This window comes from Callorhinchus milii, unplaced genomic scaffold, assembly GCF_018977255.1.
Source record: "Callorhinchus milii isolate IMCB2004 unplaced genomic scaffold, IMCB_Cmil_1.0 Scaffold13, whole genome shotgun sequence".
Taxonomy (NCBI): Eukaryota; Metazoa; Chordata; class Chondrichthyes; order Chimaeriformes; family Callorhinchidae; genus Callorhinchus; species Callorhinchus milii.
Genome location: NW_024704754.1, coordinates 5,799,146 through 5,862,152, shown reverse-complemented (window position 1 = coordinate 5,862,152; position 63,007 = coordinate 5,799,146). Strand labels below are relative to the sequence as shown.

At 43.2% G+C, this 63,007-nt stretch overlaps 1 protein-coding gene across 1 annotated transcript; it reads right to left on the bottom strand.

Annotated features, from left to right (window-relative positions):
* Positions 1–21,811: 21,811 nt before the first annotated feature.
* On the bottom strand, positions 21,812–59,065 carry psd2 (pleckstrin and Sec7 domain containing 2). The gene is made up of 15 exons (XM_007905513.2): positions 58,963–59,065; positions 46,676–47,286; positions 44,872–45,357; positions 40,351–40,545; positions 37,094–37,174; positions 36,026–36,138; positions 35,420–35,478; positions 30,306–30,395; positions 29,848–29,891; positions 28,392–28,582; positions 27,478–27,548; positions 26,135–26,292; positions 24,230–24,374; positions 23,346–23,489; positions 21,812–22,257 (listed from the first exon to the last, which is right to left on the bottom strand). The coding sequence occupies exons 2-15, from the start codon at positions 47,209–47,211 to the stop codon at positions 22,045–22,047; spliced, it is 2,526 nt and encodes an 841-aa protein (XP_007903704.1). The 5' UTR covers positions 47,212–47,286; positions 58,963–59,065; the 3' UTR covers positions 21,812–22,044.
* Positions 59,066–63,007: the final 3,942 nt, after the last annotated feature.

Below are 63,007 nucleotides of genomic sequence, written 5' to 3'. Positions count from 1 at the left end.
ATATCGAGCCAGGAGGACGTCTCAAAGATATTAATCTTGTTATCTGAAATATCAGGGCCGGGCCTGAGAAAGCAAAGACATTTTCCAGTGAAGTTGGCAGCAAACGATCAACACTTCTGTAGGTGAAAGAGCACAGATTTCATAATTGACAGGGTTCACACCTGGGAAGTCCGTACATAAATACACGCTCACCTGTATGTGTGGAATGCATGAGTCACTCACTGCATGTGTTTGTGTTTGATTTCCATTTACCACCATTCATGGTCCAGCCTGGGACACTTACCAACAGGATACACTCCAGGTTAACATGCAATAACCTGCTCTAATACATTGCAGTTTTCAGGAAGGCTGACGTCTTTACAAAGATTCCCTTTACAGGGTGGAAGGGAGGTGGTGGCTGAGGTTGTTGACCGAAGGCACGGTGGTGAAAGAGAGAGCTTTAGTCAGAGGGTTTGAAGGCAGGTGAAGGGATTTTTGGGAGAGATTTCCAGGGCGGGGAAGAACCTTTCTTCAACAAACAACCTTTCTTCAATAGTTCCATTCAATTACCAGTTGCAGTTTGCTCGCTCTCTGTGATTATTACCTCCAGAAAGCGATCCGGCAATCGACTAACAACCGGGTTTCCCCCCCCTTGCTAGGTAAACAGAGGCATGTGAAGTAAGGAAACTTGCCTAAGGTTTCACCCCACCTGGGAAACTTTATCATTTATCAGCCAGATTATTATCTGCCTGACCACATTTATGTGTACACCTCTAACCTTCACTATTAATTTTTCGCTCCTACCAATTTCCAGGTATTTTGTCCGTTTCAATGCAATCCGACTCAGAGATTTAAGACCTAGATTCATCTCAACCTGAACTAGAGACTGTTTACTTCTCTGTAACATTAATACTAATATTTAATGTAAACTGCAATAAAATGGATTAAATCTACACATGCGATTTGTTATCAAATCTGCATCAGTAATGTACGTATTCAGTTTATTTCCATTTGAGGTGTCTTGTTTCTTTTTACATGGATATTTGTGTATCAGCCTAACTCAGTTAGTAGAGCTCTTGCCTCAGAGTCAGACGGTTGTGGGTTCAACCTCCCACGTCAGGATTTTGAACTCAGATTTTTGGCTGACTCTCCAGCGCAAAGCTGGGGTGAGCACCACATTGTCAGAGGTGCAGTTCTTCGGAGGAGACATTAAACCATCTGTCTGTTCGGGCGGATGTTAGAGATCCCGCGGTGCTATTCGAAAAGAAAAGGGATTTTCTCTCTCCTGGCGTCCTGGCTGACAATCCCCCCAGATAAAACTGACCTCTCGTTTCATGGCCATTTGTGGGATGTTGCTACTCGCAAGTCGGCTGCCATGTTCGCCCACAAAACATGCAATCACTAACTTTACAGTGTATCTTGTGAAGTGCATTGAGGTGACTTCTGATGTGAAAGGCGATGCGAGAATTACTCTTAGTATTACTTATAAAGGAAATGAGCTTCAGAATAAGCTTTCTGTTGACGGTGAAGCCATCCAAAATGCCTGCTGTCTCAGCGTGTGTATCTCTCCAGGGATTTGACCTCTTGCCTCCAGGGCAGGGCTATGTTCAGCCGTCCTTCGTGAACAGATGTGGCTGATTTTAAACGAATGGAGATCTCTATCTGGAACATTTGCTGTTTTATGGCTCATCTTCCTGCACTGAACCCCACTCCCCACCACCAATAGAGACCGCCTATTGAGTATTGTAAAAAGATGTTCCATTTAACCAGATGATCCGCTCTTTCCAGCCGTGTTCCTGAATGTTCCAAGCTTTTACTCGATGCACACGAGTTAATGTGAAGCACATTTCGACTGTGGGGCTGGTTTGGGGGATTGGCAAAAAATCCCGACGTTGGCTCAAAGCGGCGGATAACTAAAGCTGATGAGAGAGAGCGATGAGGAATAAATTCCCTTTGGGATCAATCCCACGCAGAGCGGATCAGAAGCTTTGAACCCATAAATAATAATCACAGTAATATTCCTTGCATTTGATGTAGCGTCTGCTCACGTCTTTGACACTTCTCAAAACTCTTCACGCTTTAAATCACTTCACACTTTACAGTTTAAATCACCTCACAGCACCCCTTGCAGAAGAACATTTCCCCCCTCCTCGCCCTCTAACCTTCCCCCCCACCCCCCCCCACCCCCGGGCAGAGAGATCGCATTCCATTCTGATCCACGGGAATTTCCATGTGTGTGGCGGGAGAGTGCAGACCTCGGTTTGGGTTTGGGTACTCTCAAGCACGGCGATGGGTTTCCGCGAACACCCGTTTGGCCAATAAATAAATAATTCTAATCTTTATTTGTAGTAAATGTCTCAAAGCGTTTTACAAGCTGGTAATTACTTTCAAAGTCCGCCTCGAGACATAACCCTTTGACTGCGCTTTCGGTCAACTCTCCCTTCCCCCTTGCTCCCACCACCAGCTTTGAGACATCCTCCTGAGGTGAAAGATGCCTTGTAAATGTCAATTGCTTTGTATTGTCGCAAGTGCCGTGACTATTACTTTCATACATAGGCAAACACAGCAGACCTTCTACGGGGCAGAAAGTTATCTGTCTGCTCCCCATAAACTGATCACTTCACACAGAGAGCGAGACGGCGAGGGGTGTGAGGGACAGATTAGCTTGGAGTGGGAGTTTAGTTCAATGTTACTGTGAGCATATTTAGTCTACCGTGTGGAATAGGGTCCTTTGGATCGGGATCAAAGTGTTCTTTAATGTCTCATGTCCAGGAATAATTGGCACGCACAATACTTCTCCTCATAATAATACTTCAATAAAGTGTTCGGCCTGGAGTGATGTGAACTGCGGAGATTGTTTACCGGTTCTCAATGCTAAAATCCTTACAACCAGGTCATTTTGCCTTTTGTTGCCTCTTTTCATTTAATTCCCAACAGCTGTCTAAGAAGACCAAGACTTTGAGATGTAATCCCGTGAGAGACGCGGTTTGAATGGAAGTTGCTCTTCATTGTATTGTAAATCGTCCGACGCATGGATTTTTAAAAAATAAATTCCCCATTAATATAGTTCCCCTTCATAAACTCCAGCCATGATCTAAAGAACTGTGTAGTCCTGTAGCTCAGGGTTTAGAGCATTCACCTCGCAAGCGAGAGACCTGGGTTCAATTCCCAACAGGGCGAAATGTTGGATGAGTTTCCTTTCTCCACTCACCTGGGATCAGAGTGGTGGAGGGCAGAGAGGGTAGGAGGGTGGCCGAAGGCATGGTCAAAGAGGAGGCAAAGGGAATGTGGGATGGAGTTCCAGAGGGTGGGGGCAGAGAGGCTGAAGGCCATGCCTTCGGGCCAATCTCCTACCCTCTCTGCCCTCCGCCCTCCCCTATCTCTTAACGAGATCATGTGAAACTACTTCTACGTTTACCATATCGGCATTTAAGTTTCACCTTCAAATATAGTTTCCAAGCCAACAATTTCATTTCCATTACATCAGCGGGCGACCTCCCTCGAAATCCTGCAATATTCTTGACTGTGACGCCCTTAGAATCATAAGTCCTCATTTCCATAGCGCACAGACACCTTCGCTAGTTACATCTCCTATTTAAGTTAAGCCTTAAAGGATGATGAGGGCAACCTGCCAGACTGTAGTCAAGCTCACTGGACAAATAGGGTATTTTCAAGTGGTTGCTGCTATCTTCTGAGCGAAACACGGGTGATTTGTCTCTAATTGTCACCACGTCGACAGGTTCTGAGTTCTTTGTCTGATTTGTAACCACTGACGACTGGGACAATGCTTCTGCACTGACATATTTAACAGATTTATACTGAATCTCACCCTCATTATGCTGGCGTGTTACGATGTCTGCGTTCATCCAGCCAGCAATCGAGGGAACGCGATCAGGACTCTGCGTGTTTGACTCAAACTCAATGATGTGTCGTTACCTATTGTAAACATTGGTGGAGTTCTGTTTCCAACAGACAAGACCTCCAACAATAGTCCAGAATAAAAAAAATTTAACGTGTGAATCAGATTTTTTTTCAGATGATAAAAAGCAAATGTCACTGTTACGTGTTTGGAAGATTAATAATAATCTTTGCATTTGATATAGCGCCTTATCATGTTGCTGAGACATTTCAAAGTGCTTCACAGAATATACTGTAAAGTGAACTGACTGTGTATTTTGTGGGCAAAAGGTGGCAGCTAATTGAGCACAAGAGTAATTGAGTGACCAAATTATTATTATTTTATCTATTATTATTTTTAATGGATTATAACCCGAGGAAAGCGATCCGCCAATCGACCAACAACTGGCTTCCTACTTACTGCTTGGTAAACATAGGTGTGTGGAGTAAAGAAACTTGCCTAAGGTTTCACCCCGCCCGGGAATCAAACCCAGGTCCTCTCACTTGCGAGGGGAGGGCTCTAAACACTACGCTACTTACTGCTTCTGCAGCAGGTTTGAAAATCAACTCGCAAATCTTTGTAAGCAGAGGGAATTCTGAACAGATCAATTCCATCCATTTTCCACACAAGGCTCCTGAAACCAACCACCTACTAATTCCTCCTGTTGTCTTTGCTGATTTCCACTGTGTGCGCGAAACAGGGCAAGAAACTGACAGATGATACAGTTCACTTGTGCCAGTCAGAGGTTGGTAATGAGCCCAATTTCAGGAGTTATTTTAATCAAAGAGTGAGAATTTGTCTCGCTGCAGGATTCCTCTGAAAGTTAGATTATTGAGCTAAATCAGGAAGCCCCAGAAATGGAGCCTTTTCAAGCAAAGGTGGATATAAATAATAAGCCATGCATTTGATGCAGCACCCGGCTGCGAATGTCACAACATCATTCTTCATGGGGATTGGATGTCCACAAGTAATCTCATGCTGGGGATTTTGAGCTCACAGCTTATGCTCCAGCGCAGTGCAGTGCTGAGGGGAGTGGGGGCGGGGGTGAGAGCACCATATTGTTGCAGGCACCGTCCTTCAGATGAGAGGCAAACCCAAGCTCCCATCTGTCCGTCTGTCCGTCTGTCTGTCTGTCACTTCTCTTTTTGAATAACACTGTGGGATCGTTAATATCCACCTGGACAGGCGCAGAGGGGACAGGAAGCTTGGTTCAACCTCTCTCAACTGAAGAACTGCATCTCCCCCCAGTACCTCACAGGAGCGTGAGCCTGGACTGTGAGCTAAGAGATATCTTCATAACTGAAATCGCAGAATCACATCACCTCCAAACAGTCAGGATAAACTCCCTTCTATTGTCGAGTTGTGCCTCTTACGGCTGAATATTTATAGCTGATCTTAGGATCTTAGGATCTTGCAATATCTGAAGTCTGCCAGGAACTCACACAGTCACTACACTTTACTGTGAAGCGCTTTGAGACCTCAAAAAAGCACAGTATCAATTGTGAGGATTATTGATTATCAAGGACACTGCTCCGTGAGATTGGCTGCCGTGTTTTGCCCACAAAAATATACAGTCAATTCACTTTATAGTATACAAGGCCACATACTGCAGATGCTGGAAATCTGAAATAAAAACAGAAGTCGCTGGGAACACTCCACAGGTCAGGCAGCATCTATGGAGAGAGGAAAGTGAGTTAGCGTTTCAGTTGATGACCTTTATGACCTTCTGTTTTTATTTCACTTTACAGTATGTTCTGTGAAGCACTTTGAGACGTCTCAATGACATGATGAGGCGCTATATCAAATGCAAGGATTATTATTAGTAGTATTATTTGTAAGGGGGAAAGCCTGCAGTTTTATATGTGTGCTTTACGACATGTCCTTTCGGACAGAATTTGAGATTGTGCCAGCAAAAGGGGTACTGTGATTGTAAAACTCAATTGTGTCTGATTTTCTAAAAAAAAATCTAGCTGATAGAGGAAAACCCCAAACCGAGTGACTGAGTTGAGTTACAGAGAAAGAAATGGATGTGAGAAAGGCTGTAATTGAATGACGCAGGCAGGGAAGAGACACAAAGGTGAAACTCAGTGACCGTCTCAGTTGCTTAATAAAAGCTATCACCCTTGGAAAAAGCAATTATCTCTAGTGGGCGAGTGAAGCCAAGGCATTTTCGCTCACCTGTCATTGTGTCTCATCGAAATTCTGTGTTTTTGGTGGGTGGGGAAAAAGTGTGAGGGGAGAGGGGGAGGGAACGTAAAAAAGCCAGACTCTAATACAGCCCAGTGGAGCCTTTTGGAGTCCTTAGAGTATTGGTCAGAGCACTTGCCTCCCAAGCGAGAAGACCTCAAGACTGAAGTGGATAGATTTTTGTTAGTTCAGGGTATCACGGGATATGGAGCAAGGGCAGGTAATTGGAGTTGAGGTACAGATCAGCCATGATCTTATAGAATGGCAGAACAGGCTTGAGGGTCTGAATGGCCTACTCCTGTTCCTATTTTGCTTTGCTCCTACGACCTGGGTTTGAATGGCAGACGGGCCAAAAGCTTAGATAACTCTCCTAACTTATGAAAATAATTAGGAAATGAATTTAGTGATTCACAGTGACCATGCATGAGAGCTCTGGATGGAGCGAGTGACCAATTTTATTGGAGTGGGGGGTTGGAGGGTAAGAATTAATAATAATAATAATAATAATAATAATAATAATAATAATCCTTGCATTTGATATAATGCTTTTCACGTCTTCTAGACGTCTCAAAGCGCTTCACAGAATATACTGTAAAGTGAATTCACTGTATATTTGTGGGCAAAATGCGGCAGCCAAATTGCGCACAGCAGCGTCCCACAAACAGTCGTGCATTGAAGTTTATTATTGTTTTTTTTCTTGAGGGATTATTATTAGACGTGTAGCGTAAGGAAACTTACCCAAGGTTTCGCCCCCAACTGGAAATCGAACCCAGGTCTCTCGCTTGAGAGGCGAGAGCTCTAACCACTGAGCTACAGGACTCCACATTGCCACATCAGCAGGACATCAGGATAAACTCCCTTCTCTTGTCGAGTTGTGTCTCTTACGGCTGAATATTTATAGCTGATTTTATTTGCTAACTCTCTTTCAGATGTCACGCTGTGACAATGACACGCTGACAGTCTGTCTGCCTTGCACGATTTTATTTTAAGAATAACTCGCTAATTGAAACCTGTGATACAGCAAAAGTAACACGTGTCATTTTTTTCTCTCTCTCTGATCACAGGCACCCTCCAAAACAAAGTAAAAATAGCCTGTTAGCAAGCTAAGGCAGATATGCACTGTGTCTTCTCATCAGACTTAGCGACTGCAAACTCTTTGTGCAATACTCTCGAGGCTTTTTTTCTTAACATAACCTGGATTTCAGAATATGCAACCAGGGCTTTAGCATTGACTGAGTGTTACCGTGATAGCTGGAGCACTTTGGCGTTAGAGACTTTGCTGAGGAAATGAGGACAGTGCCCAGAGGGGTCTAACTCGTGGCTATATCACAGTCAACGTATGAGAGAAACCTGATTTACAAAACTCAAAAGGAACAAACTGCGCAGTTTGCCCTCCAGTAGTTGATATTCAGAATGTGATGTGGCATCATTCAGAGGAAGATTCACCCCCCCTTCCCCTCTTCCCCTGTATAGATATCTGTCCCCAACTGAGAGATTGGGGGGGGGGGTCCATCAAAACTCGGGTTACCCTCTCAACTCTGCGTTCAATGTCGACAATTTTCAATGTTGTATTGGAAATTGAGTAAAGATTTATACGAGAAAGGCACCATATTAAATGCAATTATTATTAATAATAATAATAAGCTCGGGGGGTTGAAGTCCTGTGTCAGGGTGGGGACTTTGAGCTCAGAGTTTAGGCTGAGGCTCCAGCTCAGCACTGGGGGGGGTGGAATGCTGCATTGTTGGAAATGCTGTCCTTCAGATAAGATGTTAAACTGAGGTCCCCATCTCTGCCCATTCAGGGTGGACGTTAAACAAACTTTGTCAGCGTTGGGAAAGAGAAGACAGCTTCTCCATGTCCTGGCTAGTGAAGCTGCTCATTTACCTCCTAGCTTTTGCTGGGATGTTGCTGGGTGCAAATTAGCTGTTGTGTTTTGCCAACAGATACACAGTCACGGTACATTTAACTGTAATTAGTGTGAAGCGCTGTGAGATATTTCGATGCGATGAGGTGCTGTATCAAAAAAAACTACAAGATTCTGGACAGATGAGCATCGCTGTGGGATCAGACTGTTTATTTTCGGATGCACCGAGACAGTGGAACAAGAGGACACAGGTTTGGAGTTACAGAGAGCAATTTTGGGACAGACACCAGGAAGTATTTTTTTACCCAGAGGGTAATTAATGACTGGGATGGGGTTACCATGGAAGGGGGTTTGAAGCCAGGATACTAGGACTCATTAAAAAAGCAGCGTGATGGGAAGATGGTAGGGTGGGTTCTCGAGGAATGAGATCAGATGGGACCTTCATCATCCAAACCAATCTTGTGATCTACTGCTGGACAGAGCTCCATCTCGTGGCCGAGATGGGGTTTGCGAGAGAAATTCTCAACAGAAAAGAAGTCCAGAAATCCAGTCTTACAAGGGCTTTGAGACACTACCCTGTGTGATGGGCGCTGTATAAATGCAATTTGTTGTTGTCTACTGTGTTGAGCTCTGTCCCCAATCTCCAATAATTATCAGCACTAAATGACAGCAATTCCACTGATGGGGAGTCAGTCAGTGACTGGGGGCATATTTATAACATAGTCACAAGAACAGCGAAAGGAGAAATTAGGAGGATTTGTTTTCACCCAGACAGTTGTCGGGATGTGAAACACCCAGCTAAGTAAGGAGTCCAGTGTAGCTTTCAAGAGGGAAGTAAACAAGTATTTGAAAGAGAGAAGCTTGAAGGATATGGGGAAGAGGCAGTGCTGTGGGATTCAATCGATCTCCTTGCTGTGTGAGCTGATGCGGACTCGATGGGTTGAATAACCTCCTTCTGAGCTATATGCCACGTCGGGACTCGGAACCACAAGTCTATGCCGATGCTCCAATGTAGTGCTGGGGGATGTTATATTGTCGGAGGTGAGGTTCCTTAGAATCAGACATTAAACCGAGTTCCTGTCTGCCTACTTGATAAAGAACCCATGGCACTATTTGACAAGGGAAGGGAGCTTCTCCCGGTGTCCTGGCCAACAATCGGCGTAAAATTGGTCACTCACTCCACTTGGAACATTGTTGAGCACTATTGAGCTGATTATTATAGATTTCTGACTGTTTTGTGAAGTTACGATGCTAACGTTGCAATGGCATTTTGAATCGGGGAATGCAAAGACTGAAGATAAAGTGGGACGTGAATAGAACAGAACACCGGGTGCAGGGTAGTGCGCACTTCAGTCTGTTTATCAGAGCGCAAAAGCATTTTACTAAATATTGCATGATATGCCCTGTTTACTGCGGCCAACCGAGCACTCACTACATTTATAAAAAGAAAGGAAAGTGTATCTACTTAATGTGGATGGCGGACTGTTGGGAGTCCAAGTGGGAGACCTGGGTTCTATTCTGGTCAGGGCAAAATGTTGGGCAAGTTTCTTTACTCATCAACTTCTGTTTACATAGCAGTAAGTAGGAACCTGGTTGTTAGTCGATTTGCTTTTCCGGGGATAATAATCCCTCAAAAAAAATAATAATAGTTTGGTCACTCAATCCACGACTGTTTGGGGGACGCTGCTGTGCGCAATTGACTGCCGTGTTTCGCCCCCAAATATACAGTCGATTCACTTTACAGTATATTCTGTGAAGTGCTTTGAGACGTCGCGAAGACGTGATAAGGCGCTATATCAAATGCAAGGATTATTATTATTATTATTACTTGTGTCCATAGCTGTAGGTGTACTACACTTTGGGATGCCCTCCCAATGTGAAAGACGTGATATCAATGTAAATTATATTGTTTTGTAACAGCCCATGATTATTATTAATAACAATAATCCTTGCATTTGATAGAATGCCTTTCACTTTGGGAGGACATCTCAAAGTGCTTCACTGGATTCACTGTAAAGTGTAGTGACTGTATATTTTGTAGGTGAATGTGGCAGCCAATTGGTGCACAGCAGTGTCCCAGCGAGCAGCCATGAAATGAATGACCAATTTTACCTGGGGGATTGTCGGCCAGTAATCCAGGAGAGAGAAACTCCCTTCTCTTTAGAGCCTTGGGGGATCTTTAACGTTAACCCAAACAGGGCACAGAGAGGGAGCTTGGTTTAACATCTCATCCAAAAATCCTTTGGGCTGATGGATCAGAAAGCAATCGACAGTCCTCCATTTAGTTCAATTTCCTGAAAGCAGACATCAAATTCTCGTAAAGTGACTTGCGCGGCATGAATTGGGACATTTATTGTGACCAAGATCTCGAAATCCTGGACACATTACCTCCTGGACCGGGATCGGGGTGATACATTTAACATCCCCCCGGCATTCCGAGTTTGGGAAAAAGAGGTCTCAGCTGTCAGGTTTTATTGCATACTCAAACCTGTAAGTAAAACGATATGAAATCAATGGCTTGTAGAACAGCTTGATCTGCAGTTAAGATGACCCACAAAAGGCAGTGCGCCGCTCCACTGTTGCACCAAAGGTAAAACACGGTTTCAATCCGAAGAGCTCACTGTCTGATTTTAATGTAGATTAATGGCTCTATTGGTTTAATACGCCTGTTGAGATTCACTGTCTGCGTGGTGTCGTTTCTAACAGTAAGACGTTGTTTGGGAACTATGTGTGTTGGATGACACGCAGATGTGCGTGCGCTCGGAATACATCTGGGAAGGAATTCCAATTAGCCATAGATGAGAAATCCTAGGATGATCAGACTCTACCGTTCACCCGAGCTGAATGCGATGAAGGAGCATTACACAGGTTATTAATCACTGAATTGCACAGCGTAAGTCACTTCTGATAAGCTATAAATTGACATTAAACAGACAGCGTTCCTCCTCGTTCACTCGCCAAACGCACCCACTCCACACACAAAGTGCCCGTCTTTTGGGTGAGACGTTAAACTGAGCTCCTATCTCAGCCCATGTTCGGGGGGACTTGAAAAACTCTGCAGCACTATTCGAAAAGAAACAGGAGTTTCTTTCTCCCGGTGTCCTGGCTGACTATCCCACAGCTTGAAAAGTTGCCCGTTCACTTCATGGCTGTTTGCGGGGCATTGCTGTGAGGAAAATGGCTGCTGTGTTTGCCCACAATATATACCGTCACTACACTTTAAAGTGTAAGATGCTACGTACGTCAAATGCACAACGGGCCTGGAGCGCTTAACAACAATACCAGATACCAGACCGGCACAGGGAGCGAGCACACAGGAAGGCTGGCCCTTCGAAACTGGCGTCACATTGACGCTGTTTGCTAAATGGTAAAATGCCACACTTATTATCCTCCGCCAGAGCGTGCTTAGCAACTCATTAATATAGGTCACCCTTACCTTCAGCCACACTCTGTCATCAAGACAAGCACAACAGCACTGCAATTGCACTCTGCCTCTCAGCAAGAGTAAGGTAAAGGGAGAAGAAAAATGCTTTCACACTGTTCCAACTTAATTTGATGCTATTTGTTTCAGTCAGTTTTTTTTTGAAAGAAATCAATAGGGTACTTAAACCGGATTAAAGTGAAACATTAATCTCACTGCAAATGTTATCATGACTTTCTTCTTTGACCACACCTTCGCCCCCTCCCACGCCCACTCCACCTATCCCTCACGCCTCTCGATTCCAACCCGCAGCTCGGGTGCAAACTCTTAACTGTCCAGCGCCTTGGGATGTCCCTCCGATGCGAAAGCTGCTACATAAACACAATTTTATTGATGCTGTGGTTGGGCTCCGCCACTGTCAAGCGCTCTGGGACGCTACACAGCGTCGGCCAGGACGGAGAGAGAGAGAGAGACAGAGAGGGGGAGAGAGAGAAACTCCATGCTCTTTTGAAAAATCCCGCAGAATCTGTAAAGTCCACCTAAACAGGTCACGGATGGGGAGCTCAGTTTAATGTTTTATCTGAAGGACGGCACCTCCAATAATGCAATCATCCCATATTTACAGAGTTAAAATATTTGTCTCATGTTTGCTGAAATCCTGGCCAGTCATTTAGTGCTTTAGGGGTCCTGTGTACGCAATTGGCTTCAGTTACCCACGGGTTGAGGTTTGTGGTGAAAGGTCGCGTGGTTAATTTCCTGCATTAAAGCGATTTAATTTCCGTGATTGTATTTAACAATCTAATGGGGTTTAGCATGCCACCAGCATGAAATTAAGGGCCAAAACAAACAACAGTAAATTGGTTATTAACATACTGGCCATACTTCCCTTTTCGTGTCCAGGTAATCTTCAAGGCACCAACAGGTCTGTTACACTTTAAACCCGGTTATTGTTTGTGAATTTTCAGGGTATAAAGGTTTAAATTGATCCCCTCCCACTGACGACGGTAAGTAGATAATAAAAAAAACAGTAATTCTTGCATTTGATATAGTGCCTTATCACATCTTCGAGACGTCTCAAAGCGATTCACAGAATATACTGTAAAGTGAATTGACTGTATATATTGTGGGCACAAAAGCGGCAGCCAATTGCGCACAGCAGTGTCCCACAAACAGTCGTGGATTAGGTGACCATATTTTTTTTGGAAGGATTATTACCCGAGGAAAGCAATCCGCCAGTCGACTACCAACCAGGTTCCTATTTACTGCGAGATAAACAGAGGCGAATGGAGTAAGGATACATTTTTTAAATTCGAAAATATATATTTATTAATAAATATAATAATTGGTACAACAGAAATCTAAAACAAACACATTGTACAACATCTCCTGTTACATGGTGTGCAGTGAAGAATGTAACGTACAGAACGGAATGTTTTTTTTTCGGAAGGGAAAAATGTAACAGGAGATGTTGCACAATGTGTTTGTTTTAGATTTCTGTTGTACCAAATATTATATTTATTGATAAATATATATTTTCAAATTTAAAAAATGTATCCGTACTCCAGTCGCCTCTGTTTATCTCGCAGTAAGTAGGAACCTGGTGTGCACATGTTTTTTGGGGGACGCTCCCTTTAAACAGTTGGGAGTAAGGAAACGTGCCTAATGTTTTGCTCTGACTGGGAATCAAACCCAGGTTTTCTCACTTGTGAGGCAAGTGCTTTAACCACTGTCACGGTCACCCCTTTTGTTTTCTAAGTCTGTCTGTTGTTTAAATATATTGAGTAGCGCTTTAAATACATTTTTTTCGTGTATTTAACGTTTTTGATACTTCTATTGCCATCAAGTCTGACTTTTAGTGTTGATTGCAACAATTTAGCGGTTAATTTACTATTCTAATATGCAAATTAAGGATTGGAAGTGTATTTGTCCCCCTATTGGGGAACTGAGGGGAGGAACAGATTGGACCATAAAAAAGGCACCAAGTGATTGAAAGTGAAATACAATTACCGTTGTTCGGGGAAGGGCTCAATGCCCATGAAAGAATGAGCGCCATGTGCTCGGGGTCGATATTTTTCCAACTGATGACAACAAAAGGTACTTGCTCGGACTATTGATGAGTAGTAATCAGAGGTTGGTTCTTCGTGCACTTTACATTAACTTCATTACAGGTGGCTGCTGGCGTGTGTAGTTTAAGGTGTATTTGTTATTTCGTAGTTGTGTTTGTTGATATTTATCGTGTCTTTTAAGATTGAATGCCGAGGGTTATGGATTTCATCGAAGTTACAATAAAATTCTGTTGAGTGAACTTAACCGGGCTTAATTCGAGCTTTCTGTGTGAATCAAAGAAGGAGGGAACGGGTTCAGCCTGGGTTACAGAGGTGTAAAATAAACCTCTGATTGACTGAAGCTTCCCAATTTGCTTTAATTTAAATAGCAATCGGTAGTACCTGGTAGAAACTTGTGGAAGAACTCATTAGTCAAGTTACACCTAGTTATAGGGAATTGCATTCGTTAGTGAGGATTGAACATAGTACACGGTGAGGGAGAGAAAGCCATATCGTTGCTGTACATATAAGAATCTCACCACCAAGAGTTACAGGACTCTCGATGAGTAGTTAACGCGTCTAGAATTTTCACCAAACTGTACAATCGCACATTGATGGTAGTTGATAACTGGGGATGATGATCACTTGCGCCTGATCAGCATTCAAGACACCTTCACAGCCAATTGCTCACAATAATGTCTGACAAACAGTTGGGGAGAGAGTGACCACATTTTGTGGTGGGAGATTATTACCACAGCGCCGTGTGGAGTAAGGAAATTTACCTAAGGCCCCACCCTGGAAGAAAGCCCCCGTCCTCTCGCTTACGAGGCGAGCGCTCAAACCAATTGCTATTAGTCAAACTCAGGATCAAGATTGGCATCTATAATGTCCCTCCCTCCCCTGCCCCCTTCCTCACCTCCACCCCACCCCCCCCCCCCCCCATCTCCTTTCTCCCCTTCCTCCCTGGATCTTTTCAAATGTTCAAACAAATAACCTAACGCATTTCCTTCACTGGTGTGTTCGGCGGGGCCCACTGTGCCCGCACTACAGTAATGTCAAGATGTTCACACGCCACGAAACTCAATGCAATGGCGTGTTGGTTTTGTTGCCTCCCGCTTGCAGTTCAGGTTGTGAGTGACCATCACTCACTCGGAGCATCCCGAGCTCCTGCGCCTGGGTCAGTCGGACAGACTGGGCTCCAGGACACTGCCTGCCCGTCATCTCCGGGTTTGAGTATCCGGCGAGAGTTCAAGTTCACAGCCCAGAGACCACGTTTTCGAAGGTCGCTCGCTCCCTCCTGTGAGAGCAAATTCTCGCTTACCACTTGACTAAAACGTCAGAGATTAGAGGGAAACGTGTCAGTCACAGGATCGTTCCTGTCAGACGAGCCTGTCCCAGATCAGAGCAAAGTCAGAAGCAAAAGGAAAAAAGCCTCAAGCAGAAAGTTCCCAGGAAAGGTCCCTCACGCACATCTCAGATGACAAAAATAAGGTAAACCTCACATAACTCATATCAGTTGGGAACACACATTTAATATGACTTATGCAAAGTGTGAGTTATGTCAAATTTGCATAGAATATAAACTCTTGAATAGGACTTGGGCACATGTAGAACTTGGGCGATTATATGATATACACAGAGCAGATTTATGTGAGTTTTACTGTGTATATAAAACAGGAAAGGCTGAACATATTTGGACTATTTTCTCTTGAAAAGAGGAGGGTAAGGGGTGACCTGATAGAGGTCTTTAAAATGATGAAAGGTGTTGATAGGGTAGACATAGGAAAGATGTTTCCACTTGTGGGGGAGACCAAAACCAGGGGCCATCGATATAAAATAGTCACAAATAGATCAAATAGGGAAGTTAGAAGAAATTTCTTCACACAGTAGTGGGAATGTGGAACATACCACCACAAGGAGTTGTTGAGGCAAACAGCAAAGATGTATTGAAAGGAAAGCTAAATAGGTACATGAGGGAGAAAGGAATAGAAGGTTATGCTTGAAGGCTTAGTTGAGGAAGGGCAGGAGGAGGCTCACGTGGAGCACAAACACCGGCATAGACCAGTTGGGCCGAATGGCCTGTTTCTGTGCTGTATATTCTAATGTATAACACAATCCGTCAAATTCCGGATTACATTTTAATTAAAGCCATGGATTAAATCATATATCTCCCTTCATCTAATGCATGTTTAGCAGTATTTAATGGGGCGCAGTTACGCCGAGCTGGATAACGCACGGCTTTTTGTAACCAAGTTTATTTTAATTGTGAGTAATTTCGGAGTCATTAAGCGCGAACCCACTTGTAAAATGGGTCATTAAAAGAACTACATTTCACTAGCGACCACTTTTTATTCATTGGTAATTTATGACGACGCCCGCAAACCCATTACTAAAACTGAAGCAAATTAATGAGCTGCATTTCTCTCACTTACAACTAACTTCAGCTGGCTTCAATAATAGTAATAACCTTTGCATACGGCGCCTTTCACATCGGGAGGACGTCTCAAGGCTCTTCATCGGATTTCATTGTAAAGTGCAGCGACTGTGTGTTTTGTGGACGAAAGTGGCAGATGATTTGAGCACAGAGACGTCCTCGCAAACAGCTGTGAAGTGAACAGATTATATGTGGGGGAATTTGTTGCCTGGGACTTCAAGAGAAACGTAAACACCGTGCTGAAGAATTTGTCGAATTCTGGACGTTCTAAACTGCTGTGTGAAAAGGAGTCAATCTGGAAGGATGGGAGGAATTTCTCCCAACTCACTAGCCGTTGCGTATTTTTTTAAAAAGTCCTTTGCAGTGTTAAAGTGAGCGCAGGAAACTTTCATAACTTTAAAAATAAAACTTTTTTTTAAAATCTGGAACGCTCTTTCTCTGTCCTTCCGACTCGCTCCCCCCTCCTTCCCCCATCTTCAGGACTCGCCCAAAACACCTTCCTCTTTGCCAGTGTTGACAGTCACCTCTTCCCCCACCACCCACCCCCACCGGCTTGGCTTTGTGCTGCACCACTGTCAAGCGCTCTGGGACGCCTCCCTGCGTGAGGGGCTCTATATAAATGCAAATTGTTGTTCTTGTTGTTGTTAAAGTGAAGCAGAGTAACGCACAAAGTAACACACGGACACAAAATGCAATGACACAGGGGATTGATTCAAGTATTAAAGTATTTTTAAAGAAGTAAGCTTGGTAGCAGTTTTTGTCAATCAACGTTTTCAGTACAAACAACCATCGTTTTGATATGTTACATATTAACTGTGCGATAACTGCTAATTCAATAAATCGCTCACATAAGAAGTCAAGTGTAGGTGCGCGATAATCTATGTTAGAATAGGTAGTGCAGGTAACAGAATATTACAGTGCAAATTAAACACACACACACACACACACATACATACATTTTCCTCTCTGGAAAGTATTCATTACATAGAATGATAAAACTAAATTAAATAACATTTCTTTCATCTGTCGTTTTACTTTCTAAAGCATTATAAACAATACAGTTATACATAACCTGTTTCACAATTTATTTATGCAATTATTTATTTGGAACATTTATACACTTGTGAATAGTAAGAAGAATAATAAGTCTTTTAAACAGCCATAACAATTGTTTTTTTTTACTTGCTGGAAAATTGTAAAATTTTCTTTCAACGACAACAAAAAAAAGTCTGCTTTTAAATGCAATGTTTTATTTGCTCCATCTAGATTTTAATCTCACATTTTCGCAGGTTCAATAATGAATAATAATATGGACTTCTGCTAAATTCATAATTGTATTATACTATTTTAATTGTTCTCGCATTTTAAAATGATTGCATCTGATGAAAGTTAAAAAGCTGAAGGACATAATTTTTTTTACAATGTCCTTTTTTACCTTTTTGTCAAATATTCAGTAATAACAATAACAATAATAATCCTTGCATTTGATACAGCGCCTTATCACATCTTCAAGACGTTTCAAATCGCTTCACAGAATATACTGTAAAGTGAATTGACTGCATATTTTGCGGGTAAAACACGGCAGCCAATTGCACATAAAAGGTTCCACAAACAGCCATGGATTGAATGACCAAATTATTATTCATTTTTATCAAATAATAAGTCAGGCATCTAAGAGAGGCATCTTTGTAGTCCGCTGGGGAGAAAGTTCACCTGGATCTTGACTTTGCGCTGTTCTTAAAAGTGCTTAAAAGAACCTGGTCAAAAAATAAAGGCTTTAACACTAACAAAGAAATTAACAATTGTCCCCCAAATAATTGCACACTCAGAAGAAAGTCTAAGTCTGAACCCAATTGGAATTACATCGCTTGATGTATAAAGAGCATAAGAGTGAGCATTTTCTGTTCGACTTCTGCAGAGGGTTTGATCTTTGCTCTAAACCTTAAACAATGTTGTTTTATAATAATAATAATCCTTGCATTTGATAATAGCGCCTTATCACATCTCCAAGTCATCTCAAAGCACTTCCCAGAATATATTGTAAAGTGAATTAACTGGATATTTTGTGGGTGAAAATATAGTTTTGGTGAATTACTGAGTGTATATTTTCATTTGAGGTAACGCACAAATTTCCAGACTACTTCCTCCCCTCTCTTGTTCCCAATATAATTAATAAATGAATTGTAATTTATTAATTGTATACATTTATATAAATTCATGAATTCATTGTATTCATTTATATAAATTAATAAATTAAAAGAGCAACGGAAAGCGATAGAAAATAGATCTTAAGTTGACAAATGTCTATTTCCTGAAATATTAGCTGTAAAAAGAAAATTGATATGGTGCAAATATACGATTCGGTTGATCAAATGGAAAAAAATATCAGCATTGTCAACAAATTTGCCATTAAAAAGAATGCGGAGCAATAAAGTGCCATGCAAATAATACTGCCACAATATAATGCTGAGAGACCGTCGATCTCTGCGGGTTGTGTAAAAAGTTTCCTTTTGGAAAATAACAGCAATTCCAAGGTTTTATAAATCTGAAGATAGAAAAGATCAAAAATAATGTATTTTTGCAGTGGCCCATATAATATATATGTTCCATTTAAAATTATAACAACCACAACTTTGAATAAACTTTACCCAGCATCTCTGGAACACAACATTTTCTTATTCCTAATGTTTCAATAAATATTCAATAAATATTGCTAGACTAGACGCCAGTTATACTACTAATAATAACTCTCCTTGCATTTGGTACAGCACCTTTCATGTTGGGATGAAACCTCAAAGTGCTTTCACAGAATATTATACCAACTCTAGTGACTGGGTGACTGTGTTTTTGTAAGTGATTGAGCGCAACCCAAAATGCTGTGGCAAATTCACATTCTACAATTTTGAGTAAGATTGTCTGTCAGACATTTAGGGGTTAAAATACAACTCGTGCAAACCATGTGCACAGAGGAAATTGCCATTTCCCTTATTAATAGTAATAATATAATATTCATAAAGAACCGAATAGGTGGTACATGTAATATTATTGATGTGACTATCATTACAATGTGAAAAATAAGGAACTAGTGAAGATCAGGAAATATATTGATCTACAAGTTCAATGCGGATGTACGTGGCAATGTAAAACTAACATAGTTCCTATAATCGTCGGTGCAAATGGGACTGTTAACAAGACTGTTCAGAAATGGCTCGATAACACACCTGGTGATCAAAATATCAACCTCCTGCAAAAAGTAGCTATTTTAGGAAGCTCAAATATATTAAGAAAAGTAACATCCATTCATATGTAACATGGCAATGTTATTGGTCTGGCTGACCCACCACTGAAAACCACTTAGAAATGACCTCTACAGAGTGACGTAAACTGTAATAACATAATAATAATCATGATAATAATCCTTACATTTGATACAGCGCCTTTCACATCCGAAGGACGTCTCAAAGCGCTTCGCAGGATTTGCTATAAAGTGTAGTGACTGAGTGTTTTGTGTGCGAACACTGCAGCCAATTCGCGTACAGCGACATCACCACAAACAGCCATAAAGTGAGTGAGCAATTTTACCTGTGATCACTAATATAAAGGATTACAAATTATTTACGCATTTATTTTAACATGTGGGGGCAACGTGTGGGGAATACCTTTCACTTGTGTCAAGGTCTCCGAGACATGAAGAGAAAATATAAATGAAAGAGAAAATGATTTATTACTACCTTGATCGCTCAGTGTGAGTCACACCTTACAATGGTTCAGTGTATAACAGGAGCAGTGTTATATTGCTCCTTCCCCACCAAGCCACAGTGTGAAAACTATTTATAGTTTGACTTTTCACTTCAGAGCTATTTTCACAGCAAAAAATTACGCTTCCCGTCACTGAAGCACCAATTCGAAAAGAGAAGGGAGTTTCTCTCTCCGGGTGTCCTGATCAACAATCCCCCAAATAAAATCACTCACTCCACAGCTGTTTTGTGGGTCATTGCTCTGTGCAATTAACTGCTGCATTTTGCCCACAAAGTACACAGTCTCTCCGCTTTACAGTATATTCTGCAAAATGCTTTAAGACAAAGTTGCTGTATGAAATGCAAGGATTATTATTATTAACAATTCTGCTCTGATTTACTGCAGTGGAATTCAGAATTCAAATTCTCCTGTTGTCTCCTCTATTCAGATCTTGGTCATGACCACAAAATCTCCACCAATTTATTAAAGAAAAAGAAATAATAGTAGAGTAATAAGCCTCACACTTAGATATAGCACCATGCCTTAATAATATAAATAATTGTTTATAAAAGTTACCTTTATGGAAGGAGCAATTGCAATTTCCCCTTGATCTACAATATTACAGTTTCAAGTCAAATAAATAATAATCTTTGCATTTGATTCAGTGCCTTTCAGTGCAGGAAGACGTCTCAAAGCGCTTCACAGGATTTTTACTGTAAAGTACAGTGACTGTGTACCTTGAACACTAATCTAATTGAAACATAAAGAGCTGCTGCCTTTTTTGAAAACGGCAGCAATAATGCTTCAGCTGAGTATTTTCACTCTACTGCAAACTATTTATAAGCCATTTACATGCTGATAAAATCGAATGCAGGTGGGAAGGTGATCAAAGGTGCGGTCGAAAAGAAAGGTCTTCAGCAGAGACCTGAAAATGGGAAGGGAGGGAACGAGACAAAGGGAGTGAGGAAGGCAGTTCCAGAGCCTCGGGGCATAGTGGCTGAAGGCACGGCCGCCGAGGGTGGAGCGGAGGACTCGAGGGACAAGGAGGAGGCCAGACCCGGAGAAACGAAGGCAACGGGTACTGTGCTGAGGAGAGAGGAGGTCAGAGAGGTCGGGGGTGCAGAGGAGTGCAGGGACTTGAATACGAGGGTGAGGATCTTGAAATCGATCCTCTCTGGGATAGGGAGCCAGTGCAGTCTGGCCAGGACTGGGGTGATCGGGGTTTCGTCCCTTAAGAACCTTATGAAAATAAATAAAAAGTGCATTAACTTAAAATACATTCTTACAAAAAGTTTGAAAAAAAATCATTAAACTGCGTGCGGAGAAGGAGGTTTGATGGCACTCAGCAATAGGGATGTAGAACAACTATCGTCTCTGAAAGTATTTCTTTCAATCTGAATTTAGTGTGGTGGAATGAACTCAGTGTTACAGCAGTCCGATGGGTTTACTGTGTGTCACTGCCTCCTTGCTGCTCTTTATTGATTACTGTGGCTGAATACAACAAGTTGACATTGCGAATAACCCTGTTTACCAGCACTAGTGCAGTGTGCAGCAGTTCTGTTCTGTTCTATTACTGTCATTTTGCATGTGAACGCTGAAGGCCAGAGATCCTGGCGAGGTCCAGCATTGCATTTAATGCATTAATATTATAATATAATAATCCTTGCATTTGATAGAGCGCCCTATCATGTCTTCTGGACGTCTCAAAGCACTTCACAGAATATACTGTAAAGTGAACTAACTGTATATATTGTGGGCACAAAAGCGGCAGCCAATTGCGCACAGCAGTGTCCCATAAACGGTCGTGGATTGAGTGACCAGATTTTTTTTTGTTTGTTTTTTTTGAAGGGCTTATTACCTCAGGAAAGCAATCTGCCAATCGACTAACAACCGGGTTCCTACTTACTGCGAGGTAAACAGAGGCGTGTGGAGTAAGGAAACTTGCCTACGGTTTCGCTCTGCCCAAGAATCAAACCCGGGTCCTCCTGCTTGCGAGGCGAATGCTCTAACCACTACGCTACAGGGCTCCACAATGCAATGTTTCCCAGAGCCATGTACTTGGTGGTGTTTGGAACCAATGAATAAAATACCGTACGTTCAGTCTAAACAAGGACATTTCCACATGTAGTTGGGGTGCATGGAGCTCTCAGTTTGATTTGGATACTCTCAAGCACGGTGATGGGTTTCCACGTGTGTGAGACCAAAATAAATAACTCATTTTGATGATGTGCTCGGGATGGGGGGGCTGGGGGCGGGGGAGGACGTTGAAATAAAAATGGTTTTAGTTGACATTACTGCCAAAATGACAAATACTGTGAACTAAAACCTTTAAAAATGTAAAAATTGATCTAAAATACCATGCTCACTCAGCACATCATGTTCCGAAACCAGTGATATAAAATGATTGTGTGAGTTTTTATCTGTCGGCTCATCCAAGATATAGGTTTGTGGGCTTCAGTGACTCGAGCAGCTGATTTCTAGCTCCTCTGCTGCACTTGCACAATGTCCTTGTCCACTTTGCCATTCAGAGCTCCGTGTCCTTGGTTTAGAGATGGACTAGATTGAGTCTTCCTCAAGGAACTGTCACTGTTTTCACTCCCGAAAAGATTGACTTCGATTTTCTCCAGATCATCGGTGCCTACCTTCCTCTTGGCTTCCAGGAGGTGAATGTACGTCTCGTATCGACTCTTCTGTGGAGTTAAGTTACAACGTGGCGGTTACTTTAATATCATTCGTACAACAAATAACCCTTACGTTATTAAGCGCCTCGGGACATCCTCCCTCCCGCTGTGAACAGCGCCGTTTAATTTAAATTTGAGTCGTATTGTATTTGGCTCAGCACCTTTCACCCCCACGAAGTTCCTCTCAACGCGTTTCATGCGATATAAAGTCGGAGCGACTTTATGTTCATTAATAATACAATAATAATCCTTGCATTTGATACAGCGCCTTATCATGTCATTGAGATGTCTAAAAGCGCTTCACAGAATATATTTTGTATATCGTGGGCGAAACGCGGCAGCCAATTGCGCACAGCAGTGTCCCACAAACAGTCGTGGATTGAGTGACCACATTTATTTTGTTTGTTTATTTGGAGGTATTTTTACCCCAGGAAAGCAATCCCTCAGTCGACTAACAACCGGGTTCTTATTTACTGCCAGGTAACCAGAGGCATGTGGAGTAAGGAAATTCGCCTAAGGTTTTGCCCTGCCCGGGAATCGAACCCGCATCTTGCGAGGCGAGCGTTCTAACCACTACGTTACGGGACTCCATTTGTTGGTTGAACGGGGTGAAGTTCGGGATAAAAAATTGCCAATAAGTAAAACAAATTATCTGCCCGGTAAATTCAGTGACTGGAGACACAATTGTTAGCGAATGGCTGACTCTAAAGCTGAATATAATATAAAGTTTATTTTTTGGTAATTTGGGTATCAGATGCACATGGATTCCCAGCTCATGTGAAGCGGAATGGAAAGCGTGCACTCTGTGCACGTGCCGATCTAAAGGAAGGCAATGGACATGATAAAGACACAAAAATAGCTCAGTTTTTAAGGCCTATACAGATCCCGACTTGCACGACTATGAACAAAACATCTCACAGTTCTATGCCAAAGATATTTAATGACACCTTTATGATCCCAACATTTCTCAGCTGTTGAATGTTTCTTGTTTTGGGTAACCCACCCACAACCGCCCACAAATACATACAAACACACACACGTCCCACGTCCTTCACTAGTTACACGTTTCTATTGCGAGGGAAAAATGGCCAACGCACCTCAAATGTCAAATAGTGCTCTTTCAGTCTGTACTCCTCGTTTTCTTTAGATTTGGTGATTTTCTCGGGTGGGTGAGCGCTGTGTTCTGCTAATTCTGTTGAAATCTGTCTCCATTTGGCCTCGTGAGATCTCAGCTGTTCCTCCTGTGAGCCGCACACATATTGTACAAATGCAAGTTGTTATTTATCACACAGTGACCGAAAATGAGCCATAAATTAAATGATAACAATAATAATCCTTGCATTTGATATAGCGCCTTCTTAAGTCTTTGAGACGTCTCAAAGCGCTTCACAGAATATACTGTAAAGTGAAGTGACTGTGTTCTGTACTCAAACACGACAGCCAACTTGCGCACAGCAACATTCCACAAACAACCACAAAATAAATTATCATCCAGGCCACAGGGAGAGAGAAACTCTCTTCTCTTTTTGATTAATGCTACGCGAACTTTAACATCCGACTGAACGGGCACAGATGGGATCTCAGTTTAACATCTGATCCAAAGGATAGCATTTCCGACAATGCGACACAATCCCAGCACTGCATTGGAGGGTCAGCTTAGACAATGTGAGTTCAAGTCCTGACATACTGATTGAACCCACTACCTTCTGTCCAGAGCAGTGCTGGGTGAGCGCCGCATTGTTGGGAATACTATCTTTTTGGATGAGACGTTAGACCAAGGATCCATCTGCCTGTTTGGGTGGACGGTGAAGAATTTCTCCCAGTGTCCTGGTCAACAATCCTCCAGATACATTATCCTTTCACTTTGCTTTCAGACGTCACAGCGACGTTATGAGACTCTATATCAAATGCAAGGGTTATTATTATCACACAGTTTGCGCCTGAACAAAGGCTGAGTAAGTCTCTGTGTTGCACACATCACCTGGGAGAGTTTGGTGGTGGAGGATGGCAGGAGGGGGCGGCTGAACTTTTTCAGGGAGCCGATGGCAGCCGGAAAGGAGGGTGCGGAGAAGATAGCGGTGACGAGATTTATCCTCAGTATCCAGGAGTCCATTTCCTCTTCACTTCTGTCAAAGATGGAAAGAGCGAGAGGCACAATAGGTTTGTATTTCGAGTATTAGTGTAGAGTGGCTATATCTGGCATTACTTTCTTTTATGTTTAAATAATTTGAGGCATTTTTTTTCTCTCTCTCTGCAGCCATTGAACGGAGAAACTTCTCTCAGTGTGTTAAAAAAAAAATTCCATCGTTCGGAAAGGAAATAAATTCCTACATTATTATCAGAAAAGTTATATTAATATAACATAAGTTATGTTAATATATTAATAATCCACATTAAACACAACAATTAATTGCAGACAATGTTTCTATGTCGATTATTACACAATTAAAATTATCATTGGGTCGGGTTGGATGCGGGTGGGGAGGGGGGATGACGGAGGCAGAAATGGTACAACAACATCTTGAATTCACACTGGGCAACCTCTCGGAGCGCTTTAAAAGTGGCGAAGCCTAACCCCAAGCCGGGGGAAGGTGGAGGTCAACTTAAGCACGGTCCAAGAGGAAGGTCTTCAGTTGTGATCTAAAAGAGGGGGGAAGGAGGGGGCAAGCAGAGGGATTGGGGGAGAAATTTCCATAGTTCGGGTGTAGCAGCTGAAAGCGTGGCCACCAACTGTAGAGTGCAAGGGACAAGGGACAATCAGGAGTTCAGAGCCAGCCAAGTGGAGGCAGCGAGTAGTTGAGTGAGGGAGAAAGCGGGTCAGAAAGGTAAGGGAGGTGCCAAGGCATGAAAGGATTTGTAGACGAGCGCGAGGATCTTGAAGTATAAGGTGGAACAAGCTTTAACCACGGAACTTTTATTTGAACGGAACGACAGTGAGATAACGCTGATGGATGTTTGGTTTCTCCTGGATTGACAGGGTCTGTGTGGAAACCAGCTACTGAATTAATAACCAGAAGAGATCCTGCAACTCCCCACACAGGATTTCAATGCTCTATCTCTCTCGCTCTCTCTAGTACAAAAAATGTAAACAGAGGTTAAAAACAGAAATGTCAGCAAGTGGTAAAAGCAGAGTTATATATAGGAAACGGTGAATGGCATGCGTTTTAAAGTGCATCCATGCGGACCCAGTGATGCTCACATCATCGCATCTCAACTCACTGCTCTCTATGGTTTTCACTGTTTGACTCACAGTCGAGGAAGGAGTAGGGTAGGGAGGTGGGAGAACAGCCTCGGATGGGGGAGGGGGAAGAAGGGAGGGGTAACTAAAGAGGGTTAATGGAGCTGAGTGGAGGAAAGTCAGCCAAAAGCGCTTTCAAAGTATACACAGTGTATAGTTAGGGACGTGACTGTCAAGATGGTGGATAGACTTTGACCATTGTTCGTCCAGCATTTCTTATGGTCTTATGTTCAAAGAGGTAAGTCTTGAGGTGGGGCTTTGAAAGTGGGGAGAGACGGAAGGAGTTTGAGAGATGGAGTTTGAGAGAGTGGTGGGTGGTGTGGGGGAGGGGGCAGAATATAAATAATAATCTTTGCATTTGTATAATGCCTTATCACGTCTTCGAGACGTTTCACTGCACTTCACATGATACACTGTAAAATGGAGTGACTTTATATTTGGTGGGTGAAACGCGGCAGCCATTTGCGCACAGCGACATCCACCAAACAGTCGTGGATTGAGTGACCACATTATTATTGTTTATTTAGAAGGGCTGAAAGCCCGTCCGCCAATGATGGGGGAGCATCTGGCGGTGGGAGACATGAAATCTGGTGTTCAAAAATAGCGCAAATCCCACGCTGATCGTAGTGTGTAAAGCGACGTTCTTACGGTGCTTGGAAAAGGAAGACCCTCCAGTCTGCAGTCTTCAGCTTGAGCACGCTGGCTCTCTTACTGTAGTCGGTGGCCTTAGTGGCCAGAGCGTGATGAATGCGGATGGCGTTCTTCAGATCCACCTCCGACAAATCTCTGTCTCGTTTGTACTCATCCTTTTCAAAACACAATTTGGACCCAACTGTTTCATTAGCTCACTTAGCCCAGCCAATAGCAACGGTTAAAAAAATAGACGTCTATTGTAATGATATCAATCCCAGCTCCCATTAATAATAATATAATAATCCTTGCATTTGATATAGCGCCTTATCATGTCATTGAGACGTCCCAAAGCGCTTCACAGAGTATACTGTAAAGTGAATTGACTGTATATTTTGTGTCCCACAAACAGACGTGGATTGAGTGACCACATTTTTTATTTTTTGAAGGGATTATTACCCCCTGGAAAGCGCTCCGCCAATTGACTAACAACTGGGTTCCTACTCACTGCGAGGTAAACAAAGGCGTGTGGAGTAAGGAAACTTGCCTAAGGTTTCACCCTGCCCGGAAACTGAACACAGGTTCTCTCCATTCTGCTGTAGATTGCAATATCTTTAATCACAAACACTTGACTCCCGTGAATTAATTAATTACCCACTTAATAAGATCCATCACAGCACCAACAACAACTTGCACTGACAGAGAGCCCTTCAAGAGGGGCAGCGTCTCGGAGAGCTTAAGCTACCCTTTGAAGAGCTTACATCTCATTTATCTGTTTTTAAATAAGAACCAAAAGAAGCACGCTTCACCAAATTGCTCCACTGCTGCACATATGTATAAAGAACCAGAGGGCAGATGAGGAGACCTTTTTGGATGTGGAGAGTTGTTACCATCTGGAACGCACTGTCTGAAAGGGTGGTGGAAGCGGATTCAATAATAACTTTCAAAAGGGAATTGGAAAGGAAAAACTTGCCAGGTTATGGGGGAAGAGCGGGGGAGTGGGACTAATTGAATAGCTCTTTCAAAGAGCTGGCACAAGGCACGGTGGGCCAAACGTCCTCCTTCTGAGCTCTAAGATTCTATGATAAGAAAAAAATTAGTTTTTCTTAAGTATTCAGGCAATGCCAATGTGCCATGTTACACAGTGCACCACACTGGAGTATGAGGGTGACTGTGAATCAAATGAAGCATCATTTGAGTCTCAGAACAGTGTATTTTTTTGCACACCGTTATTGCTAGTATTGTTGGATCAGTTTGGATAATGAAAGCCCTTAGGCTCATTCTGACCACGGAACGCCCTGACTGAGATCCAGCGACTGTAAATCACTGTCCGTGAGGCATCCGTTCGAATAATTTATTACCTTTTGTAAGTAAAGAATGGTTCCTTTCAGCACAGCGTAGAACTTTTTCCAACCTCTCCTTCCTCTGGGGGCTGAAAAGAGTGAGAGATAATTACACAGCTTGTTTTTTCCTGTTCTCTCTTGAAAATAACGGACAGGATGTTCACAAAATCATGTTGCCTTCCCTCCTCCCACCCCTCACTTCCCCTCGTTTTCTTTTCTCTTCTACAAAGAATTTTTATTTTCTGTTGCAGATGAGTCGAGTATAATAATGTCTGACACCAGTAACTTCCTCGTCACTCCAGCCAGCGCTGTAGAAAACAAAACCTGGGGTTAACGGGACTTTGTGAACATGTGACTGCTAATACAACAACAGCTTGCTTTTACATGGCGCTCTTCACATAGGGTACTGTCTCAGAGCACTTCACAATGGTGGGGTTGGACACAGAGAAAGGGAGAAAGAGGTGACCGTAGGTGTGGTCGATGCAGTAGGTGTTTAGGTGGGATTTAAAGGTAGACTCTGGAACACTCTTCCTCTATCTCTCTGCCTCACTACTTGCTTTCCAATTTTCAGGACTAGCCTGAAGATCTTCCTCTCTGACTCTGCCTACGGTCACTCCCACCTCCCCCTTAGCTCGGTGACGTTTCCCGCCACTCCCGAGCGCTCTCGGACGCTACCCTGCCTGAGGGGCACTATATAAATAGTAATAATAATAATCCTTGCATTTGATATGTGCTTGTACGTCTTCTAGACGTCTCAAAGCGCTTCACAGAATATACTGTAAAGTGAATTGACTGCATATTTTGTGGGCGAAAATGCAAGTTGTTATTGTAGATAAAGGAGGGAGCGAGGCAGAGGGCGAGAGACACGAAGTCCCAGAGGGTCAGGGGCATTGTGGTTGAAAGTACGGCGGCCACGATTAAACCAAGCTCACTTCTCTTGCCGTCCATGTCAGCATGCATCTTGCGGTTGAGAACCCCGTGTTTGTATGTGGCGGCGTTCACAGCCTGAGGGAGGTCCAGGAAGGGGTTGTTGCCATCAATGATTCTTGTCACTTTCTTACCCCCGCTCTCGTACTTGTCGTCCACCAATTCGGAGAGGGATTTCCGTAACTCGTCTCCGTCTCTTAAAGGGTGGGGGTGGGGGGGGTGTGCAGGGGGGAACGATAAGATGAAGAAGCAACAGGTTTTAAAACATAAAAGTCAGAGCCGGAGAGTGCGACTAGTTGGATAGTCTTTCAAAGGGCTGGCACAGGCATATGATGGGCCAAATGGCCTCCTTCTGTGCTGTAAGTTTCTATGATTCTAGAACACAAGAACATAAGAATTACTGGGCGAAAGAAGACGAACGTCCATCCAGTTGGCCTTCCACCACGCTGGCAGTCGCTTGCACATGTCATGTCCCAAGCTATATACTGTATCCCAAGATAATATTTCCTAAAAGAAATCTATCTAATTTGTTCTTGAAAGAATCGACACTTTCGGCGTCCACCATCTGTCTCCCTCGGGAGCCTGTTCCATACGTTTACTACTTGCTCACTGAAAGTAGTATTTCCACATATTTGTTTTGAATTGTTCTCCGCTTATGTAACACACACCCTCTCCTCCTGTCACAAGATCACAAGATTAGGCTCAGGATAAAGAAGACCCTTCGGGCCATCTGATCTGATCCCCCCAGAACAATCCACCCGACTGTCCCCCTCAACACAGCCTCGAGCTGCTTTCGAAATGAGCTCCCAGTGTCCTGGCCTGAACCCGCCCCCCTCCCCCCGCCCTTCCTGCCATGACAGCCTTGTTCCAGTCGTTAATCCCCTCTGGGTAAAGAAAAAAAGCAAAAATGTGCAAAATACACAGCCCCATTTCTGGTAATTTATATCAATGATAAGAGACAGAATGTACTTCAGTGTAAGTGGACAATGCCAACTACACATTCGACAGTTCTGAACAAATCCTTGTTCTCTGCCAAGAGTACAGACAGTTCCAGAGATTTTGACTCCAAGCGCCAATTCGCATGCCCAGATATTTCCCATAACTTGATAATACCTCTGCCTCGCCCACTCTTTATATGTTTTTTAAATCCCACTTTAAGACCTACCTCTTCAACTGCCCCTCCCCCCCTCTCCCACCCCCCACTTTATATAATTTATATAACTTTTTTATTAAGAGAAAATGATCTGCAAATTTGTATAACTTGCTGTAACCCCATTGATTTAGGTCCGGTGTGAAAGGCACTATATAAATACAAATAGTTTAAATCTAGTGATAGGGGGAAAGTTCCTTCCTTCATAACAACGCGCAAAGCTTCATTTTGAGTGGAAAAACGTGGCCGAGAATCATCACGAGAGCGTGAGTTGAAATGTCGCAGTGTCATAAACACAAGGTTTGACTTACATAGCCCACTCCAGCTTCTCATTCTTTATAGAGTTGTACAGTCCCTGTAGGAAGAGAAGCACAGCGACTTATTCATGTGCAAATTAGCTGCTGCAAAATAACCAAAAGAGGTCCAGGCCACGAAAACAAAATTTGTCTACAAAACGCACAAGTCGTTAAAATCCTGTGAAGCGCTTTGAGCCATTTCGACAACATGATAAGGCGCAATATCAAACATGGGGATAATTATCATTGATTGAACCACGACTGCTAAATTGACACATGAAGCCAGCCATATGCTACAGCTCAGTGACTACATGTTGTCTGTGCACTGTGCCAATCCAGTGGTTTTGTGACTTTGACAGTGCCAAGTAATAGGGTGATTAAGCCAGTTCTTCTCAAAGAAAGTGTTCTGGTTTCTGGTCTTCGCCTTTCACTGCTCTTTTCTTAGATCAAAATAGAAATCATTAAAACAGTACCTTCAATAAATCCTTTGTGAACTCCTTCCTGTCATTAAGTCCATCCAGATTCAATATAAACTGCTGACATGACATCTTTTTTCCGATGTTCTGAAAGAGACGGGTGGATAAAACGGACGTTTCACCCAAACCAAACCATTTTAAAATAAGCGTTAAATGTTATAAAAGTGGTGCGTTCACTTTGCAACAGAGAAATGATTGTGGTGCGTGGGGTGGGATGGGTGTGAGGCAGGTAAATTAGACTGAATAGTTTGCTCTTTCAAAGAGCCAGCGTGTTCACAGATGGGTCAAATGCTCTTCTTCTGTGCTGTAAGTTTCCATGGATAAATTTCCTTTGGATCTATGAATAAATTTTTATGAATCTTTAGAAACATTTCTTTGGATCTATAGATACATTTCTATGGAACCATGGATTTCTATGGCTGATCGGAGTCTGGCTGTTCCAATGCAGACTGACCAATCTTCCTGACTCTCTGTAACTGCGGCTGCATTCATATTGGTTCAACCTGGTATTTGGATACAAGGAGGAAAGATAACTAGCCATCTAGAGTGGAGTAATTTTTATTCTCTGAATCCAGGTTTCTTCCACTTTTCAGACCCTCTAGACAGGTGAGATTAAAGGCGAGAATAACTGCCAGGAAGCTTTGATATACGGAGACATTTAAAGACCTCATTAGCATGATCAATTGTTCCCCATGGTAAAGCCATACCTGGCCCATTTCCACTTCATTTCACTATGCCACCACCCTATAAATAATCTCAGTACAGTCACCCCAAATCAGGGTATAGATTTTTTTTGCGTGTGTCAATAAATAATATATGAAGCCTCCGTAAGCAGACTTGCTCGTACGGACAATAGTGGGAAATAAGCCATGCGTTTTTGACCAACAATAGCAGTAGCAGTCTTAAATTGGATTAATCTTGTTACCATTCACTTGGGTTTGCAACAGCTTAAACGTTTCACATGGTCATGTTACTAGCTGTACTCCTTCAAAGCATGTCTCAAAACCCTCCTCTTCGACCGCGTCTTCAGTGACCCACCTATCCCTATCCCCCTGACCTCTGCCCTCCTGATCCAAAACCCCAGCTCGGGTCCAAATCCTGACTGTCCAGCGCCTTGGGACATCCTCCCGACGTGAAAGGTGCTGTGTCAATGTAATTTGTTGTTGTTGTTGTCAGGACGGGCAAATAAGTACCATAATGGCAAGATCAAGCATATGAATGCTTGGCTGGAGAAATGGTCCAGAAAAGAGGGCTTCAGGTTTCTGGATCATTGGGACCAGTTCTGGGGCAGGTGGGACCTGTACCATATGGATGGGTTACACCTAAACAGCGCTGGGGCGAATTTTCGTACAAACAGGCTAACTAATGCTGTATGGGAGGGTTTAAACTAGTGTTGAGGGGGGAAGGGAATGCAAAAAATGAAGAGCTAGAAAATGGAGAAATAAAACAGGGGGGAAGTGCAGAACAGAACAAATACATTCCCACAAAAGGGAAAAGTAGGGCATCCAAACCTCCCTGGATGACAAAGGTAATTGTGTCTAGAATGAAGCAGAAAAAGGAGGCGTATGACAAGTGTCAAACCCAAAATACAGAAGACAACCGAATAGAATATAGGAAGTGCAGAAGAGAACTGAAAAAGGAAATAAGAGGGGCAAAAAGATTATACGAAAAAAGGTTAGCGGGTAACATTAAAGGGAATTCTAAAATATTTTACAAACATATCAAGAAAAAAAGGTTAGTCAAAGGTAGGGTGGGGCCAATTAAGGACCAAGGCGGAAATCTTATTGTGGAGGCAGAGGGCATGGCTGATGTACTGAATGAGTACTTTGCATCTGTCTTCACAAAAGAAGTGGATGCACCAAATGCCGCAGTATCGGAGGAGAGGGTAGAGGAAATGGATAGGATAAGTATAAACAGAGAGGAAGTACTGATAAGGTTGACTTGGCTCAAGGTAGATAAGTCGCCCGGTCCGGAAGGGATACAGCCAAGGGTACTATGGGAGGCACGGGTACAAATAGCGGAGGCTTTGGTTACAATTTTTCAATCTTCGTTGGACACAGGGGTGGTGCCAGAGCACTGGAGAGTGGCCAATGTTACTCCCCTGTACAAAAAAGGGACAGGAGGACAAACCTGGGAACTCCAGGCCAGTCAGCCTAACATCAGTAATGGGGAAACTTCTGGAGACTATAATCTGGGACAGAATAAATCTTCACTTAGAAGAACGCGGGTTAATGAGGGACAGCCGCACGGATTTGTTAAAGGCAAATCTTGTCTAACAAATCTAATAGAATTTTTCGATGAGGTAACGGAGAGAGTGGATAAAGGTAGTGCAGTTGATGTCGTTTATATGCACTTTCAAAAGGCATTTGACAAAGTACCACACGGTAGATAGAAGCCCATAGTATAAAAGGGACAGTGGCAGCATGGATCCAGAACTGGCTGGGAGAAAGATAGCAGAGAGTTGTGGTGAACGGCTGCTTTTCTGACTGGAGGAAAGTGTACAGTGGCGTCCCCCAGGGATCAGTATGAGGACCACTGCTCTTCTTAATATACATAAATGATCTGGACTTGGGTATAGCAAGTACCATTTCCAAGTTTGCAGACGACACAAAGTTAGGTAGGGTAATAAACAGTGAGAAGAATAGTAGCCAACTACAGGAAGGCATAGACAGAATGGTAAAATGGGCGACACATGGCAGATGAATTTCAATGTGGAGAAATGCGAGGTAATGCATTTTGGTAGAAAGAATGAGGGGAGGCAATATAGGCTGGTAATACAATCTTAAGGGGGGGTAAAAGAACAGAGAGACCTGGGGGTTCAGGTAAATGAATCCTTGAAGGTGGCAGCACAGGGAGATAAAGCTGTAAAAAGGGCATATGGAATACTAGGCTTTATAAACAGGGGCATAGAGTACAAGAGTCAGGAGGTTATGATTAACCTATATAAAACACTGGTTAGGCCTCAGTTAGAATACTGCGCCCAGTTCTGGGCACCACACTATAGGAAGGATGTTAAGGCATTGGAAAGGGTGCAGAGGAGATTTATGAGAATGGTACCAGGAATGAGAGACTTTGATTATGAGGAAAGGCTGGAGAGGCCGGGATTATTCTCATTGGAGCAGAGAAGGTTACGTGGAGACCTAATAGAGGTCTTCAAAATCATGAGTGGATACGATAGGTTAGAAAGAGAAAAACTGTTTCCACTGGTGGGTGTGTCGGTGACTCGAGATCACAGATTTAAAATAGTCTCTAAAAGAAGCAGAGGGGAGGTGAGAAGAAATTTCTTCATGCAGCGAGTTGTTTGAATCTGGAACGCATTGCCTGAAAAGGTGGTCGAGGTCGATTCGATAACAACTTTTAAAAACGCGGTGGACGGGTGTTTGAGGAGGATGGATCTGCAGGGTTATGGGGAAAGGGCTGGGGAGTGGGATTGATGTTACATTGCTCTTTTCAAAGAGCCGGCACAGACTCGATGGGCCGAATGGGCTCTTTTTGTACTGTACGATTCTATGGTTCTTTGATTCTATGACTTTGCTTGATCAATATGAATAACATCAAGTTTTGGCGCCAGAGTGTGGCAGGAAGATTGCTATCTGTCCCCTGTCCCATTGTGAGGCCAGTTTGCACTTCAGCTCTTCATAACAGACTACAGGACGTTATAGCACAGAGGAAAGCTGTTCGATAAACAACAGATGACTTCTGGATGGTCAGGTTGCCGCTGGTGTCACTTCCTGCATGCCGAGCACTCTCGCGAGGCCCAGGACGTGCCCCTCACATCACTTTATAATAATCCTTGCATTTGATATAGCGCCTTATCACGTCCCCAAGACGTCTCAAAGCGCTTCGCAGGACACTCTGCAAAGCGAATCGACTGTGTACCGGTGGGCGAAACGCGGCAGCCAATCGAAGGAAGTTGACATCATCGTTGACCCAGAAGTGGGCCATTTTTGCGCAGTCTCTTTTAAACGCGGTGCCTGAGATAGTTGACCCGGGCGACCTCTGTATAACAGGGTCATCTCTGCCTATCCGGGGGTGGGTGACGCACGTGCTAAGGCTGCCATCTAGTGGTCCTGAGCTATCAATCTTCTTAAATATGCTTCTTGGGAGATGGCAAGATTTGCCACAAGATGGAGCTGTAAACAAACCATTAATGTGGTCACTGGAGACAAAACAGAGGTCCAGGAGCTCGTGAAAAAACTAGATGGTTATTTCAGCGATGAAGGTTATCGATTTATGTGCTTTAACGTTGCGTTGGGGTGGGGGGGTGGGAGGTGGGGAAGGAACAGAAGGGCGGGTGGTCTGGAAGGATGAGATCTTCATCCTAACTGATCTTGCGATCTTGCAAAAACGACATCAAAGAAAGCCTGAAATTTTTTTTTAACATCAAATCGAATAGAATAGAAACTGCACAGAGCAGACCAGCTCTTTATGGACTAGTAGGCTCGGAATTATCCTGCGGTCAGAGAGCAGTGGCAGGCACGAATCAAAACTATACTTACCACCTGAAGAGGGGCAAACAAACCGCAGCAAATATGGCGTCCAGCAGCAGCCAGGAAATCAGAAAGGATACAAAGGCAAAGGGAAACAGTTAGTATCTTACGTGCAGCTCTTGGGAGTCACCTTCAATGTTGATCACTAAGTGCACTCACGTCACATTGCATACTCTCAACAACGTGTCACCAGTGTTCTCACAGTTGTTGGGGTACCTCCCACTCTCCTGGGCAATGTCAGGCAGCGGCTTTACAACAAAACTGCAAAGTAAGACAGACGTACGTTCTGTCTTCTAAATGAGGGTCTCTCCTCAACCCTCAATTCCCTTGTCCCCCTGAAATCTAGGACTTTAAGCGCTCCGAGACACTGCCGCGCGTGAAGGGCACAATATAAATGCAAGTTGTTATTGTCGTTCCACACTGAAGTCTTGATAAACTTGATAAACTTTCTTTCATCCAATTCATTGTCAGAAACATTTTCCTTTCCCCTTGTTTTAGGTTGGGATTATCTTCCCTTATTTCTACTCCATAGTCTAGTTCCGATTGAAAGGCCATCCTCACCCAACCCACCCCCAAAAAAAGGTCAGTGTTGCTACCAGAAAATATCTTTAGCATACTTACATGTCCGTGAAGGTCTGTGTTCAGGAGCATCAGTGCACAAGTTAGAGTGTGGACTCCGTCTGGAAAAAAACCCGAGCATCATGTTATCGCTAGTGTTGGCTCACTGAGGTGGTAGCAGTCTCTCATCTATTCATAGTCATAGTCGTAGATGTAGAACGTACATCGCTCTGGGATGCTACCTCGCGTGAAGGGCGCTATATAAACGTTAATTGTTGTTGCGCAGCACAGAAAGGGGCCATTTGGCTCAAGCAGTCTGTACGGGTGGTTATACTGTTTTATGCTGCTTATTGCTGGTGAGCGCACTCACCTCGCAAGCAATGGGATCCAGTTTTGATTCCCCGGCAGGGCGAAAACTTAGGCAACATTCTTTACTCCATATGCCTGTTTACCCAGTAGTAAAGTAGTTTGTGGGACACTGTTGTGCGCAACTGTCTGCCGCATTTCGCCCACAAAATACATAGTCACTCCACGTTACAATATATTCTGTGAAACACTTTGTGGCGTTTCAACGATATGATGAGGTGCTATATCAAATGCAAGGATTATCATTATTATTGTAAGGGTGCGGCTCATTCGACTGAACTTATGAATGGGTTTGTTAGATACCTTCAGAGGTGATACACTCAGGATTGCATTGGCAGTATCTCTTTGAGAAATGGATCAAAACTCTCTCACGCTCTTGAGTTTCACCCATCAGTGGGAAAGCTTTCAAAAATGTCCTGGAGGGAAATAATGTGCAGAATGAATTCATCAAAAGAGGTCAGCGGGGGCTTCCTGTGTTGTTTATATTTAGACGACATGGATTCCAAGCAGCAAAATATTCGCTTCAAATAAATTGTTGCAAGACCAGTATCATTGGTTAGAGCACTCGCCTCTCAAGCGAGTGGACTTGGGTTCAATTTCCAGGGTGGGCGAAACCACACTCAAACACACTTCTGTTTTGCTAGTAGTAAATAGGAACCCAGTTGTTCGTCGATTGGCAGCTCACTTTTCTGGGTCTAATTACTCCAAAAATAATAGATAATAATAATGACTCAATCCACGACTGTGTGAGACACTGTTGTGCACAATTGGCTGCCACGTTTTCGTCCACAAAATATAGTCAATCCACTTTACTGTATATTCTGGGAAGCGCTTTGAGATGTCTCAACAATGAGATAAGCTGTTCTATCAAATGCAAGGATTATTATTATTATTATTATCATTGTTACGTGCTGATTTTCTTCAGGCATTTATTTATGTGACAGCCTGCCTCAGTCGGTAGCACTCTTGCCCCGAGTTAGAAAGTTATGGGTTCAAGCCCCCACCTCCTAGGGCACTTTGACCTCACTAACTAGGCTGACACTTCAGCGCAGTGCTGATGTGGGGTGGGGAGAGCACTGGATATCTGAGGTGCTGTCCTTTGGGTGAGATGTTAACCCGGGGTCCCATTTTTGCACAGTTCAGGTGGGCGTTAAAGATCCCACGGCACTATTTGAAAAGGGAAGGGCGTTTCTCTCTCGCTCTCTCTCTTTATGTACTGGCCGACAATCCTCCCAGATAAAATCAATGTTTCACTTTCACTTTTTGCATGACATTTGCCTTGTGCAAACTGGGCTGCCCACAAAATGTTCGCCTACACAGTCGCTACACTTCACAATAAAACTCTGTGACACTTTTCAACGTGCTTCTTACCTAAGTCCTTTATCCAAAGCCAAATCCGTGAAGTCAAAGAAACTAAGATACTCTTCAGCCACGAGTTTGCTGAAATCATTGCTGCAAATGAAAGAGAAAAAAAGGGTGTTGGATTAAAAGGGACGTTAGTCTCAATCTCACTCAGACACACATGATTAATGTGGAGCAATCGTGTATATAATAATAAGACCATAAGACGTAGGAGCAGGAGTAGGCCATTCGGCCCCTCGAGTGTGCCCCGCCATTTAATAAGATCATGCCTGATCTTCTAACCTAATTCCATTTACCTGCCCTATTCCCATATCCCTCTATCCTTTAGAAATTTATCAATCTGTCTTGAATATGTTCAAGGACTGAGCATCCACAGCCTTCTGGGATAGAAAATTCTACAAATTCACTACCCTCTGAGTGAAGAAATGTTTCCTCAACTCAATTCTAAAGGGCTGACCCTTAATCTTGAGACTATGACCACTAGTTTTAGATTCTCCAACCAGGGGAAACACTCTCACGGCATCTACCCTGTCAAGATCCTTAAGAATCTTTTCTATAATAGGTTTCTATAAGATCACCTCTAATTCTTCTATATTCTAGAGAATATAGGCCTAGTTTACTCAACCTATCCTCATAGGTCAACCCCTCATCCCAGGAACCAACCTAGTGAATCTACGCTGCACCCCCTCTAAGGCGAGTATGTCCTTTCTTAAATAAGGAGACCAAAACTGCACACAATATTCTAGGTGCTGTCTCACCAAGGCCTTATACAACTGCAGCAAGACTTCCTTATTCTTGTACTCTAACCTTTTTGTAACAAACGCCAACATGCCATTAGCCTTCCTAGTTGCTTGCGTACTGTACCTGTATACTGACTTTTTGTGACTGGTGTATAAGGACACCCAAATCCCTCTGAACACTAACACTATCTAGTCTCTCCCCCTCTAGAAAATAATCCGCTTTTCTATTTTTACTAACTAGGTGAATAACTTCACACTTCCCCACGTTATACTCCATCTGCCACCTTCTTGCCCACCCACTGTCTATTTCCCTTTGCATTCTTTTTGTGTCATCCTCACAGCTTACTCTCCCACCTATCTTCATATCGTCCGCAAAATTAGATATGTTAAGTTCTATTTCTTCATCTAAATCATTGATATAGACTGTAAATAATTGAGGCGCTGATCCTTGTGGCACTCCACTAGTCACATCCTGCCAATCTGAAAAGAACCTGTTTATCCCTACTTTCTGTTTTCTTCCTGTTAGCCACTCTCCAATCCATGCTAATATATTGCCTTTAATTCCATGGGCTCTAATCTTACGCAACAGCCTTTTATGTGGCACCTTGTCGAAAGCCTTCTGGAAATCCAAATACACCACATCTACCAGTTCCCCCCTATCTAACCTGCTAGTTACATCCTCAAAAAACTGTATGAGATTGTTAAGCATGATTTCCCTTTCGTAAAGCCATGTTGACTCTGCCTAATCATGTTATGATTTTCTAAGTACCCCACGACGAAGTCCCTAATTAAGGACTCTAGAATTTTCCCTACCACCGATATCAGACTAACTGGTCTATAGTTCCCCATTTTTTGTCTCCCACCCTTCTTAAATATCGGCGTTACGTTTGCGACCTTCCAATCACTGGGAACCATCCCAGAATCTAGGGAATTTTGGAAGATCAAAAAAAAGCGTTCACTATCTCTACAGCCACCTCTTTTAAAACTTTAGGATGCAGACCATCAGGTCCAGGGGATTTATTGGATTTTAATCCTATCAATTTTTCTAGTACTATTGCTTTACTGATGTTTATTTCTTTAAGTTCCTCGCTAACATTAGCCTGCAGGTTCCCCTCTATTTTCGGTAAGTTTTCAGTGTCCTCTAATGTGAAGAGAGAAACAAAATAATTGTTTAATGACTCTGCCATTTCTTTATTCCCCATTATAATTTATCCTGTCTCTGCCTGCAATGGACCCACATTCACTTTTGATAGTCTTTTCCTCTTTATGTACTTGTAAAAACTCTTACAATCTGTCTTTATGTTCCTAGTTAGTTTACTCTCATATTCCATTTTCTCCCTCTTAGTTTTCCTTTGCTGATCTCTAAAGCCCTCCCAATCCTCGGGTTTACTGCTCTTTTTGGCAGTATTATAGGCCTCTTCTTTTAATTTTATACTTTCCCTAACTTCTTTAGTTAGCCAAGGTTGAACCACTTTTCCTGTGCTATTTTTATTTTTCAAGGGACTATGTGATCGCTGGGAATTATGTATTATATCTTTAAACGTTTGCCATTGCTGGTCTACCGTCACATTTTTTAATCTAATTTCCCAGTCTATTTTAGCCAAATCTTCTCTCATACCTGCAAAGTTGGCTTTATTTAGATTTAAGACCCTTGCTTCGGATTCAACTATATCACTCTCTAACTTAATGTTAGATTCCATCATGTTATGGTCACTTTTCCCGAGAGGAGCCTTAACTTCCAGATTGCTGATTAGCCCTCTTTCATTACATAAAACAAGATCTAGGATAGCCTGTTCCCTGGTTGGTTCCTCAGCATACTGGTCTAGAAAACTATCTCTAATGCATTCTATAAACTCATCCTCTAATTTACTTCTCCCAATTTGATTTTCCCAGTCTATATGAAGATTGATATCACCCACTATTAGGGTATTCCCCTTGCGACATGCTTCTCTAATTTCCTGATTAATACCCTGCCCAATACTGTAACTGCCGTTTGGGGGTCTATAAGCTACACCCACTAGTGTTTTCTGTCCCTTGTTATAATAATAATAATAATAATAATAATAATCCTTGCATTTGATATAGCGCTTTTCACATCTTCTAGACGTCCCAAAAGCTTCACAGAATATACTGTAAAGTGAATTGACTGTATATTTGTGGGTGAACGCGGCAGCCAATTGCGCACAGCAATGTCCCACAAACAGTCGTGGATTGAAAATGACCAATTTATTATTGTTTTGTTTTTTTGGAGGGATTATTATTAGGCTCTGTGTGGAGTAAGGAAACTTGCCCACACTGACACTACATCTTGATTTTCTTATTTAAAATCCTTCCTCTCTCCTGTTTTTATCTCATAATAATATCCCCCAGAGGATAGAGTTGCTCCTGTATCTACCTCCGCAGTCTTGCTCCTCCATGCCTCTGTGACCCGCTAACTCCATACAGGCCTGTGCTGTCTGCTGCCTCCGCTCAGCAGGCTCCGTCCTGCTCCATGTCCCCCGGGTCTCAGCCATGCAATGAACTTACTTTTTCCCAAGATGCCTCGCGACATCGCATCTCTTAAACCCCTCCAGATGGTACAGGCGCTTGGCGAGCCGTTTTGCTGCGTCCACGTCTGCCTTGCAACCGTTAGCCAGTGTGTCGGTGCTGCCTTGCTCCAGCTGCTCCGTGCTGCCCATCTCCGAGTCGGAATCCGATAGGACGTCCCTGAGGTTGTCATCGCTAGAGTCCGACACAACGGGAGAGGTTATTCCTCATGATAATCACTCGTGCAAATCTGGGAAATTTATAACAATAATCCTGGCGTTTGATGCATGTCGTTGAAACGTCCTAAAGCACTTCACAGAATATACTGTAAGGTGTGTATTTGTATAAGTGTGTATACTGTAGACTGTGTATTTTGTGGGCGAAACACGGCAGCTAATTGTGCTCAGAGGTGGCCCACAAACAATCGCAGATTGAATGACTGGATTTTATTTTTGAAGGATTATTACCTCCGGGAAAGAGATCTGCCGATCGGGTTCCTACTTACTGCTGGGTAAACCGAGAAGTATGAACTGAGGAAACTTGCCTAAGGTTTCGCCCCGCCCGGGAATTGAACCCAGGTCCTCTGGCTTGAGAGGCGAGCTTGCTAACCACAATGCTACGAGATACCTCCTAGATTGATAACAAGAGAGGTAATGGAATTTAGTTCAGGCTTTTTTTAATGGGCATTAAGGTTCCTTGAGGGTGCCCAGGTCAACAATTACAATAATTCTTTTCCAGAGTTATGATATTGCTGCGTCAGAGATACGTAGGCTGAGGATATTACTGATAAAAGTGAATTCAAAATTTTTTTTTAATACCAGTTGAAGAAATGATTTTGCGCTCAAAGGTCCAGATCAATGTAATTGAAGTCATCTCTGGCGCTAACTGTTAAGTGAAATTATACACCAAGTGTATCGATCACAGCCACTTGTGTTATGGTTAAATGCTAATTGCATACTGCTCTCGGAATGTCATGTTAGATTATAAGAAGGAGAAGAATCCCCGCATTTGAGTGTCTTTCATGTCGGGAAGACATCTCAGAGTGCACAGTGTTATGAGGTATTTGAGACATGACATATAATAAGTATAATGATAATAATTTTATATAGCGCTTTATCACATCTTTGAGACGTTTCAAAGTGCCTCACAGAATATACTGTAATTGACTGAATCGATAAACAACAACTGCTTACTGCTGGGTGTCTGGAGTAAAGAAACTTGCCCAACGTTTCGCCCTGCCTGGGAATCAAACTTAGGTCCTCTTGCTTGCGAACCGAGTGCTCTAACCAATACGCCACAGAACTCCAAGGTATGCTTGGAAGAACTAGGTAACTTTGGATTTAAGGTGCTGTGTTGTAGACTAATCAACACAGAATTAATTGCTATCAACATCTCTATTATTATAACAAGCAACTACCAGGATGGTAGAAGGCGAACAAGATGGATTTCGGTCTTTTTATCGACTAGCAATTCCTATGTTCAAAGTGCTTCACATGGCATACTGAAAAGTGTAGTGACTGTGTGTTTTGTGGTGCGAACGTAGCAATCAATTTGTGCACAGCTGCGTTCCACAAACAGTCAAGAGGTGAATGACCAATTTTATTTTGGGGGGAATTGTTGATTAGAATCCCAGGAGATATCCCACGCCCTTTCCCCCTTTCTCCCCTTCACTTATCAAGCACCAGATTAATTAATTTCCCCATTTCTTTGCTCTCTTATAATTGCTGGGTAAAATTCTCTCAGAATAGATGCGCTTTCCCTGTGTGCCTTTCAATCTCAGCTCCTTGCATTTTTCATGATCTCACACTGTCTCTCTATAAAACTCTTCTCTCTCTATCAGTGCCAACTCGCTCGGTTGCACACCATCCTGGATGACAAGGACAGTGTGTCACATCAATCTCTTCTCCCCCCTGCAGCATTTTACCCCAAATCTCATTCTCAGGCGTCTCTTCCGATAACAGGCCTGGATGTGCGTTCTCCCAACCCATCACAATGTCTGGGTCAGCGTGGAATCCGTCACATCAGCAACTCTCTTCGTGATGTAAAGAAACAAGAAGGAGAAAGTGCCTTCAACTAGAACATGGGTGAATGGAGCAAAGTCACACTGGTATACACATAGTGCACCTCACTGGTATAACAATAATAATAATAATCTAATAATAATCCTTGCATTTGATGCAGCACCTTATCACATCGATGAGACGTCTCAAAGCGCTTCACAGAATATGCTATCAAATGGATTGACTGTATATTTTGTGGGCGAAACACGGAGGCCGATTACACACAGCAGCGTCCCACAAACAGCTGTGGAGTGAGCGATAAAATATTTATTTTGCGTGAAGAAGTTCCTCCTTGGGTGAGACTGAGAAAGAAGCCTTTGTGTTGTGTAAGTGCTGTATGTGTGTCTGCAGCAACGTCCCAGACCTACTGTTAATTAATCTCATTGATTCTCAGTGAGTTAATAAAAAAATGCATTATTCATGAGGCTTCAGAAATATCGGCCAGGCTTAGTGAGGACTATACACACAGCGTGACCTTACACAGTAATCTTCTCTCTGCTAAATGTCAGACCAGGATATTGTGGGTAAAGCTGCAGTGCAGGCACGTTTCAGTGATTGAGCAAGTGCCGTCTGCCTCCTCATGTCCTCTCCGCAAAAAAGGACAGAGCAAGGTGCTGCTCGGCGTGAAATTAGACTCACATCCCAGAAAGCTACGAAAATAGGAACAGGAGGAGGCCATTCAGCCCCTTGAGCCTTTTCCGCCAATCTATTACGTCATGGCTGATCTGTACGTCAACTCCAATTACCTTTGACCCTTATCCCTTGATACCGTTACCTAACAAAAGTCTATCCATCTCAGTCTTGAGAATTGTAATGGATCCAGAATCCATTACAATTCTCGGGGAGAGAGTTCCAGATTTCTACAACCCTTTGGGTGAAAAAATACTTTGTGACTTCTGGAGCCTGATGCTGGAGCATTTCTCAAATAGGGCATCAGGCTGGCAGCAGCCAAAGGGTTGGACCACCCTGAGTTAGGTAAACTAAACTTCCCTGGTGTCTGTCCTTAAATCGCCCCTTTACAACTTTAAACCCGTGTCTTCTTGTTATGGGTTTGCCGCGTTGCACACACAAAATATACAGTCCATTCACTTACAGTATATTCTGTGAATAACTTTGAGATGTTTTGAAGACATGATAAGGCGCTATATCAAGTGCAAGGATTATTATTCTTATTTCTTTTGGAATCCCATTTAAACACAGTATGCACCACCAATCTCAGAGCTGTGAGGTGCTACATGAATTCCTTTGTAACAAGGAAACACCTGATTTCAGATTTGTTCTGCACAGGAATATGCCTACAAAATACACAGTCACTCCACTTTACAGTATATCCTGTGAAGCACTTTGAGACATCTCAACGACGTGATAAAGTGCTCTTTCAAATGCAAGGATTATTATTATTATAATCCCCAACAAACTCCCCACCGCCCCACACTTAGGTCCAGGGACACTTCTACCCCATGGGACAACCCCTACCACATCCCCAGTCAGTGCCACCTCACCATTCACCCCACCTATCTCTCTCATCTCTTTCTCTTTGCAGACATGAGGGAGTCAAACTTGGGAGCAATATATGCCTGTGGTTTGCAGGTTAGGGATTCCACAGTACATTTAAATTCTGAATAATAAATGCTGCGAAATGCGACCATTTATTATTTAGGGGACTAGCTACCAAAGGCGCATTTTAATATTTGACAACAAGCTGAGCTTGACTGTCTGACCTTATCTCCATTTATAGGCTCTCACTGCATAGAAGGAGGCCATTCAGTCCATCATGTCTGTGCCGGCTCTTTAGAAGAGCTACCAATTATTCGCACTCCCCCGCTCTTAACCCATAGTCCTACAAATGTTTCCTTTTCAAGTACCTATCCAATTCCCTTTTCAAAGCTATGATCAAATTTGTTTCCAGCTCCATTTCAGGCAATTCATTGTCTTTCACTTAACAACTCTTTCACTTAAAGTCACTAGCCAACACTGAGTAGCGAGCTGCGTCCTACACCTTTAGTTCCTACTAGCCAGGAGGACAGACTTTTTATTCTGAAATAGAAACACAGCGTATTTGTGCTGGCTCTTTTAAGGGCAATCTTGCATATCATTATTGTCTGTAAATACTTGCTTTTTTTTGCATTACAATAATAATCCTTGCATTTGACACAGCGCCTTATCGCATCGTTGAGACGTATCAAAGCGCCTCACAGCAGCATCCCACAAAGATTCATGGATTGAGTGACCAAATTCTTTATTTTTTTTTGGAGGGATTATTACCCTTGGAAAGCAATCCGCCAATCGACTAACAACTGGGCTCCTACTTACCTCTAGTTAAATAGAGGAGTGTGGAGTAAGGAAACTTGCCTCAGGTTTTGCCCTGCTCGGGAATCGAACCTGGGTCCTCGCGCTTGCGAGTCGAGCGTGATAATCACCACGCTATGGGACTCCAATGTAGCGCTAGTGCATTATTTACCTGATAGAGTTAACTATCTTGTTGGCGTCTTCCTCTGGGCTGTCCCTTTCTCTGCTCAAACCGTTCGGCAATGACTTTAGGGAAGAGCGACTCAGCACGTTCTCTGACCTGCTGCTGGTCAGCGAGTGTCTCAACGGGCTTTGGAGAGACGGGTCGTTGGTGCAGGTCAGACCCTGCTGCTGCTCATAGCTGTTGGCAACTTCCGAAAGCTCCTGGACCAGTTTCTCCTGGAGCAGCTCAGGAGTCTCCTTTATCCTTTGCTGGATCAATGGCGTGAGCGGGGCTTCGAAGCTAACACAGCTGTCTGTCTCGTCAGTCAGCGACAGCACGTCCAAAGAATCCAGGCTGCTGTAGGATGTTCCTTTCATCATATCGGACTCCACGATCCTCTCAAACGTGGAGCTGAATCCATCCCGGGCATCCCTCACCTTGACTTGTTCCTTCTCCGTTACCCCAGCTTCGCTCAACACCTCTCTGGTGGTCAGCCTGTCAGGAAGCAAGGGAGAGGAAAGGGAGACAAACTTATTAATAATAATAATAATGATAATAATCATCCTTGCATGTGATACAGTGCCTTATCGCATCTTCAAAACGTCTCAAAGCTTCACAGAACATACTATAAAGTGGATTGACTGTGGCTGAAATGTGGCAGCCAATTGCGCACAGCAGCGTCCCACAAACAGTCGTGGTCTGAGTGACCAATTATTATTATTTTTTTGAAGGGATTATAACCTCTGGAAAAGTGATCCGCCAATCAACTAACAACAGGGTTCCTACTCGCTGCTCGGTAAACAGTGGCGTGTAGAGTAAGGAAAATTGCCTAACATTTTGCCTGGGAATCGATCCCAGGGCCTCTTACTTGCGAGGCGAACGCTCTAACCACTACGCTACAGGACCCCACAGCTTAGCGACTTGCTGATACACACACATTGACCCATTCTACGGGAACGCAAGCGAATGTTCTCTTACTGGAGAGAAATACCTCCTTACTTTCATATTCCACTATATATAATAGAATAAAATACAATTAACATGATAAAAATATGTGATACGATATATAAGTAATACACTAACAAGGTGGTGCTTTTAAGCAGAGCAAATTAAATGATTCGAAGTCTATTTTTTCTTTCCGCCAACTCAAATAAAGGTACGTTGCTCTTCACCCTCTCTGATGTTCCATCAGCTGCAAAAGGCGCCAGACACAGACACAGCCAGGGATGATGTGGTGCCTCAGAGCTAAAGTCCTCTGCTGGAGGAAGTCAAGTGGAATCAAGATCCAATGGCAAATTAACAAGCGTAGGAGGAAACGACTCTTTGCAAATGACAGAACGTTTTAAACTCTTAATTGCTTTGTGAAAACTAAATACCTGGTAACATGTTTGACTCAAAATGTACAATACATTTGTGATTGCTAAAATATATTTTTTTACTCTCCGCATAGGAGTCACTGAAAGTCAACAGAAGCTCTTTGAAGTCCTTTTTTTTTCTGTGCTTTTAATAAATCTATTAATAATAATTACAGTTGATATAGTGCCTTTCAAGTCAGGAAGGCTTCACAGGATTTACTGTAAAGTGCAGTGACTGTGTGTTTCTAGTTGAATTTTACACCACCACCACCCTTCAAACGGTGCGCTTTAAGGTGGCAGAGCCTGATGACGAAGGTGGAGAGGCAGGGTGGGGAGGTGACCGAAGGCACGGTGAAAGACAGCGGGGACAGTCACAAAGAAATCAAGAGCACCTGCCATTGACACGCCGTGTTTCCAGGTTACTAAAGGAGCACAAATGGATTTGCGTGACAAATTACCTTTCTCCTCCCTCCTCTCCGGCCTCGTTCCTGGTTTGCCCGGCGCTGCCTGCTCCCCCATCGACGTCCTCCTCAGCTTTGAAGTCACCGTTGACTCCATTCGGCAAGAGCCCGGTCGTTCCAGGGTCATCGGGATGTGTGTCCCTGGGGCCGAGGCCGGCCCTGGTGTCGCCCCGGAGTCCAAGGCCGGGCGGACTCTCTGCGGACACGTCGAGCTCCTGGTCCGCTCCCTCTTGCTCTCCTTTCCTCTCCACATCCTGTGCCTCATTTTCTCTCTCCTCGGTTATCATTCCGAGCTGTTGGGTCGTGTTACTTTCACTCTCGTCTCCTGAGGTTTGGCTTTCGTTCGGCTCGGCTGCTCTTCCCTGGGTGTTCGCCGGCACCGGTGTCTGTCTGCTCTCAGTTGAATCGGGATTTTGTCCCGTTTTCTGCTCCTTATTCCTGGTTTCCGTACCTGTTTCTCTCTCCAGGGAGTTGATCTGATTCCCTGCACCACCAACCCCGGAGGCACATGGCACATTTATACCTTGGCTCATGTCCGTACTTTTCAGTCGCCTTGCCTTCACGATGTGCACCCGGTTCCGTTAGTTACTTAACTGACGCCTTTTGATCTGCAAGAAGGTAAGAGAGAAAGACTCCTGTTATCGATAGAATATAAACATGGACGTATGCGTGCGTTCAGCCTGGCTCAGTGTGTGTGGTAGCGCTTTCACCTCGGAGTCAGAAGGTTGTGGGTTTGAGCCCCCACGCCGGAACTTGGAATCACATAGTCTAAGCTGATGCTCCAATGCTAAGCATTGTCGGAAGTGGTGTCCTTCAGGTGAGATGTCAAACCGAGGTCCCACCTGTGCCCTGTTGAGGATGTTAAAGATCCCACGGCACTATTTGTAAAGAGAAGGGAGTTTCTCTCTCCCGCTGTCCACTGCAGGATAATAATAATCCTTGCATTTGATATAGTGCTCTTCACATCTTCTCGCCGTCTCAAAGCACTTCACAGAATAGACTGTAAAGTGAATTGACTGTATATTTGTGGGCGAAATGCGGCAGCCAATTGCGCACAGCAGCGTCCCACAAACAGTTGTGGATTGAAGTGACCAATTTTATTATTGTTTTTTTTGAGGGATTATTATTAGGAAATTTGCCCAAGGTTTCACCCTGCCGGGAATCGAACCCAGGATGTCACTTGGCGCAAATTGGCTGCCGAGGTTTGCCTACAAAATACACACAGTCAGTCTACAACCCTGTGAAGTGCTTTGAGACATCCTCCCAACATGAAAGGCGCTGGATCAAATGTAAAAAATGATTTAATTATTATTAGAAATTATGCTTAGAAAATGTCTGGTTCGACAAAACATATCAGTTAACTGAGTTGCGAAGCAAATTTGCTCTAATATATACAATGCCATTATAAATGTAAACTTGCACAGGATAAAAGGAAATATAAACCAAAATTCGATCTCTGTCTCCGAATTATTTCAAAACAGAAAATAACCTAGACGAGTGCAAGAAATCAGGCCAGCAGACATAAATATATTCATACAAACACATTGAGCTAATGCAGTATTTAAGACGGTGAGGGGTACGTTTTCCATTCAGTTGGAGCGCAGACTGAATTAATTACTAGAAAAAACAACGAGTTATAGCTCTAATTTTGAAATTCAGGAGGAGAAAAGGGGTGCAAGTCTATTATATATATATATATATATATGAGATACTTAATGTAATTCTTGACTGCTCAATTTAACAAGCATGGTAGCGACACCACTAATTGAAGTCACTGCAAAGATTTGCATGCTGTAAAGCTCAGCGTGAGTTTCCTCCGTAAGTACGAGAGCCTGTCGCAGGTTATGCAATATTAAGAGAGGAGTGGTGCTAGCTGCACCACAAGCTCAGTTAGCTGTCTGCGTGGGAACTGTAAGGAGGCTTTGTTCTGCTGTGATGGTTCCCTGTGTCAGTGAAAGACCACACCTGAGTGTCTGTCTGCTGTCGCCTCCATTACTCAACCTAAGACACGAACCAATGGATGAAGACTGTTCTCAGGAAAACAAATTGTCAGGTTACACTGTGATTAGCCTGGCATTGATTTCTCTCCCAACACCGTTCCGCGCACTATATATCTATCCATATCTTATATGAAGTACCTGCGTTACTTATATAATCTTATCTTATATCTGCGTTACTTTATAGAAGATATAAAGTCCATGTGATTTGCTCACAAAATATACAGTAAATTCACTTTACAGTATATTCTGTGAACCGCTTTGAGACGTCTCAATGACGTGATCATTTTCAGCCTCCAAGTCCCGAAGCTTTGGAACTTTCTCCATCAATCTCTTCGCCTTGCCTCCTCTTCCCCTCTTTTAAATCACGACTGAAGACCTTCCTCTTCGACCGTGCTTAAGGTCACCTCCTCCCTCCCCACGACTCGGCGTCAGGGTCTAACACTGTTAAGCGCTCCGAGGTGCTGCCCAGTGTGAAGGGCGCGATATAAAAGCGAGTTGCTGTTGTTGTTGTTCTGAGCTCTCGGTTCCAGAAAGTGGAGGGTGAGGAGAGTTAGGAGGAATTGGTATGAAGAGGTCAATGACATTGAATGAATGAGGAACGTTCTAATGAAACAACACAAAACAATATTGCACCCTGCTTACACAGTGTCTCAGAGCGCTTAACAGTGCTGGAGTTTGACTCCGAGCCAGGGGGCTAGGGTGGAACGTGACCTTAGGTGCGGTTGAAGAGGAAAGTCTTTGCGGGCTGAAGATGGACAAAGAGGGGGCAAGGCTGGGAGTTCCAATACAATACGATTTGCATTTTTACCACGCATTTCACGTTATGAGGACACGTCAAATCAGTTGACACTGGGCACCGAATCAGAGCGAGAGGGGGTGGGGGAGCAAGCTCAATAAGGTGGATGGTGGTGGAGGGGAAATGATGACTGAAAACTTAGTCAAAATGTCCTGCACGTGCAGGCACTCCAAAACATCAAAGTAATGAGATTTTGCAGGTTGTTCTTCAAAGAAATACTGTATTGCCTTTTTTCACCAGCATCACTTAACTCCAAACCCATCTGTGCTCCCACCAAAGGCTCAAAAAGCCAGCGTTCATCCAGCCAGCTTCCTGCCCTGAACTAATGGTCTGTTAGGCCAACCGCTGAGAGGCACAGAGTGCTGCCCAAATAGGGCGAACCCATCCATTTCCCCCTGCCACCAATCTATCTTCTTCAGCTCCCCCCTCTCCCGCTCTGACTCGGTGCCCAGTGATTTGATATGTGCTCATGAACGAGAAAAGCGCTTTACAAATCCAAATCGGATAGTATTGAAACTCCCAGCCTTGCTCCCTCTTTGCCCATCTTCAGCTCGTACCTAAAGACTTTCCTCTTTGACCGCGCCTACAGTCACCTCCCCTCTCTCTCTCGCCCCATCTCGGCGTCAAGCTCCGCCACTGTTAAGCACTCCGAGGTACCGTCCCGCGTGAAGCGTGCAGTGTAAACGTAAACATTAGAACGTTTCTCAATGCCGTTGACCTTATACTGATTCCTCCTAACTCTCTCCCCACCCTCCACTTTCTGGAACCGAAGGCTTGGAAATGTTTCTCTGAATTATTCATCGTTAATTAGTGCTGCTCGACACGTCTCGGACAAGACAGCACGATGGGAGTGGAGATGTGGGGAAAGGGTGCGTTTGGTATGAAAGCCAATTTGACGTCCTCTCTTTCTGCGATGCTCTATCGCTCAATGCTATCTTTTGAAATATGGTTGTGTCCGATTTATGGAAGCAATTCCTACCTGCGCTGTTTTGTTGAAAATGGAACGAGACCTGGGGCGGGGGCGTGTGGGAATGGTGGGGGGGGGGGGGTAGGGCAGTCTCTGTCTGGCTAGAGACTCTGGAGGTAACGTGAAAGAAAATTAAATCAAATAACCCTCATAACACAAGTAAACGAGGAGCTCCAGCCTTTCAAAACCATCCCTGCTCTGATCATTCTCCACTGGAACCGAATGACACACATTGAAACCCAAAGAGACCAACCGACCAACCGATCGACTACAGACAAACTCACACGACTCCCTTCATCGGCATTTTTGACAAGCCTGAACATCACATGATCATCTGATCTGCAGCAAAGCTGCTGAACACTGAAAACTGCTACAGCCACAGAAAAAGATAGAGAGAGAGAGAATATTTTACACAAAAAAGAGAGGGAGAGAAAGCTCTCTGCAAGAGAGAGAGGAAGAGAAAGAGAGAGCGATCTGCGAGGAAGAGAGAGAATACTTTGCAAGATATATAATCTAACAATAGTAATCCTTGCATTTGATATAGAGCTTTGTCTTGGTGGTGAGACGTCTCAAAGCGCTTAACAGGACATACTCTAAAGTGAATTGATTGTATATTTTGTAGGTGAAATGCGACAGCCAATTGCACACAAACATTCGTGGATTGAGTGACCAGATTTTTTTTTGGAGGGATTATAACCTCTCGGAAAGCAATCCATCAATCGACTAGCAACAGAGTTCATACTTACTGCTAGGTAAACAGAGTGTGGATTAAGGAAACTTAAATAGAGAGTGTGGTAGGGACAGGAGGATATACTATCAATAGAATTTCACCCAACAACAGCAACAACAACTTATATATGTATATATAGCATTTATATAGCACCCTCAAAGGCATCTCAAAGCACTTCAGAATGGTCCACTGCGTTGGGTTGTGAAAAACACAATTATTTTTCAAAAAATTAATAGAATATAGATATTGAACAGTCACAACAGGTTCACAATTAAAAGCATAGTTTTGTAAAAAAAAATTATACCCAAACAGTATTAAAGACAACGTTATTCTTCAACACGTTTATTATTTATTATATTTATTAATATTTTAGGAAAAGGTTTGATTTTTTTCCCCCATTATATTTCCTGACTGATCTCGAATCTCGCTTGATCGTCAGGAGCGATGTCCCTTTCTAACTCTTTTCTGTTTCCTCCCCCAAGCCTTTTTCCCGGCTGTTTGACATTATCTGCTTTCCCGTCTCCATCTGAGATGTAATGAGCTGTGAACTCACAGCCCAAACAGAGGAGCCGTGAAAAAGGCAAAACAAAGGAAATTAGCATAAATAAGATTGACGGTTCCCTGGAGAATGTATCAGCCACTGCCTAATTTTTGCTGTCTAATATTACGAGCGCGACCAATTACAAAAAAAAATCAGTTTGTGTACTCATATCAATGTGCCCAGATAAAAGGATTAACGCTGACTAGGATTAGCAGAGTCAATGCTGTGGAACTCTCTCCCTCAATCCCTCCGCCTTGCCCCCTCCTTCCCCTCTTTTAAATCACGACTGTCTAGGATTAGCAGTCAAATGTGAAACACAGTGAAACGATCCACAATCTCAGCCGTTTCTGGCTTCGTGTCGTTCAGACATCTCAAAGAGCTTCGCAGAGTAACAACAACAACTTGCATTTTTAAAGCGTCCTTCACACGGGGGAGCATCCCGGAGCGTTTAACTATATTGTAAAATGTGTATTTTGTGGGTCAAACGTGGCAGCAATTTGTGCACAGGAGTGTCCCACAAACAGTTGTGGATTGAGTTACCAAATGTATTTTTTTTAAAAAAAGGGATTATTACCCCCAGAAAGCGATCCGCCAATCGACTAACAACCGGATTCCTACTTATTGCTCGATAAACAGAGGTGTGTGGAGTAAGGAAACTTGCCTAAGTTTTAGCCCCACCCAGAAATCGAACCCGGGTCCTCTTGCTTGCACTAACCACTGCACCACAGGGCGCCTGTCTAAAAACATGCCTCTTTGACCGCACTTTCAGTCATCTTTTTCCGTGACCAGCCAGCGGTGTCAAGAGCTTCGAGACGTCCTCCCGACTTGAAAGGCGCATGAACTGCACCCGTTGTAATGACGAACAAGTCAAAATAACATCTGCAGAGCGCATTCCAACCGCTCGCGATGCTGCTAATCCCATTCACAGACGAGCATCTTCCAGCAAGAGCGATCGGCATTTCTGAATCGGCACCTTATGAGGAGGAGCGAGAACCAAACCGGTGTCATTTTGACTGAATTGCAACATTCCTGTTGCCTTTGATCAAAAACGAAAACAGTGTGTGTAAAATGCTAATTAATAATTCATACTTTTCAGAACTGGGCGGAGAATTTGTTAGCACAAGTTTACCTTCGCCTCTGGGACATGGTCTGCAAGCCAGACAAGACAGGGAAACGAGAAAGATGAAAAGATGAAGCTTAACCCCGTTCTGAAAGACAGCAGGTTCTCAGTGCAAAGCCGCCCGTTACACAGCCACAAATTGCCACTACTACAACAACAAATTACATTTGTAATTCACATTGGGAGGACCTCCCACACTGAGCACAAAGCAGGTAATCTCAGAGGCTATGCTGTGATGAAATTGGAGTGTTGGCTGGGGTGAGATTAAAGCATGGAATTATTGGGGCAGAACAGAAGAAGCTTTAGCATGATTTGAGCTGGGAATGATTGGTACTTGATGTTCTCAATCATTTGAGCTATAATGGAACAGCGTTCCATTTCATTTGACTATTGCCCGCCCCGATGAATGCCAGAAATCACCCAGAAACACATTTACTCAACAGACGAGGAAGTTTATTTAAGTTTATGTGCGTTTCACCCGCAAAATACACAGTCAATCGACTTTACAGTATATGCTGTGAAGCGCTTTGAGGTGTCCTCCTAACATGAAAGGCGCTGTATCAAATGTAAGGATTATTATTAATATTGTAATGATATTATTTTCAGAGTCTGCTGTGAGTCTGTATTGACTGAATGATTAATTGGACAAAACCTACCCCTTTTGTTGTCAAATGCTTTTGGGCATGGGAATGTTAGTCCGAAATATTTTTTTGACAGCTCATTATTTTTTGCCACGACACATTATAACTTAAATCACAAGTAGTGTTGGATTCTCGATCAAATCTTTATGGCAGGTCTTTACATCCTAACATCAGAGGGAAGGATTCCGACACGACCTGACAGAACAGCAAAATGTCTCAGAGGGGATTGTTGACCCATGTGAAAAAGGCGTAACATAAAAAGGCCACAGCATATACTGTAATTGACTGTGTATTTTGTGGGTGAAACGCACCTAAACATAAATAAACTTTCTCCCCTGTTGAGTAAATGTGTTTCTGGGTGATTTCTGGCGTTCAATAGATTGAAATTATAATAATAATCCTTGCATTTGATATAGCACTTTATCACACCTTCTAGACGTCTCAAAGCACTTCACAAAATATACTGTAAAGTGAATTAACTGTATGTTTTGTGGGCGAAACGAAGGTTAGAGGTGTTCAATAATTTTAGCATATCTAACAGGATTTCTTATCCCGCCTGACACCCTACCAACCACCAAGAAGATATTGAAAATATATACTGAACACATTTTGGATAATGTTGTGGTTAACCCGCTCACCTCGCAAGTGAGATGACCAGAGTTCAATTTCCGGGTGGGGCGAAATCTTAGGCAAGCTTTCTTACTCCACAAGCCTCTGTTCAGCAGCAGTAAGTACGTATCCTCATGTTTTGTCCACCAAATTCACAGGCAATCCACTTTACTGTATATTCTATGAAGCGCTTTGAGACGTCTCAACAATGTGATAAGGCGCTGTATCAAATGAAAGGATTCTTATTATTATACAATAATTCGGGGTATATAATAAAGATTATAGACCTGAAATATGTAACAACTCTTACATTTTGATCCTTACATGTCCCACATTGTTGAGACACCTCAAAACGCTTCATAGAATTTTACTGTGAAGTGTAGGGACTGTATTTGTGGGTGAACATGGCAGCACAAATGCGCACTGCAATGACCCAGAAAACAACCGTGAAACGAATGAGCAATTTTAATTTGAGGAATTGTTGGCCAGGACACCGAGAAAGAGAAACTCTCTAGTCTTTACGAAGAGTGCGTTGGATGGGATTTTTAACATCCACCAGAACAGACACAGGGGGACCTCGGTTTAACGTCTCACCTGAAGTACAGCTCCTTATGTACACCACTGCATTGGATGTCGGTCTATACTGTGTGAGCTCAAAGTCTCAAGCGCAGGGCTTGAACCAGCAACCTTCTGACTCTCGAGGCAAGAGTGCTATCAACTGAGCCAGGCTGCCACATTATGGCTCAGCCCCTCCCTGCCTCACCAGCCGGTGATTAGCAGATGAACAGAAGAGAGGGGGAAAAAAAGTGGCAGAGGTTCTGCCCCAGTCATACTGGGTGAACAGTCACACGGCAGCGTTGCCAGGAGCTGAGCAGATGTTTAGAGTTTGAGCTGAACAGATGTTGAGTTGCTGGTATTGTTCCCGCTATTGGATTTTGGGCTAAACTAATCTGGGAGGCGGGATAGAAAATAAGCTTTAAAAATGATTTCAAGTGTTTAGAACCAGTTTAGGTATTAATTGGTACCAGATTTGTGGCATTTACTCTAACAAATAGCCACCAAAATCCTGAGGGCAAATGACTGACTGGCCATCCTATTCTCATCGTTATCAACATAACACAGCTTGCAGTTACGTAGAGCCCCTTTCACATCAGGAGGACGTCTCAAAGCGCTCACACTGCAAGCTGGGTATCCGAGCTGGAGGTGGCAGCTGAAGGGGTTTGGGGGAAGGGAAAAGATGATGGACAGAGTGATCCAAGAGATAGGTCTTGAGCCGGACCTTGGAACGATGGGAGAGAGAGAGGGAGGGAGAGAGAGAGCATGCATATTAATGGAGAAAACATTCAATCCTTCCTTTTGTTTTAAAGTGGAATATTTTGCACGACCGACCTGCTTTGCCCGCCGTGTGCAGATTGGAAATTTAGACGTGGAAATTAGACGTGAACAGGGAAACGCCTGGTAACATTCATCTACGTGACATTTCCAAGCCTTTCATCAAAGCGTGCTTTGTTTTGTCACTTCAATTGAGTCCTTCAGTCGCATCAATCCCTCCCCATGTGCATCGAGGGGTAATTAATGGTTGGCTTTGCCAACTCATCCTACAAAGACTCTTCACACCAAATGGTGTAATGACAAGATTTGCAATGTTATGGGATCATCACCCACCCATTGTGCCTTCAGCCTGACAATGTCTTAGCTTTATTTCAGAGATTTTTGAGATATTTAAACCAAGCTCCTTGTCTGTGCCCTGTTTGGATGGACGTTAAAGGTCCCGTGGCGAAAAAAAGAGTTTCTCTCTCCCTGTGACCCCGGATAAAAACATCAATCATTCACTTCAGGGCTGCTTTGTAGGCATTGCTATGCGCAGATTGGCTGCCATGGTTGCTTACAAAACATACAGTTACTATACTTTGCAGTAAATCCTGTGAAGCGCATTTCCTGACATGTATCGAATGTAATGATTATTATTATTATTTTTATAAGGTAGTATTTTATCCTGTTAGACAAGTTAGCTTTAGAGTAGATACATTTTAATGACAATTTTATGTCCGACCAATGCTTCATTTTGAGAAAATAACGTTAGACTCAAAATTCCATCTAGTCTTAGTCTGTGGGTTAATTTGTCTCAAAATTGGAGCGATGGGAAATTGTTAAACTCAGTTATGATTTGGACGCTGGTTTTCCAAGAAATTTATATAGGAGCTAATTCCAAATTAAGACCCAATTCTACAAGTTATGCGCAGCCTTAAATTTTCAAGACAAAACAATCTTGCAGGCTGGGGCTAGGTGAAATTGTGGACCTAAATATTGTTCATATAAAATGTGGGTGTGATCTTATTGAGAAAGATTTAGAAAGAATTACATGGAATGGTACAGCACGGAAACAGGCCATTCGGCCCAGCTAGTCCTTGCCGCTGTTTTTACTCACAACATCAAGATTAATTCGGATGAAGAAGGATCTTTGGCTTATCTGATGTCATTACTTTACATTGCCCATGTTTATCGTCTTCCCATTGTAGCTGCTTTTTCAATGAGTTCCAGTGTCCTCGTCTCAACTTCCCTTCCTGGCAAACCTGTTCCAGTCGCTAATTACCCTCTGAGGAAGGCCTTTACTCCTCTCGTCCCCTCTCCCACTCCCCTCTATTCCCTTCTCTCTTGTGGATGCATCAAGATCTCTCTGAAGGTATGGATCGCCAGAAGTTTAAATTAATGTGAGTTCTTGCAAGTTCCGAAACTAATAATCCTAACGTCAAAACCAAAACCGATGGCAGGGATCATTTTTTTACCCTTTAAAAAACTGGATGGATACAAATTTGATGGCTTTAAATGTGTGCTTTCCACACATTTCACGAGAAAATATCTCCTCACAACCAACAAGCACAACAACACAATACAATATTACATTTACGTAGCGACTTTTCATGTCAGGACGACATTTCAAAGTTGAAGTACAACAACAACATTTTTTTAAAAAACTCCCAATGAGCGATTATCGATTTAATATTGTCGGGAAGTGTGGGTTGGTGGGAATTATTTTCGGTCAGAGGTTAACGAGAGGATGAAATTCAGCCCAAATAAAAAATTGCCAAATCCGACATTACAAAAAAAGTGTCACGTGAGCTGTGTGCGTGAGAGCTATCGATATTATTTGCCGGGTTCCCTGCAATAAACAAGTGCTGGCTCAGCCTGTGCAGCCTTTGTGGTTGCTGACCTTGCGTATTGTTTGAAAGCCAGGACGTGTCAAGATTTTTTTTTGAAGGGGGAAAAGGGTGTGTGTGGAAACACTATTGGAAACCAAATCAGTTCCACGTGATTTCAAACAGGCAAGCGCCACAATTTTTTTTATATATAAAGAAGGCAGCTACTAAATATGTACATATAATGCTGTAATTTTTTTGGGAGCCATACATATATATAGACACACACACACACATGTATATAATATATATACACTATATAATAAGGCTCCCAAAATATTCAAAGCATTAAAGAAATCTGCGGACAAGATATTGCAGCAAAAATGTGGATAATAACTCTGTTGATTACGTGAAATGACTTGATTTTTTTCTTTCAAATTGCTACTCGTCTTCATCTGAAAGTCTCTGTATATTTCACAGTTTTACCTAAGACAATTGCCACTTGGGGAATCTGTTTTTTTCACCCTCGTCTCCACAATGTTATCCATGGGAATTATTGAATGAACCCATTGTCATCGAGCCAGCTGTTTCGATAATGATCCAGGTATAACACTGCCCACCACTCCCCTCCCTTTCTATTCGCTTGATTCCCCTCTCCCGAAAAGACAATTGCCGAACAAAGAAAACATTGTTAGGAGCTTTATCAATCAATCAATCAATTGATCAATCGATCAATTGACCAATCAATCAATCAATCAAGAACTGACGTATTGAGGGATGCATCTTAGGATTCTCAGTCCTTTTGGCAGAGAGAGAAAAGCGAGGATATCATAAAGAAATGCACAGTGGCTGTCAACATAAGATCTCGTACAGTATTAGTATCTTGGCGTCGAAAGAAATCACTGATGTTTCCCCCACCCTCAACTCAAAGCAAAAATGCTCGCTGCTCCCACCTTTTCCTTTTGATAGATATTTCCCATGTCCAACAATAATAATGATCCTGCATTTGATATAGCGCCTTATCACATCTTCGAGACGTCTCAATCTAAACTCCGTGCTCCTCATTCACAGGACCCAAGCAACCCGCTCCCATGTAGGTTCTGGTTTTAACACACGTAAAATCCCAGAGCCACGTGTAGATAGATAGATAGACTCCTCGCTGATCTCACCTCTTTGGCCACCTCCACTCACTAGATTATTTGCGGGTTTAATAGAACAATCTCCATGACAACGGAGGGAAATTGGCGACCGCAGTAAGGACCAGATTGATAGCACCACAAGTTCACGGCAATAACCTGAATGCTATTTGTAAAATAAAAGCAAAACAGATCCCATAAATTATTTAATATGCCCATTCCACACACATATATAATCATACGTATATACATACATATATATGATTCCTTGCTTTACTAACAGAAGATTTTATCCTACACAAAATGAATCTAGACAGCAAGCCAGGTTTACAAGAATATGCACCCAATATCAAATAGTTTTATATGCTGTATAGTGCTGTAAATGTTAAGACTCCTTTCCTGTCCTGTTATTCATGCTGGAGCCTGAATTGTATATTTGACCAACATTCAGATGCAAAGATGCGGACAGACCATTTTTTTTTCTCTGCGTGGCAATTCAACTGGCTAAGGAAACCTTTTTTTAAAAAAAAACCACACACAAACACACATACACACACACGCGCTGAGGACAATCAAACGGGTAGAAGTGAATTTTATCTGTACTTACCCAGAACGAGAAGCCTGTTTGAATTACAACACCCTTTTCTCTACACCCATCCATGCAAAATAATCAGCAGCTGCAGACTGGGATTTATCCCATCCCCCCAACCCTGCCCAAACATCTCATATGGTTTCTTCCTAATTAGATAGCTCCCTTGCAACTAACAAATAGTCTTATCTTCCAGGTGTCACAGGACTGAGCAGGAATGTCGGATGCACAATTTGCACGGAGACGGTGAAAGAACTGAACAATGATCGGTGTATTTTGTGGGAGGGAAGGAGGGATCTTGTTAAATGATGTGTACATAGGAGCAGGCAGTGCTGTCTGGAGTAGGGAAGCATCGCAGTGTAGGGGAAAGTGTGAGAAAACTGCAAAGTGTACCACACTGAATTGTAATATAATTGCAGCGTAGTCTTGCAACGATTGGGCAGTTCTTTCAATGGTCAATCAGCCACGTTATATGTAAAAAAAACACAAGCATGCACACATGCATGCATACGAGCACACACACACGCATACAGAGGCACACTCTGTCACATACGCCCACACACGCATACGCATGCATAAACATATAAACACAAACACACACACATGTGCACATGCACAGACAGGCACATACATGGACACACACACACGTGCGCACACATGTACACGGACATACACCCACAGGCACACACATGCTTGCGCAAATACACACACGCACGCACGCACACCCAGGCATTCACACCCCTTGATTACACGCGCTAACAAGATTAAAAAAGGACTACTCCTTGCGGTAACAAACGTTTCCTTTTTTTTAAAAAAAACAAAAACGAGAAGCGAAAGTCCTAACTGAGTACTTCTCACTAAGTGTTGAAAAACAACAGCGCAAAAAAAAAACCTTTTTGACCCAGTAAAACACTCTGGCGGGTCATGGCACAGGAATGGCATATTTCGCAGAAATTCCCCACTTCTGTGCTCCATTGTCAATCAGCTAAGATTGCATTACCTTCACTAACTGCAGTTCTGTAGAAGTATCCTTCCTTGAACCAATTGTGCGCACACACACACACACACTCCCTCCTTCCCTGCTTCCCTCTCCTCTTCACCTCCCACCTGTGAGGATTCGATTCAATTTAAAAAAAAACTCAATTTGATCATGTGTCATATCAATAGATCTTGTGCAAATATACATGATGGTGAGGAGTATTAAAGGGAAGAGGAGATGCCAGCTCTGAGCTTTCAAGGTCGAAGCATTATCAAGCGTGAACAGGACAAGATGGCAACCCTACACACCTTTAAGATCCACAGTGTAGATCTTCCTTCGATGTAAAGTGTGACAGATACAGACGGGAAGTGGGGGGAGGAGGAAGGGGGGGATATTAACCTTATATGATCTGCAGCTCGATTTGTTAAAAAACTGAATTGTAAAAAATGGTTATTTTCCTATGTTGATGTCAGCCAAGACAATCGAGCCTTAAAAGTCTAGCGACCATAGGAACCAGTCAGAGGAGATTTCAGTCTCATTGCGAGCTCAGCATCAACAGATGGACCCTGACTGTTCTGACAGATTCGTATAAATAATTTACTTATTAACACATTGCTTAACGAGGTACAGACGGCTTTGCCCGGTTGGTTTCGGACTTTAATTCTCAGCAAAAATCTCGGGCCATTCATTCGATAAATTAAAGAAGCGGCATTGATCCTTACCCGGGTTTATAAAATCTATTAACAATAATAATAATAATCCTTACATTTCATACAGCGCCTTATCACGTCGTTGAGACGTCTCAAAGTGCTTCGCAGAATATACGTTAAAGTGAATTGACTGTGTATTTTATTAAATTAAGGATGAAACGATTGATTGCAATTAATATTAGCTGCTTTCCCTGTGAGTTTGTTAGATCGCACATTCTCAGAGACAGTCGTGTCAGCCTGGCTCAGTTGGCCGCAGTCTCGCTTCTGAGTCAGAAGGTTGTGGGTTGAAGCCCCCACATCGGAGACGTTCAGCTTACACAGTCTAGGCTGATGCTCTACCACAGCACTGGGGGGAGCACTGATTTGTTAGAGGTGCCGTCCTTCAGATGAGACATTAACCAGAGGAACCGTCTGTGCCTGTTCAGGTGGATATCCCATGTGTTTGTCCCATGGCAACACTCGAAAAAGAGAAGGGAGTTTCTCTGTCCCGGTGTCCTGGCTGACAATCCCCCAGATAAAACTGGTCATTAACTTCACAGCTGTTTGCGGGACATTGCTGTGTGCAAAATTGGCTGCCTACAAATACACAATCACTAGGCCTAACAGTAAATCCTTTGAGACGTCCTTCCCAAAATGAAAGGTGCAATATTAAATGCAAAGATTATTATGATTAGTAATAATAATGACTATTATTATTGTAATGTCTGCTCTTGTTTATAAGCTCCTGCACTGTCACAGAGATAGATTTCCAATAATGGTCTGTTATCGTTTGCCTTGATATCTGCACTTTAAACAATTCGTTAAACTTGTGATGTTTTTTCTCCCCATGGAGCGCATTCACACCCCCCCACCCCCCCCACCCAACACACACACACACACATTCTCTCTCCCCACCCCCACACACAAATACACACATACACACACACACTCTCCCCCCCTCTCACACACGCACTCTCCCCCCCACCCACCCTCGTTATTTGGTGAACAGGGACCCAGACGCAGAATGCAACAAAGCAATCAGTGAAGGGTTTCCCTGGTAACAGCACCGCGGTCCAACGAAGAAGCAGCCTTGCAGCTGCTGAGCGGGGGGAGCCCCAAAGATGCTTGAAACAGCCGAACGCACACCCAGTTCTCTTAATGTGGAAACGCTTCACTGTGACCCCGGTTAATGAGACACGTGCATTGATGGTCACACCCTGTCCTGTCGCCACACACACACGCCCACACACACACACACACGCCCACACACACACACACCTGCTCACACACACACATGCCCACACACACCCACCCACACACACACACCCACCCAGACTCACACGCCCACACACACACACGCACGCACACACACACCCATGCACGCACGCACGCACGCACGCACACACACATGCCCACACACACACCCACCCACCACACACACACACGCCCACACACACACACATGCACACACAGACACATGCAATCACACAACCATACACGCACACCAAAATAAATTGCTGTGTTAGAACTGGGAATTGAACTGAACACAACAATCTGAGCCCAGGAATTAACCGTGCGGAGGAGACAAGCACAAGGACCAGTGACCCAGTTATATTTTCGACATGGCGGAAGCCTCACACACGGGCTGCAGACGTGGTGCTCAATTTACGTTGACGCGTAACTCCCCCCCGGGTTAATTTTAACTGGGTTAAATTAACCTCGGTTAATTTTTATTATTAATAATAATATCTAATAGTCTTTGTGGAGTCCTGTAGCTCAGTGGTTAGAGCACTCGCTTTGCAAGTGAGAGACCTGAGTTCAATTCCAGGCAGAGGGCGAAACCTTGGGCAAGTTTCCTTACTCCACACAGAGCCTAATAATAATCCCTCCAAAACCAAAAACAATAATAAATTGGTCATTTTCAATCTACGACTGTTTGTGGGACATTGCTGTGCGCAATTGGCTGCCGCGTTCGCCCACAAATATACAGTCAATTCACTTTACAGTGTGTTCTGTGAAGCGCTTTGGGACGTCCTCCCGACGTGAAAGCGCTATATCAAATGCAAGGATTATTATTATTATTATTTGATATTGCTCCTTATCACGTCGTCGTCGAGACATCTCAAAGCACTTCACAGGATATACTGTAAAGTGGCCGAAACTCGGCAGTCAATTGCACACAGCGACGTCCTACAAATAGTCGTGCACTGAGTGACCACATTTTTTATTGGAGGGGTTATTACCCCGAGAGAGTGATCCACCAATTGACTAACAACCGGGTTCCTAGTTACTTCTAAACTGAGTGTGCCAGTGTGTGTGGAATAAGGAAACTTGCCCAAGGTTTCACCCCCGGCTGGGAATCGAACCTGGGTCCTCTTGTTTACAAGGCAAGTGC

Excerpts from the sequence above, each read along its gene's own strand:
- psd2 (XM_007905513.2), bottom strand. The coding sequence starts at position 47,211 with ATGAGCCAAGGTATAAATGTGCCATGTGCCTCCGGGGTTGGTGGTGCA. Across the intron at positions 24,375-26,134 it reads GTCTTCCTTTTCCAAGCACC|AAGTGAAGAGGAAATGGACT; the intron begins GTAAGAACGTCG and ends CATCTTTGACAG. Across the intron at positions 23,490-24,229 it reads CCACCACCAAACTCTCCCAG|GAGGAACAGCTGAGATCTCA; the intron begins GTGATGTGTGCA and ends TGCGGCTCACAG.